Source organism: Triplophysa rosa, linkage group LG6, assembly GCF_024868665.1.
Source record: "Triplophysa rosa linkage group LG6, Trosa_1v2, whole genome shotgun sequence".
In the NCBI taxonomy this organism is placed as follows: Eukaryota; Metazoa; Chordata; class Actinopteri; order Cypriniformes; family Nemacheilidae; genus Triplophysa; species Triplophysa rosa.
The window spans coordinates 11,612,287-11,684,375 of NC_079895.1; the positions used below are offsets into that span (position 1 = coordinate 11,612,287).

At 40.2% G+C, this 72,089-nt stretch overlaps 1 protein-coding gene across 1 annotated transcript; it reads left to right on the plus strand.

Moving 5' to 3' along the window:
- The first annotated feature begins 3,261 nt into the window (after window positions 1-3,261).
- On the plus strand, window positions 3,262-43,294 carry klf7b (Kruppel like factor 7b). Its single transcript, XM_057336369.1, has 4 exons — window positions 3,262-3,730; window positions 30,380-30,986; window positions 37,604-37,727; window positions 42,278-43,294. Exons 1-4 carry the CDS (start codon window positions 3,629-3,631, stop codon window positions 42,327-42,329), a joined length of 885 nt encoding a protein of 294 aa, XP_057192352.1. The 5' UTR covers window positions 3,262-3,628; the 3' UTR covers window positions 42,330-43,294.
- The last annotated feature ends 28,795 nt before the right edge of the window (window positions 43,295-72,089 follow it).

A 72,089-nucleotide genomic window follows, 5' to 3' on the forward strand; every position in this document is an offset into this window, starting at 1 on the left:
TGATTAATGAACATTCTGTCTAGTGTCTCTTTTAGGTTTTCCACAATAAAAAGAAAGTAATTGAGGGTTTGAAATGGCATGAGGGGAAGTTTTTCGTGAACTATTGATAGTTCTAGTTCACCTAAAAGTAAACATAATGATTCACCATCCCGTTCGATATGACCTGTATATGATTTTAGTCCTTCTAACACAAAGATATATTTTTAGAAATGTCTCAGTGGTTTTGTGCCCATACAAGAGAAGTTAATAGGTCCAGGGTTGTTTGGTTACCAACATTCTTCGAAATATCTTCTTTTGTGTTCCCCAGAAGAAAGGAAGTCATACAGGTTTGGTTAAATTAACTGGTTGATTAAATGATGAAAGAATTTGATTTTTGGTTGAACTATCCCTTTAAGTGTCTCTGTGTACATCCTACATGCAGTTCTAAGCAAAATAAATAATTATATTCAATTCCCAGTTTATTTTTTATTTATTTAACTCAGTCACAAAAGGAAAAGTGTGAATTTGGAACAACAGGGCTTGTGAAGAGCTCATTTTCCATGGCCCAGTTTGTAAGGTGCTGGTTTCGTCCTGGTCAGGCTCTGTGGAAAGCAGCTGTTCCAGACTCAGTGGTACAGAGGGTTAGCCGCGGGAGGGAGTTATGAACCAGTCATCAGGGCTTACACAGCCCAGCTGTGCCACAGAGCCTGGCAGACTCACACCTGCCCTTAACCCACCATGCAGTAACACTAAAGCACACACCTGCCTCTTCTTTCCAGCACGGCTGGTCCCCCGGCAAACCTCTCCGGCCATTGAGCAAGAGACAGGACTTGGCCGTGTCCCACAACATCTGACCTTCTTGAGTCCACGTGAGTCTGCAGCAGAGGAAATCAGCTGAATTTCAACCACTTGCACTTTTGATATGCATTTGCATTAGACACAGTGTCTTGCCGAACATCTTCCATCTCTCCGTCCGCTCCACCCCCACTTCAGCTAATTCTCTCTGGCAGGGAGACCTGTAAAAATCAATAGGGAAAATGTCCTGAAACAGCCAATCTAGGAACCATCTGCCCCGATACTCCACTGAGACAAAGACCAATGTCTCCTGGGAGAAGGACGGAAGAGAGAGAAAACACAACGCACATACAAACTCAATTACTGCAACTAAAACACTCTTTCACATTGCACAGTCAGGCTTACACTTTTCTACTGTCACCTGTCACTAACTGGAACTGAAGTAGCGTGTACATTTACATTCAGTTTATTTGGTGTGTTTTTAGTGTCATTTAATACAGATTTTAGTTATACAAGATGGTTAGTGGCATTGTTGGTGCAAATCATTTCAAGCAAAGTTAAATTTCTATGTTAAAAACTTTACCCTTACACGAGGATGTAACATAATTATAAATAATACAATCGTTTTTTAAGTTAAAGGGATAGTTCACCCTAAAATACAAATTCTGTCATCATTTACTCACCTTCGAGTTTTTCCAAATCTGTATAAATGTAAAATTCTCTTAAATTTTCTAAAATTCTTGGATCCCATTGATATAGTAGGAAAAATGTATAATTTTTTTGTTCTGTTGAACACAAAATAAGATATTTTGAGTTCTGGGGCACTTGTAATCTTTCCTACTATGGTAGTCAACGGTGGCCAAGAACTATTTGGTTACAAGCATTCATCCAAATATCTTTCTCTGTTCGCCAGAACAAAGAAATGTATGCAGATTTGAAATAACTAGAGGGTAGAGAGTAATCCATGACAGAATTTAAATTTTTGGATGAACTATCGCTTTAAATGTTAACCTGTTTTGCCTTCATTTACTCTACGCACACAAAATAAATAAACAAATTATTGAATGTACCATTTGTTTTGTTTATGAAACGTAATTTAATTTGTTCATCGTGGTAGTTTCTCACACCAAAACCACAGATTATATTAATTGATTTGTCATGTCTCACACATTCATTTGAACAGAAACTGTCTGATTAATAAAAGTAATGATGAAGGATTTCAATAAAACAAACAGCAATTAAAATAAAACTACATCAGCAGCTTAAGGTCACGCATGCGGTATAATATACAGTGTGCAGACGTCTACTGAAATAAAATTAGGTGACTTCATTTAACTGAATGTCTGGTATATTAATCTGCTAGTTTAAAGTAAGAAATTCAGAAACTGTCTGTGGAAGATGTATCTATAGCTAACATAGTGATGTACCCATAAAAACAATAAACTGATATTGGATTTGTTTGCCTGTTAAGCTCATCTCACACACTTGTCATGTAGAATTACATCTTCATTCATGTGAGCCACTATCATTAATTAATTCAGTTTTTTGTTCTTATTTTGATAATTTGCTGGGTTTTACAGTTAATCTCATTTTCATAATCTATAAAAAATCATCTTTTTATTAAAACCAGTGTGCTCCAACTGACATACCAAAGCAATTACTGTCAGCTATTAATATGTACACAAACATTTTTTTTTTAGATTAGATTCTTTATTTGATTGTTTGGCACGAGTTTATGGATTTCACGAACAAACTGCTTTTAGAACAGTTCCTGGTTTGCCTACAGACGTGAAAAACATCAATTACCCTTTACACAAGAACAGCGCTGTAAATCAATACCATCAATTGCTGAAACAGTTACCATTATAGACGCTTTTTGCAACAGGCAACGCCATCAAAATAGCTGAAAGTGATTTGAAGTGCTAAAAGTCTTAAACGACTTCAAAGTAGCCCTGAATTTATTTTGTCCGTGAACGTTATAATCGCGGTGTTTGTGAAACATCTGGGATGTTCGCAGACTTTTCCAGTATTCCCCCGTCCCTCCATCTTTCGTCACAAAACGAGAGTAATATTCGGAAATAAACTGTTTGCAACTTTATCGACAGTTGTTGAGTAACTATTACTCTAATCTTTCCGACTGAAATGGCTTCTTACAGAGGCAGACTTGCTTCACGTTTCAACATCACAGGGACTTCTGTTTGTCGCGTTCTCTCCGGCTGTATGATAGAAGCCAGCTTGCTGCGCTGCTATATAGCGCTCTAAAAATAGCTCACCTTTCACTGCCATCTACGGCCCGATTGACAGATGCTTTCTACCAATCGCGCTATGATATTCAAATATGACTCCTACTTTTTGTCCATTTAAGCGCCGCCTTACTTGGACGCCAGTGAGATCATCAACCCTATTTACCTTACATGGTCACGCACGGTATTGATTGACAAAAAGCCACTCCCCCTCAGTTCCCTGGCTTCCTCTCGCTCGCGAGACAGCGAGCCCAGCAACTTGCCTTGGTGATCCACGGCATTCAAGAGAAGGCTACCTGGAATTTATAGCGCAAAAGAGACAGAGCAATTCGGCAATGCGGAAATAGGTGGACAATTCATGTCACCGAGTTTGCATCCCACTCCCAGGCTGAGGATCTGAGAGTTCGCGGGGATTGCAATTAAGTGACAAGATTTTTTTATTTTTTTCTCTTCTTTTTTTACATTGCGCGTTCGCGTTGCTAAAATCAGCAGCTTTTAAAATACACTTTGCTGAGGATTTCAAGCATTCTTGTGCGTTTGACAGTGGGCTGAGAATAAACGATAATACTTAAGGATCAAAGCAACTTGCTCTCTTGCTTGCGAGCATCAACATGGACGTGTTGGCGAATTACAGTATTTTTCAGGAACTTCAGCTGGTGCACGACACGGGCTACTTCTCCGCGATGCCGTCGCTGGAGGAGAACTGGCAGCAGGTGAGAGTTTGCGCGTTTGTTTAGTTTCACTGTACCACTTATTTATAAGGTGAGAGAATATGCGCGCACATGCACCTTATGGGAACGTTTACGTTACAACTTCACTTCACTGACACTGTGCGTGTGCGTGGATGAGCGATGCTTAAACACACAGTTTCCTTTCTTTGGATTATTGCGCTTCTTGGCTGCTATCACACTTGCAGTAATGGAAGTGCCAGTGCACTGTGAATATAACTACAGTTATTATTTAGCATAAAACTGAAAGTGATTCTTAATCTATTATACGCTTGTGTAAAGTCTTTTTTGCTGTATACTTTGGGTAAAACATGCCATTGACGGAGTCAGAGTCGCGTTTATTTCCATACAACGAGATCATTCATGAATCTTCTACTTGTAACTGACTCAATGGCGATTTGTTGAGGCGCACGTAATTTGGCAAAAGAGAAAACAAGCGTGCGTCTAACAATAGGTGACTTGTTATTAAATAATGCATTCGCATCTGTCAGATTACTTCGTGTTTTTCAGTCCGACGATATTAGGAGCAGTTCCCGATAGTCATGCATTAGGCTATGTATTACCTCCGCCGCGAGGGTGCGCGCGTGAGGACAGAGTGGATGTGAAGAGGACGCATCCAAACTACAAATCTTCTAGCAAATTTTGTTTGCCAATCGTAAAGGGGTTAAATTGATATCTGATCATATTAATGCTTTTCATTTTTGCTACATGTAGCTCATGTTTCAATCTTTTATGACAAGATTTAGAAATGTTGGAACAGATAAGTCACTGTGTCAGGGTTACATTTTAGGTGATGAGTTTTTTTATAGATCTTGCAAATCAAGAGATCGGATTCATTGTGTTTTTAGGCAATAATTGTTTTCTAGTAGCAGATTACAGTAATAACACCACCGGGGGCTTGAACATAAGGTAAATAAAACAGCTGCAATTTAATACTAAGATTTATGATTTAAGGGCCAAGGGGTATAAAAGGACTTCTGGAAATTGATGTGGCGATGCGTGTCTCTGCGCGCATGCACCGGCTGTCTCGAGCTCATTGCAATTCCATGTGCTCAACTGCAGGGAAATGCAGCGAGTGGTTATCGCTGATGTGTGAACTTGAAACAGATCTACCCCCACAAGCACTTCTAAACCAACACAGAGATTATCTGGTCACAAATGCAAATGCAGGCACACTGGCATGAGTAAAAAGGAAAATGCAGATCTGGCATTTGCTCATCTCGTTGCTTAGAACACAAATATTCGTCCTGCAGGAAAACAAACAGGTCTGGTTTATCTGCTAATTCTGGGATAAATTAACTTAAAGCTTTATGGTTGTATCAAACAATGGTGGTTTGTGTGTGGGTGTACTGGCGTTCGTTCCCTGCAGTGTGGTGAATTGTCTGTCCAAGCACACATGGGATTGAAATTTTGCCTGCTGTTTTACATTTATCTGGCTGTGTGCTTGCGACAGAGCGCAAAAGTGAGAGAGATAAGTTGTGCGTTTTTTTGTTAATTTTCATTATACTTTTGATATCTTACTGCTCTATGAAGTGAAACGAAGACAGATTAAGTTTGTTTTACCAGCCTTGTAACATTTATAAAGAAACAAGCTCATGTTGTGCGACGACACAACCTGCAGATGTTTTCATATGCCACTGGTGCAGACAACAGAGACAGTCTCAGCTAGCGGCAGAGGAGGGGGACAACCATCCTAAAAAAAGAAACAATAAAAGTCTGATTTGATGGCAAGAAAGCGAGCACGGAGAAAAAAAAAACATTGTTTAGTAGACAGGCGAATATAAGAGCTTTTCTTCTGAGTGACATCACGGTTCAAATTTGATGCTTTTACAGGTTGGTTTTAAAGCGAAGCCCTAGATCTGCCAGTGGAAGGTAAACAGCACCCTTTAAGCGAGAGACAAGATGGATAGCTGTGCTCGGCCCCTTGCGAGTGGAGCATGAATCAGACCTTAATGGATGCAATATGGGTGAATTGAGTTTCAGAGCTCAGCCTGAGACCAGGGATGGGGAGCATGGCCCACAGAAGGGAGGGTGAAGGAGCCAATGTGCTTGGGGATGGCAAGAGGTTGTCCGCCAAACCGTGATGAAGTCCTCTCTGGGCCTGACATGCACTGCATGCATTCCCCACAAGGGACGCGGGCCGCTGGCACCGTCTCTCTCGACTTGACAAAGATGCTATCTTTCACTGTCAAGAAGAGAGAGAAAAACACAGAGGAAAAGAGAGAACGGCCGGCTCGCTGTAATCACAGCTCGCCAGCCTATCTTAGGGCACAGAAGGGAGGAATTATTTCGGCAGTGACCCGCAAGCGGGGTTAATTCAAAGAGCGCCTGTTTGCGCAACAAGAGAGCCCCTGTTGGCTTTCACCCCCCTCCCTAAGCAGTGCCACGCCGTACGACTCTCGTCGCTCCTCGGTGGAGGCTGGAAAAGCAGGTGGATTGGCCTGGGGAATTAGACGGAGGCAGTAAACAACACCATTAGTGGCAGTCAAGGATGCCTGGCCAATTAGTAAGCATCACCTTAGAGACAGGTCGGGGGTGGGGGGCTGAGTCTGTTTGTCTGTATCTATCCATCTGTCCTCCATCAGCCACGCGGGCTTTATTGGTGTTTAGTCTTGTGACAGGCAAGCCTTTTTGTGGGCCACGGTGAAAATGGGTCACTCTCTATCTCTTTGCCTACCAAGCTTGGCAGACCTGTCCTCGCAGTGATGCTCTCTTCTCAAGTGTGTTGTTCTGAAACTTTACATTGCCAACAGTAATTCAAATCATCCACCTTGAATGACTTTGGGCTGTAAAAGCACGGTCTGATTGTTACGTGCCTATCCCGAGCCTAGTTCAGGACCACTATGTTTTGCAGTCGAAACCCATGTGACCTGGCTGCCCTGATAATACTGTAAAACAGCGATAGACAAGAGACTAATAGTCTGCTCTTTTTCAGTTCTATCAATAGCTTTTATGGCATATCATTAGGGATTGAGAAACAGAATGGGAAATGTGGCAAACGTATACTCTCGAATCTCGCTGGCAGCTGGAGGGCAGACAACTGACCCACAGAAACACGTCACAGTCAGTAGAACTGGAGCACGTCTGAGGAGGGTCACATAAGCCCCAGAGAGAAGCTGCAGGCAGCAATCTGAGGCGAAGGCAGCGCGGCTCTCAAATGTTGAGCTTGGTCTGTCCCAGAGAAGCCCAGTTTGACAAGATAATGAATCACGCTGCTTGCATATTCTATGCTGTGAGTTTTTGCATTTCACAGCCCAATAACTTTTAGAAACAAAGGCGTGGATGGTCGGGTTGGTGGGTGGGGGCTGTGGTAGATGAAGTGTACACGCATGATAACATTAAAAATGGATTTCCATTGAGTTGGTCCCGTCTGTTTCAAAGGTTGTTGAGTACCCAATCCTAACCGCAAGAGCCAACTAGCACCTAAGCCTATCTTCAAAACCAGGCATTTGGCTTGCTTAGGATTTCATCCTTTCTTTAATTGTGCTCCTTGAATGTCCACGCTGAGCTCGCTCCAGCTGAACACATTCAGGCTTATAGGCTGCAAACACCGAAATGTTCATTATGTAATACTCTGAGGAGCACAGCTGCTTTCTCACAGTATATCTTCTGACAGCAACCATCAAGCCCCTTCTTTCTGGTCTCACTGCATTTGGGGAAGTTCCAGAAATGGGATCCTTCATGAAAAGCAAACCTTAGTATCAATACAGATTTGGTGACACAAATGAATACCTGCCACATCCCCCTGCACTTTTTTATAATAGTGATGTCCACATTGCTGACCTTACACTGACTGAAACACCTTGGCATTCGATTTCAAACCTGTTATACCAGTCGTTCTTTGAAGTGACAACAGGTCTTTCAGCACATGTTGACGCTCAGGCATGCGTTGAAATATAAGTACTCCCACTTAAAGATAAATAAGCTGTCACAAGTTATCTTATCAAGATAAGCAGTGCATTCGTGAAAGCTTGTGTGCAGTGTCACCTTCCTTCCCATCCTTTAGCTTTGACCTCAGTGACCCCCTCTGAACCAGGCAACAGACTCCATTAGTCACTATGTCGGTGGTACATCCTGTTGATGACCCCCAATGGAAAGTGCTTGTCACTCTTTGTGATCCTATTAGTGACTTAAAGCTGATTTGAACTTTTTACAACTTAATTGACCAGGTCAGCTATTTGGTTTCCACTGGATTATCGATTGTCCCGTATCCACCTTATTTTTGAACGCGGAAGTAAACGATTGTCCAGGAGAAAGGGAAACCAGTAGGCTAATGAATAATGATGGATGCAGATCATAGGGTGCGCGACATCCAGATTCAGCTCTGGTGCGTGTATTATGGTCAAAGCAAATGTTTTGTTGACATTTTTTGCGTTTGTACCGGCTATTATGGCAACCTCTAACTGCACACATTACGCTTGTACCTTTGGGTTCCATAATAAATATTAACTTGCCAGTCAAAACAGCACACTTGTCTCACTCGCAATACACCATCATTAGCTATAGTGGCTCACCGGAAGTCTAAACACAAACCGCTCAATGATGGCGGCACCCACATTTACGCCAAAAATAAGGTGGATAATGGCAAAGATCAGCAACACCGGACAAGGCATAAAAATAAAGATTGTTTATTTTTAGCAGGGCCAGCTGAAAGCAAACACAAACATAAATGTATAAATACATACATGTATCTGTACAAAAATACATTTCCAGTTATGAAATGGAAATATACAGCTTAGATGCTATAAATTCATAAATACACTTGCTGGATAATATCTGCATATGGTGTTTTGTTTATTATGTTTAATCCATTTTAACTGCCTCCAGGACTATCACAAATCATTCTTGCAATTTTGACACAACCTCAATATCATCTGTAATAGTCAGTTACATAACGTTACCTTGGCAACGTGGTGAATTTAAAACAGCAATTGTTCAGTCTTTCAAAGTTTGCAAGACATAAGGAATATTAAATAACAAAGTACTGGCCCTATATGGTCAATCAACTACCCTGAAACTCTTTCATAATAACACTTGGTAACTTGCAGCTGATCCCTGCATGAGTCACCACTGTGTGGGTATCATTGTGACATCATAAACCAACCCATTGTTCTGGACACTGCCTGTACGCTGCCCCCTTAGTGATCTGAGAGGTCAAAAGCCAAGTCTGGATCTTTGAGTCTTTGTCAAGTCATGGTCTGATATTACAAAAGAAAGGTGTGTTGATCTTCCCACCTACCTGTTCAGATTCAGATTGTATGTGGGGTGTTCTGTGGTTGGGAGTAAGTAACTGCAGCAAAAGCGAGGTTGGTTTTCTCTACCGGAGACTGAGACGGAGTGGATCAGTCAGGCTTTAGACAGGTGACAGTAATGAGGCAGCACTGGGGTGCAGGAGGGTCTTTCATGTACAGACTTAACAGGGTCTTTCTTTGAAGCGGGAAACTTTCTGTCACATTCAACTGATATGTTTGCAAGAGGCTTCTACTATACAATTTGTACACGCTTCTTCAGATAAAAAACAACAATGTAACATTGACATAATTCTGTGCAAAGGCAAAACACAGTAACTATTCATTTTCAGAAATTTTCAGAAAAATATAATGTCGCTCTCATGACAAACAGATTTGACTCAACAATGCTCAGATTCAGAGAATCTGAAGTGTGAAAATTGCATCTGTGTTTACACAGCGGATTTGTTAGAATGCTTTGAAGCCATTTTTCTCTGTTTTCGTGTTGTCATAGTTACTGTGTTTTGCATTTGTGGGGTGATACAGAATTCCATCTCTGTTAAAAGAAAAAAGCTGTAAACAGAAGCTTACATGACATGATAAACAACTAGCTGTGAAAATTATACCGAAATCTGCAATGCTGTACTAAACTGATTTTTAGTTATCTAGTCTTCTGTAGTCTTTACATTAAAGTGAAACTGCTTTCGCAGGGTCATTAAGGTTTAAAACACAGTCCAAGAGCACCCTCATGCACACTATGTGCTGTGTTTACCAAATCTTTCACCATGAAATTTTACAATTGCTCTATAATTTATTCTCTGCGCTAGAGGTGGATCAAAGACGACATCAAACTGGCAGTTGGTAGGTTTTTGAATAGTCAAACACAGGTTTGATGAAATGAGAAACTGTGAGGATAATTGGCATCTCCAGGGAAAACAACCTACAAAGTGCTGAAAAACTTGCTTTAAAAAAGTATGCAACATTGTTAAAAAAAATCAGTGGACTCTAAATGTTTTTTTAATTAGTTGTACCTTTTTTTCCAATACAATGACTCGCTTGAAAATGTCACGAGAGAACCAGTGGCATTCTTTGCAAACACAATGCAGTATAAAACACAAAACTGTAGAACAAATGCTGTCAGGGACATAAGACTCTGATAAGCTGGAGGAGCAGAACATTAAGTCTTTGTGAATACTTCAGAGAAGAGCTTCCGTCAAGCTCCTCACTAGACAAATTATATTTCTCTTGACAGCCAAAACCAAGGCATCAATGGTGAGATCACTCCTGCAAATAAATTATATGGGCTTGTTAAGCACCATATATAGAAAGTCATATATTGTTTCCGGGTCCAGTCGCTCAAAAAGATGCTATAGGCAAACAACAAAAAATGTTAATATACGCTCATGGCGAGCTGTAAAACTATTGGAAAACCGCAATCTTAACCTTTCTCTTCATAGCGAAATCCCACATGGCCAGTCAGCGATTTATTTTTGATCGTTTATTCAAATATTGATGTCGGAGATTCCATGAGCTTGGTGACTGTAGTGTAAACAGTGCTCATAAACAGCTGTTTAAGCTCTAGCCCCGCTTGAAATGAATAGATGCTTGGACCCGAAAACTGTATTCCTCACGTCACCACTTAGCAAGCGAATAAATTAAGGATGGAAAGACAAACACTGATTTGCTGAGATGTTTGTAATATGTACACTGACAATGTTAACCTGCTAGTCCTTTTCCAGGAAATGCCAATGGATCGTGTTTATAGTTACTAAGAGTGTTTATTGTGTGTCTACCTGTGGGCACAAAATAGCGTGGTTACATATGCCGCCTTTAAGAAACTGCTGCTGATTCACATAGTGCTGCAAAACAACCTGCAACCTAGAAAACTGTTTGCATGAATCTTTTAAAATATTTACACATCATGTAATTTTTGGGGGGCTAAAGGGTTAAGGTTTTTCAACCCCATAACAGATGTCAAACGGAACAGCCTACTTTCCTGCTTGTACCATGAACAACATGCTCATGTCTGCGAGTGATTGCTAGTGGAGGTGGTCTTGTTATTTAGGGATCAAGGGCTTTTCTGGGGCCATGATTAAGGAGCTTGTGGATGGTGAGGACGGTGAGGGTCATTCGTCTGCTTCTCGAGGGTCTATCGGCCCATAGAGACGACAAGCAGCTAGCTGGACAGAGAGAGTAAAAGACAGAGAAAAATGAGTGTTTGGAATGCATCTTTATGCATGAGGCCTAGTGTCCCTCTTCAGTCCCGATGGAGAGGCAGTTTAGCCACTCAAGGATTTGATTAACAGGACGAGTGGAACCGGCCACTTTTTTTAAGTGCAAGTGCACACACGCATACAAACTCTGACTAACAGCTTGATGATATCTTTCACACCAGCCCGAAAAAAACAGCAGACTGCAAATCAATACTTCCTCATCGCCAATGGTACCTTAACACAGATTGAGAATGCAGCACTGTGTATTCTGCAAAAGAGTGAGTTACATAAACCAGCAGGACTGAAATATAAATAATGGTATTTTGTGTATTCTAAACCAGCTATAGGGAGCCCCGAAGGCTATCGATGTACAGATAAAGAAATAGAGAGAGGCAAGAGTTGGAGAGGAAGGCAGAGGAGAGGGGAAAGATGTCTTGCATGTTTATTCAAGTGCTCCTGATGTGAAGAGGGGTGTCGATGGTGCCACACATTACTTGCATCTCTTTGGCCTTCTGGAAATTCACTGCTCATTGTCTGAATGGAAGTGTCCGCACACAAGACTGCCGTCAGGAGGTCTAATGTTATGTAGACAGCCTGCGACATAAAAATTCAAGCAATGTCACTTTGTTTAAAACCACAGCATTCAAAGTACATGACCTAATGTTGCATTACATCACTACTCTTTCTCAAAATATCTGTGCATCACTATCAAATTGTCAAGATCGCTTTATATGAAAACACAGAAGCAACAATACTTACAAAATCAAACTTGAATAATCTGTTTTCTCTGGAGGAATCTGGAGTCTTTTGTGTAGTGGAGAGTGTGATTTAAGTTTAGGTTTCAGGGTGGCAGGTTACTCGGGTCTGGATCACCCTACACCTGTTGTCAAGCTGCCAAACAGGAGCGGTGAGCTCATTGTTTGTTTTGGTGGTGTTGACATACAATGAATAAGGACATGTTGGAAGACAGGTACTTTTCCAGCAGGTTTAATGTGCCTATAGGGCATGCTTTGTGACTTTGACAAACAACTCCGGGTACAATTGGTGAAATAATAAGCATTTGCTAAGGGACAACATCTTGTTTTACTTTTCGGTGTCAAAGGGGGACAAAATGAAGTGAAAGATTTGTACAAAATGGCTAAATTATCTTGCCCAGTTTGCCTTTTTGTTTGGTCCTGAACCTGGATTATTTTGGACAGTTGTAACATGTGCAACTGTGTGTGTGTGTGTTAGCAAATTTGCATATCATCTGTGTGCCTCTCTCTGGTGGCCACATGACCTGGCCTGACTCCAGACTGTTGTTGTGCCAGACCAGTGTTACTATGCCTTTCCACTAGCTCATTCTTTTCATCCCCTCTCTTTCATTCTCACACACTCTAAAGGCTCCTTCAAATGAATTGTATTGTTACATAATGCACACTTTTTTTTGTAAAAAAGCTACAATGCTGGGTTGCACAAAGGTCGAGAGTTTTTACTGTGTCGCTGCCGCTTTTCATTCGCATGACATATTTTGTGAAAAGTGAAAATCAAAAATAAATTCCTGTGTATCTACATTATATAATGCTGGAAAAAATCAAAAGACCACCCCAAATAAGCATTTCTACACGATTTTGTGGCAATTTCAGTCCAGTCACATGTCTGTTGAATTCCAACAAAAACACACCTCAGGAGTAACACAGTCACCCAACAGCAATGAAAGACTGAGAGAATGCCAAAATGCATGAAAGCTGTGATTCAAAATCATTTTTCTATTAAAAGCCATTCAAAATTATTTTTTATTAAATACATGTAAAATATTAGTATTGTGTTGTTTAAAAATAAAAATAAAATTCTAGGTAGTATTTAAGGTCTTAAAACATGGCATCTTTTTGTTGTTTGACCAGTTTTCACTTTCTGCAAAAAACTATTTTTATTTGGAATTTGGGGGAAATGTTAAAAATATAGTTTTACATGAACACATTTCTATAAATAGTTAATTCAGCAAAACTGATTTTTTTTAAGTGGTCTCATATTTTGTCCAGAGCTGTACATTAAGCTGTACGACAGAACACGGCATATCATGATTTTCGAAAATAATCAAAATCAACACATTATATGTTCTATGGAAACTTTTGGATGCTATCTGCAAAACCTTTGTGCATTTGAGGTTAATGCTGCATGTGGCGCTTATGCGGGCTTTCTGTACATCTCTCTGCCTTCCACCTCACCAACAGTCATGCCCAGTAATTACATGGGGAGAAAATAAAAAGGGCAGATGCCCCTCTGGCACCCGGACACAGGACCGGTGTGTCCAACCTGACGGTGTGGAAAAGCGTACAAGCCTGACTATTTGCTCCAGTGAGCAAAGAAGCTCGACGCAAACACACTAGAGAGCTGATTTTGAGCACAGTTCAGAAGGCAGGACCACCCCATCGGGCGCACGCTGCAGGCTAGAAAACACTGTCAGAGTAAGTTTGCGGTTTCGCTCCTCGAAAGCGAGTTTCTAAATGTGCCGTTAAAAGGTGTCTTCGAGGCTTACAGCGCTCACCATTTCCTCCACATTTGTTGCCAGTTCACTGGAGGAAACCAAGCCCTTGTTTACCGATGGGGTTCTCCACTATTCCCCCCGCAGGCCCCCCTTTGCTTCCCCTTGTCCCAAATGTTACTACGCCACATGGACAACTGCCAACATCCTCTACATTCATCAACAGAACAGCCTTACTGTTACAGTTACTCTGGTTACAGCCCCTGGTAATGGCTGCTAAGCTGGTGCAGGCGCCATATTGGTTTTTTAAGCTTTATTCTAAGCCTTTTATTTTAGGCAGGCCAGACCCTCTCTAAATTGTGCCAAGTGCCATACTGTACACTCAATATAGCTCTGGCTAAAGATCTGCAGGCACTGCTGTCTCTGCTTAAGGCCACTATGAACAGCTCTGCTGTGAGACCCACCTGTTCACTATTGCTGGCATGAAACACTTCAATCCAAACATAAACCATTGATGTCCCTCAGAGAGCCTGTAAATATATCCTAATAGTATAATGCAATTTAAAAAAATGTTAAGGATGTTCTTCAGACATATTTTGACAACCAGCTTGTTCTTTTGCTCTTTTATTAAAAAATCTAATTTCAAAGAGTAATACTGAGATCTTATGTTTATGAGAAGCATTTGGAGCTGCCCTACAAACATAATAACCTCCCCAGCACGTCTACACTAAACTCTAAATGGGCTTTCGTCCTGAAGGTTGTGCACTGCAAGTCCCACTGAGTGCATTTGGGAAGGAGACAGAACAAGCGTGCTGCTCTTAGTCTAGTTTGTTATGGCTCTGTTAAATGGGTCATGTGCTGAGGACTGGCGACCTTGGAGAATTTGTCCTGCTCATTGAGACATTCCCGCTTTGTTTTTTGCAGAGACACAAAGACACAATTTGCAGCATTTGGCCCAACCCTCAAATCTTGACATAATATAAAAATAGTCAGATGACTGAGATCATTCATTTTTGTGGTGTTTTTGGGGTGTTACTGATTTCTTTTTGCACCACTTTCTCAAGGCACCTGGCTGGTATGACAGCGTTTTCACCATCTGGTGCAAACGCTGTAAAACCAGGGTGCAAAAATGACAGGGTTTGTGAAATGCTTGCCATCAAGATAGCAAAGACTTTGGGAACGTAAGTCTGCCTTCTCTAAAAGGGAAGCTGAGCCAGTGTACAGCTATGTGGGTCGGGTGCTATTTTAATCTGTGATGTTGCCGGGAATACCTGGGGGAATAGCCAGGCACTATTGGAATGGGGGCTTGTCTATATGAAAGTGCCAGTTTGTGTGTATGTATAGTTGTATACATAAGTATACCAGGTTGCAGTTTGGATTGTTTAAAGAATTGTGCTGGTATGTGTGTGTGTGCCTATACTGCACCCCTACACATTAAGAGATGCCGACTGGGTACCTCACTTACCCTCTTAGGTTCAGTGGAGCAGGCGGTGTATGTGTTTGCTTTTAAGCATGGGCCGTTGCACTGAGCAAACCCAGCAGAGACTAGTCAACTCTCCGCACCCCCCAGACAAGGCTTCTCTGCACCAATGTATGCATCACGCTGACACTCCCGCTCTTTCAGCACCCTCCCCCTCAGGCGATCCTCAGACAGGCCAACAGCTCAATTCTACATTTTGAGTGCCTGTGACTCATCTCGTGTTTTACAATATTCAGGATGAGATCACCCACTTTGTCAAATGCAAAGTGCTAAATGCACCCGACTGCACTGTAGATTCCAGTAAAATGATGAGGTAATGCCTGCGATCCATCACAGAGTCGCTACCTTTTCCTAGCAATGATGCTGTCATTGTGTTTGTAACCTTGTGATAATCGGCGGAAACAAGAGGGAGGCCAGAGGAATTCTGGCAAGGTGTGATACCGGAGCTCCTGCGCTGGGCCCCCCGCCGCGCAAACAGGTGCGATGGCAGCAGGGGTACCCGCCATTCAGCCATCCCACCCCGTCTGTGAGCATGGTGACTTCAAAAAGCTGAACTCTTGGGTGAGCACATTAGAGGGAGATCTCAAAGTTAGACGCAGTCGAGTGCAACTCTGGATGCCCGCATTCTCTACGCACTCTTGGCAAAGGTCTCCCTGTCCACAGCTTCCGTCGTAGTCAGGAATTAATAGACTGCAAAGGCATTCATCAAGTCCCTGTTAGGTTTCCTTTTTATGTCACTGTAGCAGCCTTGTCAGATGCTGGTAATTGGGTTCAAAGTGCCATCGCAGTAAAAGGCTATGTGAGAGTGAGTCAAAGGGGGCGGGCCCTCGTCGTCTCAGGTGACCTCACTCTCGGCCCAGCTGCACCAGAGTGCAGGGAGGAGGGATATTGTGGAGGATGAGGTCATTTTTTCGCTGGGAGTATGTGGGCTGGATTTGCGTAGGTGTCTTTGTTTGCGTGCCTGCACGCATGAACGATAGACGCTGAAAGAGATAGTAGTTGGAGGTTTTAGAGTACGGCACTGATAAAACAGAAGAAAATCGGTGCAGAGATTACGGTTTAATATGTTCATAACCCACAAGCAGTGCTAAGATCATAAGACTTACTTGTCAAAAGCATTATAAACTTAAAAAGACAGTAAGTCCACCCAACCGTAGTTTCATCATCGCTAAAAATTGTCACCATCCCCAACTAGTGGACTGTGGTTTCATGCCTCACAAAAAGCTTTTATGCATCAGTTCATGATCAAATGCTCCCTCCCTCCACCCACCTCAGTCCATTTATGGCTCACTGGCAGAGTGGCAGGGCTTTGTGTCTGTTGTTAGAGAGATGAGCTGGGCCGATAGCCACGTGGAGAAAACAGCACAGCCTGCAAGGATGGAGACCTCACAAAACAGCGGCAGCTTGTGATTTCATATTCTGAGCACACGCAGACGCAGTATCAGATCAAAGGTTGTATCAGTAAAGCAGACATTTGATTAGAGGTGTCTATGAAAGATGTACGCTTTTAGCCAGTTTTTCAAAAGCTTTGTGAGGCTTTTGTTTAATTGTAAATTACCCTGTTAGCTTCAGTAATGAGTATTCCTTGTAGTTCTAAATATCTAGATAGAGGCAACAACTTCACTGCAAGCGTGAAACGTTGTAGCAGGCTCTCTGTGAGATTGCTTATGCGATTTTTATTGCCGTCTTCAAAGCCCTAACTCTCCACTCATGACAGACAACATTCTCATCACTCCTGCTTATATTCTCGCAAAGCATTTAGCAAATAGCAATACAGTGATTTTTGTAAATGGGCCTGGAGACAGGCTTTTAAAGGCAGAATTTGTGTTTACCCGTCTCTCACACGCAAACAGGGGAAACGGAGAGTAGAAAAGAGCAAAGGAGTTTGTTGTCCCATAAAATACCAGTTGTGCGGAGTCTGTGTAATTACCACACTGCAGGATAATTATAAAGAGGACAGATGCAGGGATGAAAAAGCCATTTACGTTGACTTAAGTGAGCGATGGCAATTAACTGGGATGCCTATCCTGGCACTGAGAAATTGGGTTGGAAATCCTTGCAGCAAGTTATCACACAAACCAGAAACGGCCAGCTTTGCTATCTCTTGGAGGTGAGCCTTGCGAACAGGCTCGAGCAAGTTGTTTAATTTTTTAAGCGGCTTTGCTAATCTACATTCTTCATTTTGTTTTGGAGCCTTTCGTGCGTGAAAAATCCCCGCAGCACAAAGACTGGTGGGGCAGCTGCCAGATTGGGAGGGGGGTACGAATTCCTGTTATCATAACTGCTTTTGTCCACTACTGATTCAGGGGATAAATTGGAGATTGGTCAGGTTACCGTATCCATGCCCCTCAGGCTAACATGCCTATGCTAGTCCACACTGACTCTGGCTGCAATCCTGCCGATAAGCACGCACAAAAAGATTGGCCCAGACAAATTTTCTGGCCAAAGCGTGGGGGCCTAGCGGGGTTACATAACTTCTCTCTGCTTCAAGTCACAGCATTTACAACAAAGTATGAACCTCTGCCTCCCATCTATGCAATTTCCTATTTCATTTCCTTTCAGCTGGCTGGCTGAGCCATCGTGCACGCTACTCGCATGGGACAGGATGCTGGGACACACATAGTGTTTCCCCTCCGAGAGGAATCCTTGCGAATGCTGTTACGTTGTCCCTGTATCTCACATCCTGTGGTTTATTACAAAGAGTCACTCCGAGTTATATATAGCATCAGGAAACACACTGGAGACCAAGCTTGGTAACACCGGTTTTGGGGTTTCATGCTTTGAGATCACAGCAAACGAAGCGCAACATTGAATGATTCGTTACTGTTTTTTTTAAAGACACTTCTATCTTATTAAGAACCCATTTATCTGACAGTCGCCAATACTGACTTTGTGACCGTTGAATAAGACTGGCCTCTACACATCTCCCCTGCTGTTTCTTGTCTAGATGTGCTGTTTCAGTGGTTTTATGTGACACACCAGAAGAGTAGAGAAGAGAAAGCAGGGAAGCCTGACTGATAGTCCCCACAGTGGGATAGGAGTAATGCTGGTTCGCTGACTGGGACAGAGTAGAGCAGACAACGTAGAGACTCACATGGCAAACCTGAGGGCCTTGGTGTCTGAAGCCAGCTGAAACATAGTACCAAAACAGTTTTGATGTTAATATGAGGTCAATGGCACATCATTTGAGTGAAATGTCATTTAATGGACAGAATGATTTATTAAACTTCTAATAATGTGAGCCAATCCACCGTTACATCTTGGTGAAATAAAGACCCCTGTTTAAGTCTCCTAGGGGTATAGACCTTTACCAGTGCTTGATAATGGGCTTCCAGCTGAAATTGACTCCCTTTGAGATCTTGGCCTATTAGTCATGTCTCTCGCCTGTTACAGTATGGTATGTAACGGGAGCTCTCTATACAATACCCAAAGGGCCATGCATCTTCTGAAACAAAACGCCCCCTTGCTCAGCCCCCACTTCACATGGTCCTCTTTGCTGGCCAGCTTCCTTTTGTTTCCTCCAGTTCTTCCTCCGTGTTCTCTTTTGTCTCCATGTGTTGTATCCCCCCACCCATGTGGCATTCTCTTAGCATTGAGTAATGAAGATTAGCTGGGCATCTAACACAATAGAGAACCCCATCCCCATCACTAGTATCCCTTACTTGGACTCCCCAATCTTATAACAAGCTGTTAACCCCATTTAAAAATGTCCCCTTTCAATCGGCTTGTGACGGGGAATAATCCCGCCCGAGCGGTTTAATGAAAATCGCTGTATCCTGATTAGATTACCCCAGTGCCGCCAGCCAGTGGCCATTAGCCGACCCTGTACACAGATAAACAGCAGCGTGGCTCCGCAAATCCAGTTAAAGGAAGACGAAGAACGGTTTTCTGGAGCTCAGCTTGCCTCTTACCAGCCTGCAGTCTTACTGCTTTTGTCAGTGGGATTATCCCCCGTTTGGCACATCTTCGGGGAGGACTATTCACTTCCTCTTTTATCCATTCTATTGCGCTTGTCTCATTACAGTATCATTTCACTGAGCGTGATTCTTTTTGGCATATCTGGAAGGGATGATTAAGATTTGTTTGTAAAAGAGTGTCATATTGAACAATCAGTTGTGGTGCTTTCGTTTATTTTCTCCTAGTATATGTTAACAATTCATTAACCTTTCACATAAAAAATATCAAAACATAAATGGTATTTACACATTTACCACATATTTACATATGCTGTAATCTGACAAACAATCTGGTTGAAGTTGTGCTTAACATGAACCTGTAAACAGTACAAATTTGTTCATTAAATGCTTAAATTCTGTCGTCCTTTACCCACCCTCCTGTCATTTCAAATCTGTAAAAATTTCTTTCTTCTGCAGAACACAAAAGAATATATTTTGAAGAATGTTGGTAATCAAACAACGGCGGTACCCATTTACTTCTACTGTACGGACACAAAACCAATGCAAGTCAATGGGTACCCGCCGTTGTTCGATTACCAATATTCTTCAAAATATCTCCTTTTATGTTCTGCAGAAGAAATAAAGTCATACGGATTTGAAATAAAAAGAGGGCGAGTAAATGATGACAGAATTTTCCTTTTTGGGTGAACTATTCCTTTAACCAGACGCATATCACAACATCACTACTTCTCCTAACCAATTTGTCCCCTGCTCCCCACTAAAAATGTATAAGGTGTTCCTGACAAGGTTTTTAAGATGGAAGTTAATTGTGACCATACATCTGAGTACACGATCAAGGTCACATTATGCCCTCTAAAATCATTTGCTGATGAAGTTATAGAGAGAGGCAGTAGTAGGTTTTTTGTTCCTTCACAGCTTCTGTCCCTTTCTAGACGTTTGTTAATGTAGTCCCACAATACTTTTAGAGCTAAAACTGTGTTTATGTACACAAAAATCATCTACTAGCAGCCCCAAACAAGCACATCCAAAAGCTGATTGGCACCCAAGCCGCCGCCTCCATCTTTAAATGGAGGTATTCATTAGCTGCAGCTGCACCATGTCAGACTTAAAGTCCTCTTGTGCGGCTGGATGCAGATGGAGAAGACGGTAGACACTGTCTTTCACTGTCAATCCTAAATTATTGAAGGTCTCCCCTAAACTTGAAGTCAGTCTCTCATTAGCTTTGATGAGATGTGACAGTGATGCTGTGCCAGGCCTGTGTATAAAGAGTCTGGTCTCAAAGGAGTTAGAGAATAAATTGTATTCAACTATTGAATTAAATATTGTTGCATTCGAATGCCAATAAATGCATTGATTCAGTTTGACGTTAGAACTGTTTAATTCCGCTAAATTCAACAATGCCCTCTCTGTAAAACCTTGCCCTCCAAAGACACGTCTACCAGCCGGATGTCAGCATATTTAAAGGCACAAAATGATTGATTGGTAGAGAGCATTTTTGATTTTAAAAGGGGTGGCTGCTTCCTTGTATTTGTTGTTTACACAGTCTAGGGCTGTCAAAGAGTCAATGTGTGATTTTTAACGCTCATTTCGGAGACATTTTTGTGGGTCGTAATCCCCCCAAAATAACTGCTAAGTATGAAATCACACCCACAAACAAAACATATATAATTTCTACAAACATAAACAAGAGAGAATATAATGTAAAGTGTTACCAGCATTTGATTTTACAATTTAATGGTGCTAGATAATAACATTTTTCTATGATGTATTCTACAATGTGGAAAAACATAAAACATGTTTTTTTCCGCTTTCTCTTCTTTAAAAGAAAAGAAATATGGTAAAGTGTTAAGTAAATACAATTATCAGAATTATCCAGGGATTTTCATCAATTATCAACTCAAGATACAATTTTAGAGAATAACTTGTAAAAAGAAAAAAAGTGACCTCTCTGACATGCATTTAACTAATGGCTACCCTACTGTCCGTGTCCTGTCCCCTAATTGAAATGCAGTATCATATGTAATTATTCACTTATTCAGTGCTGTATGAGTGACCCAGGGTTTTTACAAGGCAACACTTAGCTGTGAAATTATTATATGTTCCACTCTATATGTTAGCATTATTTAATACAAACCAATGCAGGCCGGCTGATATTTGGTGCCAAGGCTGTCATAATGCTTTTAATAAGATTTCATTGTTCTTGTTCTTTACCGGCAGTATCATCCATCTATCATCCCAAGTAATCCTGCCTCTAAGGGTACAGTGTACAGATAATGTTTGCTTGTTATCTCGCATGATTAGCACTGCTCTTTGTTCCACATTACACGCACGCTCGCTCTCACTGCATTGTAGGGAAATGGGCCACGTGTCCATAGAGAAATGGCTCGGTAACATTCCGAAATGTTTTGATGGAGTGGATGGCCAGGGGTGCATACCTGTTTTTCCTGAAGAGGCCTGTATTAGCTGACCTCACGAGTGTTCATGTCATAATAAAGCTGTCTCCGTTATATCACGAACCCGAACAAGGTCCTAATGTTCTGCCAAGAGCTGTCAACCTGCATAAACTCAAGCACAACTTTCACACCTATGGCTAATAAATTGCTTTTCTAGCCCGCACTCCCCCGCTGAGTGACGAATCTGCCAAATGCTTTCATTACCTTTTATTTGTCTCACCAAACAGAGTTCGATTACTTCCATCGACTGACTGTTATGACTGAAACCTCTCTATTTAGTGCAAAGAAATACAATATTTGGCCAGTTACTTGGGCATTTTTAAACCGAAATGCTTCCCCAGGATGCATTCACATTCCTCTAGCCCTCGATGATAGAACCAGGATGTGAAATGCCTCTTTCTGATACAGACGGCACACAATAACAGCCCAAGCTCGTGTCCTGCTGTCTTTTCAAAATGTAAAACCCAACAATGTGGCTGCCATGGAAACAGCTGCCAATCCTGTTGTGCTCATCTCTGGCCGAGTTCCTGTTCGTCTGTTTCCTCCCATTTCCCACAGGAGCTGCTCTGTGTTTACCAGCCAAGGAGAGACGGGCCTCCCTCACAACGCGCAGCTGGAAAAGCAAGAACCAAGACTAGGAAGGAAAATGGAGGGCAGGGAAAGGATGAGGATTTCAAAACAAATTTGCAAATCGCATTACACGGTCAACGTGTAATTAGCTTTGTGTGAGATTGTAAATATTGACACACGGTAATGAGTACATGGAGTCGACACTAATCTGAAACCCAGAGCCACGCTTAGCCGTTCTAAAAAAAGCTCTGTTCAACCATTATGTACGGTGGAGTAGGGTTGTCACGGTACCATAAACATATCTTACGATACTATACCAGCGGAAGTATCACGATACCAAGTAGTATCGCGGATCTGTGTCATATTCATAGTTATAATCTACAAAATACACCTAATTTCCTCAACAGATAGATCTAAATGAAACATTTTGTATTTACTATACTAAACTTTATTATACTGCACACTACGTTATTTTTAGTATTAACTATAGTAATTTGATAAGTTGTAGCAAATACTGAAGTATACGTTAATTTTTACTATAGTAAGACTCAAAAACACTAGGAATTTTACTAAAGTTTACTTTAGTAAATACTAAAGTTTACTAGAACATTTTTCACTAACACTAATTCAAACAGATTTCACCGTGCAAGCCTACGGTGGAGTCATACTTGCCATATTACATTTTCATGGTGCTTTTCGTGTCGTCTAGATCAGTGGTTCTCAAACTTTTTTGTTGTAAGGTCCCTTTGTGTTACGTGCATTGCTTTGCGGCCCCCCATATAAAGACGTATAATCTTAAACTTAGAATTTTAATTAAACCAAAAACATTCAGTTATACAATGCTGGAACCTCCATTCGTTTGGTTGGTGGTGTCATTTTTCTGATGTTTGATTGCATAAAATCTATGATAAATTTCTATATTTCATAAAATGCCACAAAATCTGTGGCCCTCCTGGATCCATCTTGGGGGCCCCCAGTTTGAGAACCACTGGTCTAGATGAGGGACATCAAAATCACTTTCTCAGTGGAGTCACGTAATATTCTTCCTGAACAGATGTGAACAAAGCTATGAAGAGGAAAAACATCAGATAACAAGAGTAACAAACAGAAGGAGAATGACTCGACACGTTTTCTTCATCAATATATAATAGTCCAAGAGCTGAAACATAATAGATGTCAACCAGACTTGATAAACAGAGAACTGAGTAGCACAGATACCATATGTTTTGTTCGGGGTCACAGAACTGTGATGAACTGAACTTACCATGATTACTCTTGGTTTCTTTGCTTTCAGACCCATAGTTCCAGAGCGCATTACTAAAAGCATGTTTGACTCCCTAAAATATTACTTTGACACGACTGCCCCTGTCAGATTTGTCTTAAATATCACCAGATAAAAAAGGGGAATTGGTATCGGGCCAATGATTCAATTACTCTAAGTACATATTACCCAAGGTCAAGTTTGGTACACAGATATTCAAGACATTATGGTTCAAACTGCAGCCAATGTGCTCATATTAGGCATGGCAGTCATTACATAACACACACCCACTCATTCAGAGGTTTGGCAGGCACACAGACCACTAAACAGAAAAAAACATTAGTATTCGTCTATATCGTAAGACCTGCCACGCTAAAGCTATTGTGCCCCAGAGGCTAATGCTTTGATTTTCCATCAAAGAATATACAGACTGAAGCTAAGCTTTACTCAGCATATCGACAGCATTCAGAGTAGAGCATGTTCACGGTGAGAAATTACTTCCAATTTGAGATGATGTGGCTTTGATATAAAAAGGGACTTGTTTGCAATCAAGTCGTGTCATACGCAGTGCAACGCCGAGATGGTGAACAACGTGAACAAGCCTGTGAAGGCTGCATTTGCAATATAAACCCATCAGAAATGAGGCTTCTGTGGAGAATACCTCAGTCACAATGCGAGTTACATTTGCAGATGTACACGAGGGATTTAAATATCATCTGGTTCCCAGGCAACCACAACAATAATGAAACCTATATGTAAATGCAGGACAAAAAAAACAATACTTGTATTCTCTCCAGAGGCATCTGGGGCAGAGGTACTTCCGCTAAAAAGCTACTAAGTAAATTTGGCCCTGAGAATGTTCAGGCAGCACGGTTGCCAGAGCCTCGGGCTTATTTGCAGGGGCCCATTCGTCACCGAGTGTCCAGTTTTGCCAACATACTAATAGGATACCATCCTCAGTGAGTTTTTCGTAATTTATATCACAACTCGGAGGATGCACATTTTAATTTCACCACACAACACTGCATTGTTTTCCTGTGGGGGTTTGTGTCTGTTTTGGCAGAGGCAGGATATTACAGAGATCTTTAAATGGATAATTTTTAACATGACAGACATTCAGCTCCGATCCATATAACCCATCTCGGCTTCCTCCTTAGCCATGCAGCAAAAGCGGCAGAGAAGAAATCGGTGGCAGGTGGTCATTAGTGTGTCATAGAAGAGTGAAAAATGGTTTAGCCGTGGCGGCTGAGCATCATACTTTTTACTAAAATTACACAATTTTCTGGATCGCTCTCTGCTGCTCAAACACAAAGATAAGCTGAAAGCGTATGATATTAAATGCGTAAAAATGCCCTGAAATGTTCAAAAGTGGATTCGTAGCCTGCTAAGAGTAAAACGTCTCCCCTCGTGTCCTTTGTCTTAAAGCGTAACAAATTGCTACTAGCATCATTTACATCTCACAGAGTGTAGCTACTGTATAAAACAAGGTTTCATTTTTCCCTCACAAACAACATTTACATTTATGCATTTGGCAGACGCTTTTATCCAAAACAAATGCAGCATGACGGGGACAGGGCCTCCGATTTGACAAACGACCAGGAACGAGTCGTTTCCATCCACCGCACCAGCGGCCGAGGGCCAAGGGAAATGGGATTAAATTATCCACCCAAATTAAAAGAGCATATCTGTCCTGGCTCCGCTAACAGCTGTTAGCATTTATCTTCCGCATGTGTCCATGCCATCCGTTCGTTCGGTAATGTTTTCAAACTGACTAGGCCGAGATGGGCGGAGGGGGCCGGTGAGTGGCGTCTGGGCGCTAATTGCCTCACCGCGTTAGAAACCATTTGTGTGTGGATGTGTCCGTGGAACCCCGGCGATTTGGCTAAAAGGGGGAGGTGGACACACGAGGGGATAGGGAGGGATGACACAGGTGCAGAACCAGGGAAAGAGGACGGCTATTACACAGCAGGAGAGTCTACAAAAAGTCACTCCATCACAGACCGCTGATTAAAATTTCATAAGGAGGGGGCCAAGGGTAAAAGTCTGCTGTAGGTTGTGGTACTACACCATGCTAGAAGTGGATCGAGGGTTCAGGGAGACCAGTGGAAGCAGTTGGATGTCCTTTATTTGCGTAGGGTTATCCCAATGTTTTCTCTCTTTAGTTGAACTTTTTGGTGCGCCGCAAACGTATATATATTTTCACAGGTGCCAGCCACATGGATCGTTTGTTGTCAAAATGTTGCAGTTAAGTGAGATTGAGGTTCTGGGAAGGTGCGGGCAATGTTTTCAGATGCGAGTATGTCTCCATAGACTCTTAACAAGTTGCTGACATCTCTTTTGTGAGACTCCGCTGGTAGTGGGCGTTTATTGACTGGGCTCGCTTTGATGGGGAGCATCGAAAATGAGATCAAAGAAAGGTGCGGTAGCCACTCAGCATTGTACCACTATGATGTTTACTTTTCACATAAGAGCCTTTTTGTTGGCTATTAACTGCTTTATTGGGACTCTTTTTCATGCTTTTGTTAGGAAGTCCGCTTGTAAGAGATTGTAGTTCATTGGTTTTATTGCCACTTATCAATTGAACAACCGCAACACGCACTACACCAGCCCTCGAAAACAGACACACACACTGAGGTCCACAGTAAATCACAAACAGTGTACAAGCTCATGCTGTAACTGTATTGTCTAAATGTCAGGAGTCCCAGGGCGGGGGTGCAGGGGGATGGGGCGATGACAGTAGATAAAGTGAAGAGATTCAGGCTGCAGCCGTGTGCGTGACAGCTGTTTTCTTCCACGCTCCTCCCCGGACCCCTGTCAGCCACCCCACCATCACTCACCCCCTACACTCCAGCACCTGGACAGCAGTGACAGCTCCCCTCCCTTAGCCCAGCCAGTGAGGTGCAAGAAGCAAACAGAGACCTCAGCTGAAAAGGCACGCAAGATCCGTGAAATCCTATCCGGGGCGGTGAGGGCCTCAGATGACTCTGATGTCCACCCTGCTGTGATGATGGTTTATGTGTCATTGGGACAGATAGAATATGCATCTGACTGCAAAATTACAGACGGCTCTGTCTCTTCGTCTCAGTGTATGGACAGAGACATCCTAGAGGGAGGCCCTTATGGCCTATAGAGTTTGAAACGTTTCCTAAGGTTGATGGCAGAAGAATTCTCAGAGGGTTCATGGGTAATTGTTGTGTCATTACTGAGGTAATCGTGCAGCAGACACGGCACGTCCCTGTCGTCCTCCCTCAAAAATACCCAAAATATATAGATAAATGAATGTCATAGTGTGTAAACAGGCCGAAAAGCCCTTCAAATAAATGAAGAAAGGACATAGCTCCCATCTTACAGGCAAATGGTTATGGTCTGCAGGATGTGTAAGAGATAATGGCCATGCTGGAGCCGCAGCAACCCGGGATATTGTTATGAAGACTGCAGGGGAGGGAATGATAGCACATTATGGACAGATTTTATCACCAGATCATTGACAACGCTTGTGCTCTATTAAGCAAAACATGGCCAGAGCTTAGAACAGTTTTATGGTTTATGGGAAAAGTCGAGTAACCTGTTAAATTTTGTGTGTAATGTACACTAAAAAAAAATATTTTAACTATACAGGGTTCTTGAGCTAGCTAGAAAGATTATTGGTTCATTCTGTAACTTTTGCCTCAAAATCATCGCGGTGTTAAACAAAATACAGGTTACATACAGGTTACATAGTTAGCTTAACACGGGTTGAAGTCAAATGACCTAAAATCCTGCTAAATTGTACCTGACACATAAATCATTATTATAAGCTTACCATTGCCAGTTTTGAACACTGATTTTTTTATGTACTTGTTTAGAAACTGTATATTTTTAACCAAAAAAGTTACGGGTTGCAGCTTTAAAGGGATAGTTCACCCAAAAAATGAATTAATTCTGTCATCATTTGTCATTTCAAACCTGTATGACTTTCCTTCTCCCGCAGAACACAAAAGAAGATATTTTAAAGAATTTGGGTAGCCCAACAATGGCGGTACCCATTCACTTCTACTGTATGGACACAAAACCAATGCAAGTGAATGGGTACCACCGTTGTTCAGGCACCAACATTCTTTTAAATATCTTCTTCTGTGTTCTGCAGAGGAAAGAAAGTCATAGAGGTTTGAAATGACAAAAGGGTGAGTAAACGATGACAGAATTTCCATTTCCGGGTGAACTATCCATTTAAAGGTTCTTCAGATGAATACATTGCTATATACCATCAGTTAACCTACAGTAGGTTCTTTAAAGCGCCAATATGTGAATCAACCATGGCATCACTAGAACTTACAAACAGACTGTAAACCCGTTTTGGTTTGAAAAGTAAAAAAACTCACACTTTTAACTCAAGTGTTGTTCTTAGTCACTATACAGCACACAGATACACACTAATACACACACACACACTTAGGCTTCCCATCAGCAAATTAACTGAATAAAGAGCCTCTCTTTGCTGGGTCGTTTGAGTGGCTAATTAGTCATCAGCGCATGCTGTGTAGATAGAGCAAGAGAGAGAAGTGCAGGAGAGAGATCGGTTTTGCATCAAGAGGTAGAACTTCAAACGACATGTGATGAAAGCCAAAATGCTTTAATTAAAATCTATTTGTATGAGCAAAAAATCATCATAATTTTAACCCCAAAAAATAGAGAGAGAGAAAACTGTTTTGTTAGATGCGGGTGGAGACATAAACACATTAGTTTAGATAATGTGTCGACTTTATTATCCAAGCAGGGAGCAGAAACGGGAAAAACTGACTCTGAGATTGCCGATAATTTCCCCTTTGTGTCTAACTTGGACTGCGGCCACATTTGCTAATAACAGTTTTGCGATTCACCCCCTCGCCTCTCTCTCTCTGCCCGTTCTTTGTCTGACATTGCCTCTTAGTGCTGCTTGTGAACCCCCTGGCACCGCATTTATAATAGATGGATCTCAGTGCACACAGAATAAGCAGGGTCAGGGGGAACCGTCTAGTGGCGGCCAGTCCGAAACACGGCAACACTGAATCAGGATTAATCAGATGTGGTTGCTCAGTTATGTGTAGCGATGGATATTCTAAGCAATTGTAACGATGTAGATAATCATAACCATTAACAATATTCTCCATTTCCAACCAAAGATCAGTGTAAAGATACTGTTCAGGATTGTCTTATGTGCACTTATGTCTCTCTATGGCATCTCCCCATCTCTCTTTTGCTTTAAGCAGCATGATATAAAGAATTCATCAATGTTTTGCTCTGTTCTCATCAATGCTGGATTGGATGTTCCTCAGAGCAATCATTAAGACCTACAGAACACACCAGAATAGAATAATTTCAGAGTTACAAGACCTCTGTCCATTGCCCAAATTCCTACTGGCTAACACATGAATGAAAAAGTCTCTATGGATAATTCATACTTTCCAGGTAGTGAGCAGAATCCTAAATCAACATACAGCTCACAGAGAGCATTACAGCTGGAGCAGTCAATAACCTCTGTTTTTTTTGTGTTGTTAAAGCTTTGCTGTATTAGACAAATACAGCAATTATGAGCCAAATTAGGTGTCACCAATGTGGTCAGGCAAAGAGAAACGATTTGGCTTCAGGTTAGTTAAATGGCCAGTTGACTGCTGCAGGAGCTGGAGTTTTCTTTGGGTTTAGTTTAAGACATTGACACCTTTTATTCTATGTTCATATGCAAGTAAATGTTCGGGAAAAAATCCTCAGTTTAATTTTTAGCTAGCTTTAAAGGGATAGTTTACCAAAAATGAAAATTCTGTCATTGTTTACTCCTCCTCATTTCAGACCTTTTTAACTCACTTTCTTCTTCAGAACACAAAAGAAGATATTTTGAAGAATGTTGGTAACCGAACCACAGCGGTACCATTGACTTGCATTGGTTTTGTGTCCATACAATAGAAGTGAATGTTGTTCGGTGACCAACATTCTTCAAAATATCGTCTTTTGTGTTCTGCCTAAGAAAAAGTCATACAGGTTTGAAACGACAAGAGGGCGAGTAAAAGATGATAGAATTTTTGGTATTGAATGGTGGTATTAAATCATGTTTTTGATTTACAAAAATGCCCATCAATACGAAAAGTGCAGCTTATCGGCGGACAATGACACCAGTTAATGTGTTAATGTTTATGTATTTTATTTAGGTCTGAGGTAAAGGACATGCCAGAATAAATGAAGCTTGTGGATTTACAGCTGGGAAGGGAAAAAGTTGGAAGGTTTACTCTCCTGCCATATGACTGCCAAAGTGCTTTTACTGCTACACACCACGGGGAACTCTTTAATATCCAAACTGGCCACTGTGACTGAATACTGTTAAACCAGTGAAAAAGAAACTGCTGAGTAGGCAGTCAGTGAGCCATGATCTCTCTCTTCCATCCACTCTCTATCTGCCAAAGTATTCATCAGAGGAAAACCAGAGCAAGGAGAAAAGTATCTTAAATAACACGGTCATTTTATTTCAAGCACTGTACAAATTACGCTACACTACATGGATAAATACTGTTCCCTCAACCGTGGCAAGCGTAATAAAAATTCCATGAATGTTCGGTTTCTCTCCCAGAAAATCTTGGCCCCCAGCTGCTCTCCAGATTTTTCAGCAAAATGCTCCATGTAGCAGGTGTAGCCGTTTACACCTTCCAAAGTACGAGCAACCGAATCAAAGTGTTGATGTGCCAACTGCGTTTTTTCAGGCAGTTAGTGTTACTTAATTCTCAGCCTCAGACCGCCCACAGTCCACTTGCTAACCATCTGATGCATATTGCCCACAAAACTAAACAAGACTTTCCCAATATAGGAAGCTCTAATCTTACTGGCTGACATCCATGAGTAGGTCACACAATTTTTTGAATCTACTGTGCATACAATCTCTATATTTTCTCTGTGATTTATGTTTAATCGTTCATGGGCAGTGCCATACCGTTATACCATTATACTCCACTGCAGTCTGTATTGTGGCATAATATACTGTACAGCCCAGATAACGTAAAACAAATCTGTCATCTCATATTAATTATTTTCTTTTCTCCTACAGACATGTTTGGAACTGGAGAGGTACTTACAGACGGAGCCCAAAAGGCTCTCCGAACTCTTCGACGAGGAACTCGACTGCCTCCTCACACCAGCCTTCATGAAAGGGGACAGTGACGAGGACCTGATGGACCCTCTGTTGCCCAGCTTATCCCATGAGTCCAGCCCGCCACCTCTGCTCGTGTCCCTTCCTAAGATCCTCCATGCCCCGACCAGCACCAAGAATACAGATGCACCGGTGAAAGAGGCCAGTGGTGGCGTGAATCCTGCTCAGCTCAACGCCGTCACATCCCTTACACCACCTTCCTCGCCTGAGTTGGGACGGCATCTCGTAAAGCCCACGCAGACTCTTACCGCCACAGCTGATGGCACGCTCACACTCAAATTGATGGGCAAGAAAGTTGGGCTCGGGGCAGCGAAGCTAGTGCCGACGCATTCGGTACCCTCGCCGCCAAGCCGCGGAGCACAGAGCGATGGAGAAGGAGGACTTGGTACAGGCGGAGGAGACATCCCAGAGAACAAAAAGAGGGTCCATCGCTGTCAGTTTAATGGCTGTAGGAAGGTTTACACAAAAAGCTCCCACCTAAAGGCACACCAGAGGACACACACAGGTGAGAAAATGCATGTCTTAACAGTTTAGGTATAAATATGAGTGATTTTAAAATGTCACATAATTGGAAAAAAAGCTGTAAATGGTTCATTTTTACATGCAATGTGAAAAAAGGAAGGATATTTTGCTTATATTTTTTGAACATGCATTACAAACAGCTACCCAAAGTAGATAGGATTAGGCTGAAGGATAAAATCACAACAATTTGTCCAAGTCTGGTAGTATTTAGCTTTTGTGGAGCGCTTATGGTACATCAAGCCGACACATGTAATAGCAGTGTTACATGTAATAAGATAACGTTCCAGAAATCTTCCTTGCCAAGGTTCTCATACTATGGAAGGGTCACAAGCGATCTTGTGAAGCTAACTCGATTTTTGCAGCACAGCCCCAAAGCACGACTTCTCTCTCCTGCACCTTAATCTCAAACTACAATGGGCCCAACCACACCATTCAAAACCTGCCAGACTGCCAGTACAGTCAGTAATTGCAAGATGATTGATAGACTGACTGGGCTGAATCTCATTTCCCAGTTTCAGGCTCGCACGCCTTGGTGCCGCTGTTGCTGCCCTCTCGCTGAACCTGAGAGTGTGCTGCACTCTGTGCCGGCCCCGAAAACCACTGTGACTGTGGCCTCAATACAGCGTATCTGGCCCCTGTGGCCAGCTGTTGACTCGGCAGCTTACTGCGAGTGCTAGTGATGCTAATCGCTTTCAGGCTGATTCTGGCGTGTAGACGGCGCTTCTGCTTTTGAAGAAAAGGAGAAAAATAAACGTTAGCAGGAAGATATAGGGACTGAAGAGACATTCTGGCATGCTGGCTCATCATTAAATATGTTTATTATGTGACAGATTCATTTAGTTAATTAGCTTAATCCTCTTTTTGGTTCATATGTCCACAGATTACTAATATAGAGGATTCTATAATGTATGCTAAAATCATTGTTTATTCGAAGTGTACATATAGATGGTTTCCAAGTTAACTTCCGGTCTGTGTTTGGTTATAATATAACAATTTATTTTATATTTAATGTATATTAATATGAATTTATATTCATATTTTATTTTATATTAATTGTATTAAATTACATTAAAACTACTCAACAGTTACAGATTCTTTGCGAAGGTTTACCGGAAATTTGTTTGGGCCACATAACGTTTGTTAATGTTGTTGCCGCTGAACACAGGTGTGCATACAACAATATACAGGTATGCATTGAAACACTGAATCAAGAATTATTACAGACTTTATAAATATGAGATATTTGACAAATATGATAAAATATTATCTGATACTTGAAATTTTTTATATGATCTTTTTGTACACCAAATAATTCCTTAAGTTGAATCATTTGAGTTAACCTGACAGGTGGCAGCCCACACTAGTATTGTTTCTTATTAAAGTGATGTTTCCCCCTAAAATGATCAATCTTTCATTATTTACTCATGCTCATGCCATTGCAGAACACAAAAGAAGATATTTTGATGAATGTTGGTAACCAAACATCATTGGCTTCCTTTGACTTCCGTTGCATGGACACAAAACCACTGACACATTTCTCTAACCACTGAAACATTTTGGAAGAAAGAGTCATATACAGGTTTTGAATGACATGAGGATTAATAAATTATTACAGAATTTCTATTTTTGTGTGACAATCCCTTTAACAAAAGTTATTGTGGGCTTAACAAAATATATTTTCTATGATCACATATCAATAAATATGTTTTTCTATTATGACAAAGGCATAACTGGTGAATTTGCATTAAGCAATGGTATGACATATACTGTATTCTGATGGGTGTCAGAAGTCACTCGCCCCGGCGTGGTCAAATCATTTTTCACCTTCACCCGCAGCAATTTTCACTCGCATTATTGTAATGGGATGGTCCTGCTTTGCTTTGTCAACAATGTTTGCAGAAGTAAATAGCACATCCCTGAATGAGATGTGGAGGGTGAAAGTGGGTTAGAATCTGAGAGCTCATTTTGAAATGCAACGTGAGCCACTAGAGAAGAAATGAATGGATGATAATTGGGTCCTAGCGCTGAAATCTAAACTTCAGCGACAATAATAGCTAACTCTGTCTTGAGGTGACTGAGGAAATGTAATTAACTGCAGCATACGCACCTAGGACACTGGTGCGAGAGCACCGGGTTGCTATTTCGGAGGGGGTACGTTGCTAGGAAACAATATCAAAAGCTGAAGAGAAACTGTAATAGGTTGATTATTTACAGCTCTAAGATGCCAATCGAGGCTCCTGTATGCCAAATGAATCCAACCTTTCCTCACAACCTCCTCTACCTCTCTTTGGGTACGTTTGAGGTTGCCAGGCAACTACATCATGCATATCTAAAGCAAGCAATAATTGGTTGGTATTGCGGAGTGTCCATAGGTTGCCGACTGGCTGGATAGCTCCTTCTCTCTCTGTATCCTTTTAACACTCTCTCTCTGCCGGTTGCTAGGCGACTCCATCATGCATCCATGACTCTCCAAGTTATAATTGGCCCGTGTTATGGTTGCCGTGGTTGCAGGTCCAAGCCTGCCTCACTGCTGTCAGACAGCAGTAGAGAGAAAGAAAGAAATGGGGGGAGCGGGGGGCTATGGCATTAGGAGGGAGCGTGCGAGGGGGTCTTCGGCCAATTATTGTGAGTGCGGTGCGAAACGTTCGCCATCTCACACCTGCGGCCCGCCATTCTCGAAATGACAGAGAAATAGTCTTCTTGTGAACTTGCAGCAGTCACAAGAGCAGACACGGCAATATTTTCTCCTACTGATTTTATAAATCGGGGGAGCACAAGGACAGGCAAACACAATAAAATAAACCTCAAGGCACTATGACCCGCTGTTTGTCTGCGCGCATCTCGCTTGGCAGAGAAGGATGAGAGATGTCAAAGAATGCTGCCCTGGCCCGCTGCTTGTTTGCTTTCCCAAAGGTGAGCTAGAACAAGAAGAAAAATACAAGTAAATTGTATTATACTTGAAAAATGTCTTTTGCCTTAAAGTCTTGAAAGGATAAATAGATGTAGGGATGGAAAGAGGAAACAGTTAGAGGTGTTAGTCGTGTCATCTGTCCGTCACCCATGTCGTATCTTCCTTTACTTTGCATTGCATCATTAGAGAACTTCAAGACCGACTGAGAAATGTAGCGGTGAAATCGAAATTATGTAACCCGTGTCATCTTTTTCCTCATCTTGCATCATGGAGCTGGAACCCTAGTTCAAAGGAATAAATAAATACATAAATACTGTCCATGAACAGACGAAAGTTTCATAAGAGTGGTATGTGCGTTCGAATGAACTGTGCACATTTTTGCAATATGAAAAATGGAAAGGTAATACCTTTCATTTTCCACACGGTATCGGATCATATTTTTCGAAACAAAAGGATGTAACAGTCGTATAGCCCGTAATCCTTTCAATTCTTTCCTTTGGACATTGGTAGCTTGGGGCACCGGCAGAGATGGCAAAAGTACACACATCCTTTACTTAAGTAGAAGTACAGATACTCATGTTTAAAAGTACTCAAGTAAAAGTTGAAGTACTGACTAAACTTGTTTACTCAACTAAAAGTATAAAGTATGGGCTCTAAAATGTACTTAAGTAAAAAGTAGCCAAAACTACTACCTGTTTTAGAGCCACGCTCGTACCTCACAACTGAACTACCATTATGTAGAACACAAGCATAAAAAAGACTGATGGAATAAATCTATTTGCCACTACCTAGGTAGTGGAAAAAACACAAATTTATAATACAATTATGATGTAAGATAAGAGTGTAAAGGACAAGCGTATTGATAACAATTGTGACAGAATTCCCTTTGTCTCAAGTTCTCAACCATAATTTTAGCTATTCTTTGTGTTGCCTTCCGCCTTGGTCCGTGGCAGCTTCTTAGACTACTAGCCTATGTCTGCGATGCGTAATAGCCAGGAAATGACTGTTTGGTACTGTGATTGTCAAAACATTTTATAACAGAATTTCACTGCTTTCAATTTTAGATTAACTGTCCCTTTAAATTGTAAGCACAGACCATTCATGGACATATCATTATACAAAGGTTGTAGACACTTGGGAGATCTTGTCAAAAAGAGAAAACTGAGAAATAAAGAGATAATTAATTAGGCAAGTCAATTTACTTGGTAACCATTACTGTTTTTCTCGATTGGTTAAACACATTTCTTGAAATAATGCCTCGCTTTAAAATATTGAATGTTTAGCCTCTTACATTGTACGTTACACTCGTTCAACATTAAAACTGATGTCAGTGTTGCTAGATTAGGTGGATGATTTCCAGCCCAAAGGCCACTAAAACCTACTCACTCCAACAAAAACCAGTCCAAAATTTTAACTTCAAAATAATGTGATAGTATTTTATTGCAATGTCAATCAAAGTTGATAAGGATCGTTTTTTATTTCCTTATAATTTTAATCATGACAAGATGAAAAAATATAATAAAAATCAGGAAAATAGATCAAACAGATCAAACAAGGCAAATGCATTAAGAAAATTAGAAAATAAGACTAATAGGATATGTCCAGAAACCACTTCAAATGGCAATCAGGAAATTAGCGCATTTTTGTGCAAAAGTGCCCACTATAATTAGTTCATCGAAAGCAACGCAATGAGCAGGTATTTTTCACTCGTTCATGAACTTAACGCACACACGATAGCAAAAAATATGCAATTCATACATACTAATGAACAACAGCAACAATAATGCGCTTACCTTAACGAGCTGCTTTAACTTCTGACAGAGCTACAGTACATCTTTCGTCAAGTATATGTTTGTAGAACATGCGAATAGCTAAATAGCTAAATTACATATTTAAAATCTGGTCCTTTCGCGCTAAAAAACCCTACCATTCACGAGTCACCACATGATGCAGAATATCAAGCTCGAGATCTGAGAACAGTTACTCTGTCTTCTTTGATTTGATTGGTCACCGCTTTGCTCTGTAAACAGTAACTCCCGCCTTCTTACATTTGATTGGCTAGTGGCCACCTCACACAGCGCTTCGGCTTTTAGGCAGACCTATCATTAGGTTGAAAAAGTCACGCAATGACAAGAAATAATATTGATTGTGCATCAAATACAGATTAAAACTAAAGTAACGAGCCTGGTTTGAAAATGTAAGAAGTAGAAAGTACAGGTATTTGCCTAAAAATGTAAGAACTGAAAGTAAAAAGTCGTCAGAAAAATAAATAGTGGAGTAAAGTACTGATACCAGAAAAATCTACTTAAGTACAGTAACAAAGTATTTGTACTTCGTTACTTCCCATCTCTGGGCACCGGGTACATTCCTCCTGGATAGTTTAGCTTAGAACAGCATGAATTTTCACATAATGTGGTGCACAAGCACAGCCAAGATGTTCTTCAGCCGATTGACCTTAATGAAGAAGCATAATGGAAACCAGTACCTAAACCCAAGATATGCTGGTAAAATACCTTTACTCTGCCATCAGCAACAATTTAGTTATTCCATTTTAACAGAGCTTTACTCTAGTTAGTAAGATTGGTAGACACAGTGTTCACTAGAGAAGCTGGCAGCACTTACGCTGTGAATATGCCATTGTTTCCCATTAAGCGTCATTAAGACCCCAATTATCATTACCACCTCCAGATCTGAATCCGCGCCACCGACACCCTCCCCATTCCCACCCAGGCCCTAGGCTGAAGCCCGTTCTGTTCCCCAGGAACAGCGCCACTGTGCCGGGGCTCTCTCCTCGGGTACTAAAGTCCCCCTCCTTCCTCACTCAAGGCCATATTTAAATCTGAGGCATAAAAGTACAGCATGTGGAACAATTGGTATCTCCTTTCCCATCTGTTTAACTTCATTTTAATTTTGGAGCTCACTGGGAGGGTGGAGAACATTAGAGGAAACAATTTCATTTGGGATGCTTGACTTTGGATTATGAATTAGCTCGGTTATAGTGACTGAGCACATTTAGACAGCCCCCCTCAATTTTAGAGAAGAAGAATGACCCTCGATTGAATCGTTGGCTGTGTCTGAAACCAAGGGCAGATGCTTTGCTCCCTCGCTGGCAGAGTTTTTGGATAGAGGTGCCTTTTTTAGATGGGTTTCCCGGAATTACAACAAATAGTTACTATAACAAAAACAAATGAATACATTTGAAGTGAGCTTTAGCGATAAAGTAAATGCTAAATTGAATTTTTATTTTAAATGAAATAAAATAGACGTTTTAAAAACTTTTTTACTTTCAACCACTAAATCTAAAATGTTTTCATTCTTTCAGCACATGCTGAATTGTGAGATATGCGTGTAGTGACGGACACATCAATGCCAATCCTCTCAGAAGGCAGAATTTTTACAATCATTGAATTGACATGCCTCAGTGCCTTCCTACCTCAGATTTTAAACATTGAGACAGCAGGAAGTTTGCACTACTGAGATGTGATTGGTTGGCTAGAAAAAACACAGAGAGATCTGATTGGTTGGCTGGATAACAGTGACGAATGATTGAGAGAAACATTAATGAATGCTGTTTAGAATGGAAATGCTGACAGTGGCACAGCGGCTGCCTCGCTCCAGAGGTGCACCATCTGTGTACAGGTGTGTGAATGGCGAAGCAGGGATTAAATGATGTGTATTTGTGCATGCAGGTGAGAAGCCTTACAAATGTTCCTGGGAGGGCTGTGAATGGCGTTTCGCGCGAAGCGACGAACTGACGAGGCACTACCGCAAACACACGGGCGCCAAACCATTCAAGTGCAACCACTGCGACAGGTAAGAGACGCAAAACTGCAAAGCCAGCCCACTTCAGATTTATGCTGATTTGAACCCTTTGGACTTCCCAAACAAACATGTCCATGCATTTTTAAATACACTAGGTCAAATTCCTCAAAACTACACAGACCACAAGCCTAAACTCTGCTGCTGAAACCTTCTCCCCATCCCTCTTGCAATCTTTCTCTCTCTCTTGTTTTTCCTTCTTCGAATTCTTTCTGATGGCACGCACATAGCACACTGCATCAGGCTTATTGGAAGTTAGCACAGGCCCAGTTCCCCGCTGAATAACTCATTCACAGTCTAGTCCTATGATACCCATTACTGAATTACTGCGAATATATCATTCTCACATTCTGTTCCACTTTTCACCATCCTTCATTGGTGTAGCGTACATTTCCACATCGAGTGCAAGGAGAAACAGGAGTTAAAGGCAAGGGTGTGCATTCCAAGGTAAGCGAGTTATATAACAGTAATATAAAAGAGCTGGGGAGACAAAATGGATGCACATAGAGCTCAAAGGAAAGACGCAGTTTTTCTTTGACTGCAAACGTCTAGTTGAGACTGAGAGTATTATTGGAAGTTATGCAGAATTACAGTAATCGCAACTTGCGATAACTGTCCATCCTAAATGGAAAGATTAGAATCGGCGCATTCAAAATCATAGTATTTCTTAAAGGGATAGTTCACCCAAAAATGAAAATCTGGTCATCATTTACTCACCCTCTTGTCATTTCAAACCTGTATGTCTTTCTTTCTTCTGCAGAACACAAAAGCATATATTTTAAAAAATGGTAAGCGAACAACGGCGGTACCCATTGACTTGCATTGGTTTTGTGTCTGTACGATAAAAGTCAATGTCAAAGTCAAAGTCAACATTGTTCTGTTACCAACATTCTTCAAACTGTCTTCTTTTGTGTCATACAGGTTTGAAATAACAAGAGGGTGATTAAATGATGAAAGAATTTTCATTTTTGGGTGAACTATCCCTTTAAGAGCCCACAATAAACACGAGGATACAAGTAGGAGTAGTACATAGTGCACAGCAGTATGCAAATTGGGTTGCAGCCTTCTCACAAAGTTATTTAAGACTTATATTTTAGGGCACAGGTGTTATGTGGATCGCATCATGGTGAACGTGTGACCGTGATAAATAGGTGAAAAGACACAGACTTTGATTTTGAGATTTGCATTTGCATGGGGAGAAAGAGTGATAGTCTGTCAGGTGACAGTATTAGGAAGCTGTCACTCCAGCCTGGCACGCGGGAAGCAATTACACAGCGGAGGCCGCGTGCCCACTGAGCCAGCTCCAGGTGGAAGCACAATTAGACACAGCTCCCCCGTCTTGCCGTCGGCATCAAACCGACCTCGCCGCAGCCTTTTGAAAGTTGTCCATTGAACATTTCTCTGCTGCTCTCGCACAATGAATCTCCCAGCAGACGAGTCGCGGCCGGGACGGCCTCTTTTCTGCAGACTGCCGCCGACACCCGAACAACGCCGTTTTCCCTCGAGCGTCGCTGAGCAAGGGAACTCTCTGGGGGAAGGCGCGGGGAAATCTGTCTCCCTACACTCATTACTCAGTGTTTGGCAGCTATTGAATGACAAAAGGAGGTGGAGCGGACTTGGATACAGAAATCTACATTGGCAGTTCAGTCTCCCTGATGCCAGGTTTAAACAAGGGCATGTTTTGAATTTGGAATCTAGCCTAAGCAATTTAACGGCGCTGCAGAATCCCGCACGTAGTCCCCATCGCCTTTATGAATTCAGCCCTCCTGGTACTGGCTCTTAGTTTGGGTTTAATACTAAGGCTTGTAGAACCTCCTGGGTAAGCAAATCCATTCTCAGTTCTGTATCGCATTATGAGTGCATGTTAGGACAGAGTACAATAGTATTACACAGTGGAGGTAGTATTACAAGTGCGATCGGTTGTTAGGGTATGAACGTGTCCTTGTGTAGCTTTATTGCTCTTTAATGGGGTAATAGCCAAGAGTAATGTGCAAGCATGGTGGAATGAGACTAGGGTGGATGTCCACTAGCACTTTTTTTAAATAGTGGTATACACAAGGTGCTTCAATATATACATAGTTGAGAGGCACAGTAAAATAGAATAGAATAGAATAGAATAGAATAGAATAAATAGTTCACCCAAAAATGAAAATTCTATCATCATTTGCTCACCCTCTTGTCATTTCACATCTGTATGACTTTCTTTTTTCTGCAGACACAAAAGAAGATATTTTGAAGAATGTTGATAACCAAACAATTTGCATTGGTTTTGTGTCCATGCAAAAGAAGTGAATGGCTACTGCTGTTGTTCTGTTACCAACATTCTTCAAAATATCTTCTTTTGCATTCTGCTGAAAAGAAAGACATACAGGTGTGAAATCACAATTTTTATTTTTGGGTGAACTATCCCCTTTAATGTTATTCTGTCATCATTTACTCACCCTCAGGTTGTTTCAAACCTATATCAATGTATTTGTTCTGTTAAACACAGAGAAAGATATTTGTAAGAATGTTAGCAATTTTCAGTTCTGTGACATCATCCACTACCATAGTAGGAAAATAAATATTGTATATTTTGTTGTGCTGTTGAACACAAAGTCAGATATTTTGAAGAATTTAGAAACACAAACAGTTCTGCGGCACCTTTGACTACCATTTCATTTTTCCTACTATGGCAGTCAATGATGTCACAGAATTGAAAATTGTTAACATTCTTCCAAATATCTTTCTCTGTGTTCATCAGAACAAAGTAATTGATACAGGTATGAAATGACATGAGGGTGAGCAAATGATGACAGGATTTCATTTTTGGGTGAACTATCACTTTAAGCAAATACATTTTGATCACTTCTCTGTCCTCAACCTCGGCGATCCATATCGATTCTGGATGTTTGGCTTAATCGCAGTTGTGCATGTGTTTTTGCATTACCATCACAAAGAGTTGTCTAACAGTAAATACAGTGAGCCAACACATCACAGTCATACTGTCTCTCAGTCACACACACCAGTGTATTGGCCATCATTAATCCTGCCTAATCAAGCCCAGCCCCTGTCGGGCGTTCAGAGGGGTTGAGAAGTGTGTGGGGGGGGGTTAGGAGATCTAAGGGTGTGCCAGCTGGTGTTGCAGCCACTTACAGTGAGTCACAGGACCATCTGTCCAGTCGCTCTGCCCTGTCTCCACACACACACACCTGAACAACACATTCACACCAACAAACGAAAATCAAACCGAGCACAACAACAGACATTTTTGCCAGGATTGCACACCTGAAATGAAAGCATCTGTGTGGTTTTACGCAAATCGTACAACAGGGTTTCCGTTACTGGATGGTGATTGGCCAGTACAGCACTCCAGCCATACGAAGCACACATAATAGTAACAATCATGACACAATATATTTAATATACTTATCTATAAAAACATTAAACTCCTTAAATTGAATTACAGTACATTCATTTCTTATTTTTAAGTAAAATATGACCCAGAAATAGATTTGTGCGATTTTTAGCACTCTGTTTAAATAGGCCTTAAGGCCAAGCATGAGAGATCGAAGGATTCTCCTTGAAGAGTCTTACCAACATAATTATAGTAATTTGTTCAAAGTTTCAATACCCTTAAAAAGACTAGAAACAAGAGGTTCAGCTTCTAGGGACGTCCAAAAACCATCCAGTTTATATGCAATATTGAGAATTTCCAGGAGGACTCATTTGAACTGTGTTTAGTATACCTGTAAGTGTACATCCCCCTCCCACCCCAGTTTCCATCTCGACCGTTTCCTCTCCAAAAGCAACTGAGGGGTTAACACTGTGGCTCTTGACTAATTAATAATGGATACAGCCAGAGGCAAATTGAAATTATAATTCTGTACTCCTACCCCACACTCTCACTTTCTGCTTTTGCCGAGTTTTTATTCATTCCAGTTTAGATTCATTTCCCAAACTATGAATGTAATATAGTAATCCTCGTAGGCCCATAAATGTTAAGCAGACATGGCATCACAACTCCATATTTTCTAAACGTTGTTATGTATTACTCCTACCAGCAGCGGCTACGCGTGAGCTTAATTGATTATGACACGAAAAAGCCCACAGCCCACTACGAGAAACCAACCGCTATGACTCAAGTGCTAGCAAACTAATGCAGCCACACAGTTTAAACAATACCATTTCACCTCCAGCTTTAAAACCGTTTCCTAATTCAAACAGGCTCCCCGTGATTTGTGGTCGCACTTGCAAAAATTATTTCTTTCGCAAGCGATGGCTAGGCACAGACCCTCTTGCAAAATACATTGGCAAGAGGTTCGAAGCGTTCTGTCGCAAGTTTTAGAGCAAAAAGCTGGCAATGCTTAAAAAATCTTTTTTTCCCCAAACGCCAAATGTTGTTTTCTCTGTTCCATCTGCAAAGCCTGCGCTGGCTGCCACGCTTCTTCCCAAGAAACTCAGACTCCATCTGATAATCTCAAAACGGTTGAATGTCATTGATAACTGCGTTTCCTATGCTGTATCCTGAATCCAAGATTAACTGTTGCTTTCTCTCCCTACAGATGTTTTTCCAGGTCTGACCACTTGGCTCTGCACATGAAGCGACATATCTAAGGCCGGGAGAGAAGGGAGAGAAAGAGAGAGAGAGTGAGAGAAGGAGATGACGACAAAGAGGGAGAAGAGGAGTGCACCACCTAAAAATTTACAATGGACATTGGGTGCACACGAAGGGGTCTGGCCGCAAAAATCACCGTGAGGAACATGCGAGGCAGCGTGGGCAAAAGTTGTTGGATTCTACACCCTCTCGAAACAGTCTTTTCATCAGCGATTAGCCATGCCTTACCAAGCCCTTGCTTGGAGGTCAGACACTGCCAAACGCCACTGTTTTTATTTTTCCCTCATTCTCTTTTGTACAGTTCACCACAAGCATGGGACAGGAAATGCCACATCATGTACAAAACCTATATGCACATTCATTCTTCGCAGATGAACCGTTCTACTAGATTCACGCTCATTGTACATTCTGGAATGACTTCCGTCTTTTACTTTGTAAACCACATCACAATAACCAACCTGCAGCTCTGTCGTATACAGCAAGCAACCAAACTCGTAAAACAACATTGCCAATACGTTCTGATGAGTGACCAATGGAACTAGCGGCCAAACGTAACGCCCGGCCCCCAGAAGCAGGCTCTGCGTAGAAAACTTAAAAGAGACGCGCAGCATCGGCAACGCTCAGGATGCGCTGATTTCTCATCCTCTTCGCTCAGGAGCGAACTCTTCTCTGCTCTTCACGCCTGTCACCTCACAGGCGACCGAAACGATGCGCAGCGACACTTTCTTGCCTTTGTTTTTTAAAGACAGTGTTAAAAAGATGGTTTGTTTTTTTTCTTCGGAGCTGAAATGTCTTAAACTTCTGAAAGTGAAAAAACTCGACACAAGCATAAATGTGCACATATGGGCGACGGGAGGGAATTGTAAGCCCTTCTCAGTATGCACAAGGTTCGACTCAGTGGCTGCTATCTGGCACTGAAAGCGAAAAAGTTTGACAAACATAAGACGGGAAAAGAACCCCCCCCCCAAAAGATCAGGGTTGGCTCGGTATTAAAGGACCACCGTCTTCTGTTTTTCATTTCGATTTGATCTAGGGAAAGTAAATCCGCCACAACCTGGCGTCAGCACGGACCTTGTGTGACGCTCTTGACACTGGAAAAGTTCTTTGGCTTTGTGTTGATACTGGCACCCTTGTGAGAACATAGTCCTCCAGCGCACCGAGGCTGGGAGAGGCCGACGGAGGAGACGTTACGGGGACAGCTGGCAGGACTTTTGACTCTCGGATTGGAGCATCTGCTGGGATCAGGATCCAAAAGAACTCGGTGGCATCAGCCCAGATAAAAACTTTGCCTGTTTCGTATCCATTGTCTGCACTGATTTTTTCAATGTTCTGTGTTTTTTTCATACAGTCAAAAAAATGTCAAAAAACAAAACAAAAAAAACATTAAAAACAAAAAATGACTAGGGGGAAAAAAGCAGAAAACAAAACAAAAAAAACGCTTAAAAAACAAAATCAAATCTCTCTTTCACACAAACACACACGCAGAATGGTTTCTTTGCTCTTGGCTTTTCCTGAGAAAAACAGAAAACCGGAGGAAAAAAAAAACGTAGAACAATAATTACCAAGTTAATGAACAGCGTTAAAACAAAACACTGCATGGCAGCCTCTTTCAGACAGATACACACACTTGCACACGCACATGCACAGCTTGCCTCTCAGCATTATTTGTTTTTCACCAAAATCTTCACAGCAGGGTTTTAGCAATTGTTGTTTTGTAGGATTGCATTCCATCCAGACATCAGACTCTGCGACGAGAGCTTGTTGATACATTCTAGTCAGTTATGCTAAACCGGGCCTAGGTCTAGCTCTGTGTTAACAATCAGCTTCTTAATCACGGGGACAAAATACATATATCATTGTTCCCAAGGTTGCGAAGCCTGCCGTGACATCCTGATCAGGGCGTTTCCTCCTCTACTGCATTGATTTAATGGCTGCTGGGTAGGAGGGGAGATTGACAGCCATTACGATTCAGCAGTTACATGTTGGGAGTCATGGCAGACTCTACTAAGCGATCCCGGAGTGTCCCTCCGGGACCCGGAGCTTCAGATCAATACTCTCAGCGCAGAAACACATAGAAGTAAAGGGTTGGTGCCTTTCTCTTAGTTTAGGTTTGCTGAAGGCAGCTCTTCTGTCACATATACAGTACAAACACACACACACACACACACACACACACACAGTCACTTTCGTTCGACCACAACTGCATTAATCTGAACCACGTGTCTGCCATTTTTAATGCCCATTTTTATTTTTGCCAAATCGTATCTTCTCCAGCGAAGCCATGCCAAAATTTCAATGAAATGGGAGATCGCTTCGTCTCCACTAATGTACAATCAGCTGTGGTTTGTGGCACTTTCCGCAAAGAGCGGAACACGTTTGTGACGATTGTATGTGTGGATTTCTGTAAAGCAAGCAGGACGTGTTGCAACACCGTCATAAACCTGCAGCAGAATTGTGGGACGTCAGACAGTGTACAGCATTCTGACAGTAATTAGAAAAACAACTTTGATTTCCGCCAAACATTTCCATTTTACTCACAGATAGCGGCGATGAAAAGCAACATTTATTTCACACTGATCTGGTCTCCCACGACTCGAATGAGTTTTTGCTCCCTGAGAAAATGAACATTCTGCCTGTTCTTTCGTTCACCATATGGGATATAACAGCAGGAAAGCAGGGACCAAAAAAATGGCGTCTTATCATTTCCTGACACTGATGAACAATGAAGCCACAGCAAACTTGCTCAAATCAACATTGAAAATGTACTTATAAATATCATCCATTTAAATACAAGCCATGTGAAATTCGAAATTACAAGATCCCTTTTCACTTTGCCAAGATGTTCCAGACGCTTCCAAATGAATATGGAACAGGCCAATCAAATTCATTAGCAGGCGGCACGTCGCACATATCGCTCCACATATCAAGTGCCATTTGAATCCCAGTTCTCTCACTTTAAGTACAACAGCAGCGGTCCACACGCAGTTAATCCAACGCATACTTACACTTTGCCCAAAGATTTATGCATTTGCAAATAAACTGCTGGGTGAAAGAGAGAAAGGAATATTTTAGATTCTCTTCAAAACTCACAGTATATATTCCCCTGCCCTACACCAGCTTCCTTTCTGTTCGTTTTTGAACATCTACGTGACCATTGGTTTGGTCTCAAGTATGTGTGCTTGTAAAATACAGTCATGTTGGTTTGAATGCCGAGTTGAGGATGAGTTTAAACCCTAACCGTAAAGTAAACAGCGAATTAGTCGCACTGGTTCTAGTTTATAGTCAGCGTAGGACGTCTTAAGAAATATTTACAAGGTCACGCATGCCTTTATAAGGAACATTGCAAAAACATTGGAAAAGATGATGCTTTTCATAAAGGGAGTTCACTCAACTCTTAACACAATTCTGAATTCAGACTTACGATCTACTTCAAGTCATCTACACAATATTAATAGTCTTTGGACTTGTGACAGTAAGAATGTTTGAAGACATTCTAAGGGAACAATTTATAGTGTACTAGCGATTTGGGCACTCTTCCAATGAAGCTCCCTCTCCAAGCCGTTTGCTTTTCAGCTTCAAAGAGGCTTTTGGCAGCTTTTTCAATTTTATACAAAAAATGCTTGAAAACATCACAAGGGGATTTTATGAAAAAGGTCAGATGACTAAGACGACTATCGTTTTGTAATCTCTTTTATCGGAATAGCATTTCACTGCATAACTACACTCACCGTCGTTGCCGCTAGCTTAGTCTGTTTAATGACACTGCTGTCGATTGTCTACATAACATTTTCTAGCGTTTCAAGATGCACTTATCACAAAAACATGGGAGCAATTTTGTTCCTCAGCATATTAAATATGTAAGCTGTGAGGTTTAAGCCACAGCATTAATGGAAATGTCTCTTTTGGTCGACGTTGCTTTTAAACGTACTCAATCATGTATCCAAGTACACTATTCCGCTTACTCTATCAAATACCCATACGGGTTTTACTCGCATTGTAAAAGAGAGGGGAGAACGCTAAAGGTGGGTTTGTTAAAACTCATATTTTTTGAGGTATACTGCATCTTGAAGTGCATCCGTATCCATGTTTGTCCAAACTTCCTACATCAGCAAGAAAAAGACTCACCGGGTCTTTTTGCGTTTCTCAACCTCCCCATCTATCCCACCCTGCACCTGCAGAATCACAGTCAGCTTCTCTGCTATACTCCGATCATTTCAATTCCATTCTGCAGTTTGTAGACGGCTCAAAGTATGCGCTACCAGCCGCCATCTATGAATGTCCGTAGACGTAACTAACCAGGGAGCCACCGGCCACCAACAGACCTCAGTAACTCAATGCTTTACAGGTGCTCTCTCTTTCTTACCCAAACATGGCTCTCAAAGACAGCCAGCAGATGGTTGAGCAGGTACAGATATGAAAAAAATGAAGAAAGAACACTACGTGCCATCGTGAGTCATATCTATGAAAGCAGAATGACATTTTGCCATATGTAGGCTGAAGCGTGTAGTTTCTCGCTAGAGCAGGGACCCTCACATCCACTGTCAACTCCTCCCCCCTCGCCACATCACTAACACTCCGCCCCCTCACTTCCTGTACTCTTCACACTCTTCCTCTCCGTTTTTCGATTCAGTTCTTTCCTTGTGTGTTTTTCTTTTTTGGTTCTTTTGCTGTACAAAGTGTTTAAAATGTTATTATTTGTATGATATAATGTTAGTATGGTAATGTTCTTTATTAAGGAAGAAGATGAAATTTATTTTTGTTACTGGTCTGTTTCATAATTCTTTTTTAAATTGGTATTGTAAGATATCTATGCAAGAACTGTTCAGTGGAGCATTTTTATTTAAGAATGTAATAAGTGTAATAAATGGTAGAATCTGAACGCCTCAGACTGACGTTTTCTGTGTCTGTGACCATATAGAAGAGATATTAATTTGATACCGAAAGTGAAAAATAAAGACGCTGAGGGAGAGAGACACAGCCTTGTCATAACCTTTGGTAAGGTGCTTTCAAAGAGTCAAGACTCATTATAACATTATTGGATTTTTTCCCGAAGTCATCACAGTGTCACAATGGCTCCAAGTACAGCGGTTTAAAATGACACTTTTTGTCCAGCAGTTCATCGGAATTGGAAAGACAAGAACCACCGTTCACAATAAAAGCATTGTGAAATCTTATTCACATCACACAATAGTGGTGTGTATTAAAACAAATCATGAGCAGGCTCAGACACAATTGGCAAGGTTTTTTGCATGGTAAAACATGTTAAACAAAGCAGACAGTACTACAATCTTACTATTAGCTAAACAATATCAAATTTGACAAAATATTTACTAAAGGAGCACACAAGGGGCAAGTAATGGTCAGAATTTACAGTATATAATGGGTGCTCCAAATCTGCATTCATTTGTTGAGTTGGACCTTTGACAGACTGTGGATTACAACACATGACCACAGTTCGGCACAATGTGAATTAGATCAACACCAAAGAAATAATAATCTAATTGTCATTTCTGCAAGTCAATACAGAGAGGTCCACTGAGAACTCTATTTATGCCAATTTGTAATTTTACGACGGCTTAATATGTGGCTCATCCAATCCCATTTTAGCAGTAACTATCTGTTTTATAATTCAAGTTTATTACAAATTAATGACCCGCATGAACGTCTACGACCCCCCTCCTAAAATTCTCTCACCGGGCCACTTTGTGCGTCGCATCCTTTAATTAGTCGTCACGGGCCTGCCAATGACTAAGCCACCATTTAGGAACTCGTACCCATGACTCAAGGATTAAAAGGGCTAATCGAATAACTAATGGTTAATTAGAGAGTAATTATGTGAAAGAAAAGGTACTTCTACTGCACATTCTCGCAGCCTTGTAAATGTCTTCCAGTGAGATTTCCTCATCAGCTCCGCTCTATTATAGCTGATGCTGGTAATTGAAATTCACATTGTCATCGCCTCAAACCAAGAGCAAATGTGAGATTTATGCGTCATCCCCCTCCTAATACAAGCCGTATGCTCCCGACGCACCGACAGACACTCAGAAGGCAGTATTTTTAATCTCAACGGCAGCAACCTGAAACACAGCACATCTGGTGTCAACACTGCAGAGTAAATCCAATTAATTGTATTGTTAATTTGAAGGAATGGATGTGTCAGTGACTGTTGAATAACCTCACCTAGGCTAATCTGGAAAAAAGGAATTCTGCAGGCTGCAAATATCCAGCTCTGTCTCCCGGGATCTGTGTCATTGGCTTAATGTGCACATCCAGCCCTCTCGATTCACCAGCCCACCACCCCTCCCCTTTTTGGCACGGGGTCGAATCGTCTGGGTGGCAGAGAAGACATTCATCCATGCCAAGTTTATTAATGTAATACGTCCCCGTGCCCTTGTGAGCCGAGACAATGGTACTAAAATTAGTGTGTTGATTAAATGGAAATTATGCCAGTGATGTGATTATTGCTTTAATAGGGCTAAACCCCTGTAACTGATGCTAGCTAACAAAAGGTCACTTAATTAAGAAAGTGATAGCAAAAGATAATAAGAATTTTACAAGACTCTTGGGCGGCTAGGGACAGGGGAACAGTGTTTTGTTGCACGCAACGTGCCGTCATACAAATGCATTCTGGGATTGCAATCTCTACCCTTGGAAAAAACGACTTTGTCAGTACCGTGAACAGATGGTAATACCATGGTATTTTAGTATACAACAGTAGTAAATGTTTACCATATTTACTGTGGTACTCTTGGTACTTCAAAAAATTGTGCATTGCCTTTTACGGTTTCATTACAATTACATAATATAAAAGGCAAAAAAACAAATGGAGGCAAAATATGAGTATGATGATAAATGCAAAAAAGTGTGTTTTGAATGTTGAACTACATTTCCAAAAATTATTTATTGCCATAGCAATGAAACATCAAACTTCATTGAAACCAGTGAAAATGTCACGGGACTCATAAAAAACTCCTTAAGGGCCCTTTAAAAAATTGTATTAGCCTATAATTTAACGTCCGCTTTGCTGGCTGAAGATGTATGATCATATTTTGTTAAACCTCTAATCTTAGGGTGGCAATAACTGTGCGTTTGTTTCAACATTTCTTCATTAACTTGCATATAAAATATCTGCTGTTATGGCACAATGAGCAGATTTTTTGCCCATAAAAGCGAGCTATTTATTCCTAAGCGTGGAGGAGGGGAAATGATATCAACTGCCCTAAAGGAGATGAGTGCGGAGTGGGACGTGGTATAAATTGAAGGGTTTCATGGTCGTGTCCCAGCACAGGAAATACTTGCCTTCCTGACAGGCTGGAAGCAGGAAATGATGGCAAACGTGGTAGTTTAACTAACATGTGCTTCAAAACAATACCGCCTCCATGTTGATGGTCGTGGCTTCAAACAACGTGAGCTTGTTTACCGGTAGGAAACAGGAGTGGTATAAAAATAGGTTTTATGTGTTGCGTCTGATGGCGGTTTGTTAAACCGTTGACAGTTTGACTGAATTTTTATATTCTGAATGAACTAAACATTTGACAAAAAGGGTGGCAGAGACAAAGGGAGAGAAGTTCGAAATGACTTCCTCCTAAGAACAGAAGGAAGGAAAACATGAAATCACAAGCAGCCATGCAAACACAACAGGATAAACACATCCTCATATGATTATTTCACACACACTCTCTCAAAATGTCTGCTGTGATCCTGACATGCTTGTCTACTCATAGGACTACTATAATCATATAAAAAATAAATACACTGGAAAATTCCTAACCTGACTTTGGACTGTGCAGGGATCGAAACATATTGCTTGCACCCTTAAAGTTTGAGCAAAACCTTCTAACATCCCAACAAATCTTTGGTTACGAGTTTGTAAAAATAGCATCCTGCTCATCTCCTAAGTCTGACAGTCTTCCTCAGGGGAATCTCAGCGGTATCTTCATAGTGCAGACATCTTGGTTTGCCATCCCGAAATGCTGTTGTTTACTTAAGACTCAAAGGTCAAGATTTAGCAGGGTCAAGGGTCAGCAAAAGGGGTCAAACACTCAAAACATTGAAGCAGACATTTACAGTTTATCCGGATAAACTGCTCGGGATAAGAGAAGTAATTACAATTAGTAATTACCTTTGCCTAAGAGCCTATTTACTGTAGATCGTCTCCTTATACCCATGTTTTTAACCCTGCCCCTTACCAATTCATTCAGTAACTCACTCACTGACTCATACGCATTTCCTGTCTTTTTCTTGCACATGCTTTTTCTCCATTTCCTCACGGAAAATCTTAAAAGCAGCTGAGTCCAGTCTACTGGCCCACGCTCAGGGTCACATAGGGTCAGTAGTCCATTCAGAATTTCCCTATAGTTTATACCAAACATCTGCAGATTCCATTGAGCATCAGTTGTTGTGACCTGTAAACTTACTGGATGGAGCAGGTGGGCAATTCTATGGAGATATCTTTACTATAAATAAAAAAATTAAAAAGTTTTTACGAAAAGTTTTCACCATACACATAATAAACACAATAACTGTACAACCACAAAATAAAAATTGACAATTATTAGTTAACACAATTTCTACACCCTATTGTCCTGCCTGCATAGGGGTAATTAGCGGGTGGACGGGTGGGTCATGTCCCCACCACTTTTTGCCAAAGTCAATTTTGTCCCCACCACTTATTGGAAGAAATACAAAATACGGAGTGTCTATTTACCGTGCAAGTAGCCCGCTTTGTAAGCAGAGGCTTTTTACACTAACTCCGCCCATCATTTTCAGATTAGAATAGACAAAATGTAAGAAAGGCACACGAAACTTAACTGCTCCGGTGGCGTAGAGCATAAAGCAAGTGTTACCTGCTTCATGTCGTCGTGGGTTCGGGACTGTTGTTTGCTGAACTTTTTCACATATCAGATTGTAAAGGTATTTATTTTTAATAAAATGATGAAAATACTTGAAAATGGCTGTTCAAGTCATACATGTACCAAACATTTTGTGGGTTATAATTGGTGTGTTTTATGTCCACGAACATACAAGTATTGAGAGGTTTTGTTTACCACAGACCTTATTTCGAGCGATTTACCAAAAACCCATTAAAAAAAACATAAGACTTTAGAGCGATGGAACCGAAAGTCCTGAAATGCTAACTCGCTTCCGGGTTTTGCATACAAAATACGTCATCTCCTCGGCTTCCAAGAACTGTTTGGTTACAAGCATTCCTACAAATATCTTAAACAGGAATTTATACAGATGCTCACTTGAGGGTGAGTAAATGATGACAGAATTCATATTTTTAAACTGCAGTAAAAATACATTTTCACAACTTAATTTTGTTTCCACTGAAAAAGAGAGAAGCATAAAATATGCTGGATAAAACTGTAGAGGGGAGAATGTTACCACAGAAACCAACTGTGGTTGGAAACACTAATACGTAAAGTGCTACATTGCAATAGATTTCTGTATTTACACATTTACACAAGCCAGAAAAGAAACACAGATAGACAAATAATTCTCAAATGTGTCAGCAAAATGACACTTAATGTCACCAGCGGTTGTTCAGCCTAAATAACGACACTAAAATATACATGTAATCACCACAAATTGACCTCATCGTGTTTCTTTTCCCTCTGCTCGATTTCAGATATGTATCTGGTACTTCAGTAAATCTGCTGGGATACACTATTATGGGCCATTTTTTGCTCTGCTGAGTAGTCACATCAACAAGCCTCAAATAGCTAATACCAGCACTTCAATTGCTATCTACTGACTGCTCCGACTCATTAATGTCATACAGAGTCTTTATCAGACAGTTGCTGGGGTGTATAGTTTAAATTATTCAGGGTAAACACATGCACATCTGAAGAGGAGTGAGGGAGCTTATCTCCGAGAGCAGCCTGTTGTTCTTCCACGTTTTCTTCTCAATGCATATCAATTCGGCCCGTGTCGGAAAGAATCACCATCAGCCTCAGTCTGTGAACAAACTGGATCGCCAACGTGCTTTCAGTCGAATCCACATTAATTGTAATTTTATTTCATCTTGTTTATCAGTGGAATACATTGAAGTGCTTTCTGCACATTTAAGCCCATTGCACATCGAGTCCGAAATTTGCGTCCGAAATTTCCGCACGTTAAAAAATAAATACGACCTCACGTTGTGTCAATCACATTTACACACTGCCTCCGATATTTTCGTCCGTCATAAAAAAATTTGGACCGGGTTCGATTTTCTGCGTTTTCGCATCCGTATCAAGCATTTTGAGTGGCCTTTTATAACAATTCAGAGACACCGTACAAACGAGAGCCAAATACGAAAAAACGCATACGAAAATTTCGGACTGTATGTGCAAAGACCTTTAGTTCTAAGTTTTGGATTATTGAGTTTAGCATGAACACGACCACCTAGTACCATTCACACAATAAAAAAAGCAAATGTTTTCTCACATTTGCTAAACTTTAGATGAACCGGTAGTGTAGATTACACTCCTTTAAGGTCCATTGATTTTCCCTCGAATCAGTATTTCAACCAGCCTTTGAACAAGAACTTAAAAGGAAAAAACGAAAATAGCAAAATTCTGTAAAAAAAAAACAGGAATTACAAGACCTGATTCCTCTTAAGGGGAAGACAGCACTGCACGTACAGTCTCCCGAGAACAATGTTCCTTTGTCACCAAGCTAACCTCAGAACTAATCCCCATGGCAGAAAAAGCGTATAAAGAAAAGAAGGCCCCACTGCCGTCTGTCTTGTCTTTCATCCTGTTTTTCCTCTCTCTTATCAGACCTGAGAGGGAGAGGAAAAGGAAACACACTTACACACACACAGGGGTCTGCTGACAGTCGCACGTGTTTCCTTTTCTCAAGGTCTGTATGTATTGTTGTGGCCACAGGTGTGGGGCAGAGGGCAAAAACTGCAATTTCTTTCCTTTGCGAGCTAGGTCAAACACACTTCACGACGCTGACCCTACCGCGCATCTGAGTCTCAGGGCAGAGTCTGTGCTGTGACGCGTTTTGGTATTTGTGCAACAGAACGTCAAATACAGCTCATCTACTGATTCAAGACTGTGTCATTTAAACAAAATGAAGTTCTTAAAAGGATAGTTTACCCCAAAATGAAAATTCTGTCAACATTTACTCACCCTCTTGTCATTTCAAACCTGTATGACTTTGTTCTGCAGAGCACAAAAGAAGATATTTTGAGGAATGTTGATAACTGAAACAACGGCGGTACCCATTGATGTCTATTGTATAGACACAAAACCAATGCAAGTCAACGGCCACCACCGTTGTTCGGTGACTAACATTATTCAAAATATCTTCTTTTGTGTTCTGCAGAAGAAAGAAAGCCATACAAGTTTGAAATGACAAGAGGGTGATTGAAGGATGACTGAATTTTCATTTTTGGACAAACTATGACTATACCTCTCATCTCTCTTCCTGCTTACCCAGATACTAAGCTAGTTAGCAAGCTTGTCTATATTAGGCTGACAACATACAAACCCAATTCCCTCTGAAACCAGCATAGTGACTAGCTTAGGCTGGTTTAAGCTGGAGAGAGTGAGATCTTGGGTGCAATCACGCCATTATCTAATTGTCAGGGCATGTAAGGCTATCTAATTTCATCTTCCACGTCGCAAAATGATGCAATGGGCAGGGAGGAGGTCGTGAAATATGGTATCAAATCAAACGCACATTTTTGGTCCACTTGGGTGAAACTAAAAGCCCCATATGCCACAACAAATTTCTAGATGTCTGGTTTTCCAAGAAGCTAAAAACCTATTTACGTAGATGTTTTTTTTTTCTTTCAGTCAACTAATCACATTTTAATTCCTTTTTTGTCTAGCATTTTCTGTTTCTGCAGAGACAATGATCCAATTAAGTGGAGGCTTAGAGCTTATCTCTATACCCGTAGCCTGCAGAAGTGAATGGGCTATAATTGTCTTTCTTAATTGCCACGCTGATTCACCTGCAGCTGGGATCAGTTATATGGCACTCTTACACCACCCTGACAGACCCTGGTATGGAAATGATGCCACTAATGAAGATACTGGGCGGAACTATTCCTCACGTTGACAGGAAGGAAATAGACTTCCAGGAAGAATTACAGGTTTCTATAGGGATTAGAAGGCTCCGGGGTTTCAGGGTTGTCTCAGTCTATCTTTCTCTACTCCGTATGTTCTCGAGGGCTTTGGGTGCATCTCAGATCCATTATTGAATACTCGAAGCCTGAACAATTCACAGATTACTGCTTGAGGGTGACCGACTCCCCAATCACAGATATGATGGTCTAAAAGTCGTCTACCAAGCCTAGTATTGATTTAAGTGGATTTGTGCATTGTATTAAAAATGAGACGAGATCAATATGAAAGAACACACCAGTTCAAGGGCTCTATTAATAGCAATTCAGATGATTATCAAGTTTCCATAAAATGCTGTTAGATCCTTTATAAGTTAGTCATGGATATGGTCATCTGGGCCAAATTATTCATACTAGTGTCTATGTGTAATTTGGCCACAAGAGTAAAATACATTTTGTCTATAAAGAAAAATAAAAGGCCCTCTTGGCATTTTGTAGCATATATAAAATGTCTGTATTATATACCAATATCAAAATCTCACTGTACGATAATACCTCTGTATAAAGTCCACGGTACAATATTTATTGCAATATTTAAAGTGACAAATGATGACTTGGAAACGTGCCATAAGCATCCTCTTTTCTTTATCCTCTAATCATAACTGTTGCTTAGAGGTATGAGGTATAGTAAGAGATGGGTCAAATGACCTAAAATCTCTTTTATAAAATAAAATAATTGCACCAGATGGACCTTGCCAAGTGTTATTTTGGCAAGGTTATTTTTTCTAACATTTTCTAACATCGTTTAATACACGTTTAATACCATAATGAGACAATTTTGCTATTGCGATAACACAATATCGATAATATTGTTACATCGCTACTGTATTGTGAAGGTACTTTCGAAGAAATTTGCTTTATGCTTTAAATTAGAACATTATTATTTATTGTTATTATTATTTAAATAAATGTATAATAATAACAATAATAATCTGTCTCATATCTGTCATACTGCCATGTTGGTTGGAACTGCACCCAAGCTTTTCACCTACTGTTGCACTTGTGTATATGGTTGAGTGACAATAAAGGGATTTGATTTTTTAATAATAATAATATTATTATTATTATTATAGTTACTCTTATTTAAATCCTTTTAAATAAGCATATACCTTTTATTCTTGAAAAAATGTGAAATACAATTACTGATATTTAAAAATTAATCATTTGAAAATAATAACAATCGGAGGAATACAAAGGAATATACAGCAACAATGCACTACATTAAGATGTATATTATATTCATATATTTATATAATATGCATACAAAGTCTGTTGACTGTACTCTTCAGCGTTTACATAATATTATGGCATTACAGTATTGACAATAATCCCAATTTTTTTTGTTTTTAAGCATGCAAAACTGCCACTTTTGTTAAAGTGTTAACCAGATAATACTGCTGGATTATTTTAAATGTTTTTAAAAAAATCCAAGGCTATTATCTGGTTAACACCTCAACATGGGTGGCAGTTTTGCATCCTTAAAAAAATCATTCGCCAAAATAAAGAGAAAAAATATTAAATAAACACAATAAAAGATCATTTTGATTAATAGATATCACGATAACATTGTTGTTTTAAATTCTTTTGAAAATATGATATTGTGACAGGCCTAATATACATAATAAACTACAACATAAAAACTTTTAAATGACACTTTAGGGTCTAATGCATGACACCAGACAGAACTGACAGCCACATTTGATTTCTCGTGTTTTCTCTCCTTTCACTTTGAAACAAAGAGACTTAACTACAGGGCACGTGTCTGTCTGAAGCCCAGGGTAAATCTGTGTCCTTTACTTCGCCCTTGAACTGATTGTTTATGCATGAGACACAACATGGAGCTAATTCTCCATGTTACACCACAGCAAACAGTGGGCCATCAGCATGCATAAGGAAACACTTCAGAGCGCGCTCTGCCAAAAAGATTGGATTGAGAGAGAGTTCTCAAAGGGCTTCTGCACTACAGCACCACGGGCCAGCCTCCAGAACCCATACCTAGCAATGGTGGCTTTTTTCCCGCCCTGTGGGAGGAGCAGTGGCCCAGGTGTGGATCAAAGAGACCCTTTAAGACTCATAAGCGCCAAGCCCACGGGATGATCGACCTGAGTCACGCCCGTGCCGGACTCGAATGAAGATCACATGAGTTGTCTTAATGACGACCTCTGGCCACAACCTCCAGACACGCGTGTTGACGAACTGCTATTACGCTCTCGGGCTGGTGCGGCCGATTAACATGTCTAATGCCTCAGTGACAGAGAAGCTGGGGGGAGATGGGGTGTTTGCTGGCAGAGGAGTGTGAAATCCGCTAATTAACGTGACCTGCCTTTGATCCAAAGAGAATACACAAATGACATCTGAATCAGGAGGGAGGCGCTGGGCGAACGAGGGGCTGCGCCCCACCTAGGCAAGCTGGGGCTTGGCGTGTGACTTCAAGCCTTCGTCATTGCGTGGAAAACAAAGATATCACGGGGATCAGCTTTAATGAGCATCATAACATCTTTTTGCCCGCAATCAAACCTGTGCATCCTACAAGATTTTCCTTTCCTTTATGCGCCAGCCTTTCAGATTACAGCTCGAGGGCGGCTGACTGCCAAATCACAGACGTGCCACTGTAAATGTCGTCTTTCAAGTCGAGTATTGATTCCAGCGGATTTGTGCTTTTTATCAAAATGAGACCAGATCGATGTGAAAGAACACACAAGCGCGAGGCTTCTTTTAATAGCTCTTTAAATTTCACAAAAACATCGTCTGTCAGATCTTTATGAGTTAGTCATGCAAACTGTTATCACCTAGACCTAATGTTTTGTACGAGGGTTTACGTATAATGTGAGCATTGAGGTAAAATAAATGAGATTACTAGCAAGCAATGGTTTTCTTCTTTAAGTTTTGCTTCAACAGTAAAACAACAATTGTGAACCATCCAACACCACAAACCTGGTGGACAACAACCAGCAAAAATGGACAAAAATCTCAATTTAAATAGAAATAGTAGATCTGATTCTATATTCTAAAGCAGCCTTAATCCACAACCTAATCCATAATTTTGCATAATCCATAGTTGTGATGTTATTTAAAGGAGAAACACCATCATAAATTAAAATGAACAAAATCAAAATTATTGATTAGTAAGATGATTAAGTAAAATATATGTACTTATGTTCAATTCTGGCATTATGGATGTGATATTTTCAGTCAAAACTTGATATATAAATTCTCAGAGAGGGTATTCATTGCCAATATATATTGAATTATCTGTTTAAATTTGACTAAACCCCTGATGATAGAGTCCAGACATCAGAAAACATCAGTCTATGCACAAGCTTCAAAAGAGAAAGATTTATGAGTTATGGATGTGGCAAAACAGGACACTGTTTTTGAAAGACAAAAATACTTTCTGTGAATTAAAATGTATAAACCAGAAGCAATAATACCTAACAAATGGAGGGAGAAGTGGCTCTTTATAGAACATAAAATAGTTACTTTATTTTAATTCTCATATGCCCATTTATGAGGCATATGGATCGATATGGCTGTGACAATTCATAAAAATGCTTTAAAAACTAAGAGAATACATGGGTATTTAAACCACCAAATATTGACACCTGAGCTATCAGTATGGTAAAAATCTTTGGTAAAAAAAATGATTTTTTTTTTTCAGGTTGACATATGCAATATGCATGGTATTGTCCTTCCATTCTTGCACTATTTTTTCGATAATTTTAATTTATAAATCAACTCACAGACCATTTACACTCCTTTCCAAACCACAATTTCAGAACTAGTGCTACTAAAAAATTAAAAAGGTTTTAATACCAAACATAAAATTCCCCATCTTGTCATGTGACTCATTTACTGAGAACATGTGTGAAGCAGACACCGTTTGAGCCAGGTCTGAAGAGTCCCCACAGATGGCCCTGGAGGCCCCTCCCTGCCTGACGATGTGTTGTTGTGCTGTGCACTCGAGCACACTTGATTGAGGGAGGAGGACACATCTCTTCCTCTCTCAGTGCCTCCTCCGTCCACCACATGGGGCTCACCAAAACATTCCACCTGCTACTCAGGCATCACACGCTCCGGACAGATTGCGGAGTGAGAGGTAGCAGGGCGGAATGGTGGGTTTTGTCGGACGCAATTATATTCCTGTTTTTTTTTTTTCTTTTTAAGAGACTGCTCACTGTAAGCCACGCCAGAGGATGACTGTTCTTTTTTGGCCCCATGTGGGCCTTGCAATGCATATGTATTAACACAGAGCCAATTTTCCAAGCTATGTCTCTGGAATACACATGGGGGCGTCTTGCAGACATGTCACAATAATGACTGTTTACCTGCCCTCTTCCTGTCTGTATTTTCCACTGCGGTGCAGCCTTAACCAACAACAGAGAAGCAAAAAAATGAGGAGAAATAGTTAGTGGGTTTAAAATGGCATGCTAATCATACTGTTTTTCAGTATGTATACTGTGCACTATATGCATTTTCTTTCTACACATCCTGAATAATCTGACAACACTTGCTGAAAGAATATCCAGAGAAGTGAGATCAATAATAGGTAGCATAGTGACAAAAACGCAGCAATCTTAAGTGAAGTGTTTATTAAGTACTACTGCTGTCTTACGTGTCTGACTGCACAATAATAAATAAAAAAATGCAGTATAGAATAACTTGCTAAAAAAACCTCTAAAACGAAACATCTAAAATATGTGATACGACAATGCTTTAGTTTTACACAAAAAAATAATTATACTAAAATAAAACAACATACATGTTTCGTGTCCTTTCATGAAAAAAACTTCTGAATGTGACCATTTATGTTTTACTGATGCAGTACATAAAACAAATCTGACAATGTTATTGCACACCATAGCAATATGCATACTGCGATATGCACATTTGCGATATTTAAATAATTTTGCTATATGTATAGCCCTGAAGCCCAGCCAACAACACAACACTATCAATCCACCTCAAACTATTTCTTGGAACACTTGGCCAAAAGTTATTCAAGTTATAAGTTATTCACATTGCACAGAAATCCAGTTTTCACATTTTATCTCCATGACTGACTGTCTGCACTGTCATTTTGCCAGTGATCAAATTAGATCAGTTTATTCAGTCACTGTAGTCATTATCTGATATATCTGCATAAATTGCCATACAAATGATTTAAGCGTCAAGAGACTTTCTCTCTCTTGCTGCTACTGAGAGAATATTTCACTGTTGAAAGAAAGGACAGAAAAATAAAAAATTCCTGAAAGTAAGCGATTCGAGGACACAGCTGCAGACACAAGCTGACATTATATACACACTAAATCCCAGATGACAAAATAAACTGAAATCTGATCGGCCCATTCAGACTGAAATGCATTTCCAAAAATCTAATTTTAATTGTATTTCAAAGTGCCTTTAACTGTGATCTAGGTCGGGTTTGCTAAATCAGATTTCATGTGGTGATTTTGTAAAGTCCTGGTTTGAGCGAGGTCATTTCACAGAAACAATGCATAATCACAATACTTGCTTAGGTATTTTCAAAATCTACAATGAAATAAATGATATATTAAAATATATTATATAATAAAATTATTGTATAATATAAAACATTATTTAAATGTAAAAATCCTTAATTGATCGAAACAATAAAACGACCATAATAAAACCAGTCGGTCCAGTCATGTTCAAAGCCGGTCATGGTCAAATACTTAACACACACATAACTTGTGACTGCACGTCAATTGAATTGTACTGTATATTAATATGCCAAGATGCAGTGTTGCTTGGCAACCATAAGCAATTAAACCCACTTGGTGTTGTGCGTAACAAACACCCCACCGAAACAACCCATATTGACATTTGATGTCATATTAAGGGTGTTGGCCTTTCTAAAGTTCAGACTAAAGCAATAATTCGACTTTTCAGTCGAACTACATCATTTACTAGTCTGGTTTTGTGAATTTAGTCCAATAGATCTGGCCTGCCCACTGAAAGCCAGCAAGGTAAAACAACAGTCCAGCAAAATCTCTTCCAGGTGACACACAGGGCATGATTCATGGAATCAGGAAGATCCTTTAAATCAGGTTTATTTCTTGAGTTGACTTATCTGGAACATTTTGAACTGCATATCAAACTCTATCAGCCCAATCCAGATCAAATGTGAACACCAACCCTTTTAAGTGATGTAGAGCCATGTCAGTAGCACTTCACGGCAAACACAGAGAAAATGTAGCAGTAGCAGTTTGGGACAAGCTTCATAAATTGAGTCTAGAGGAGTGCTGGTCAAAACAGAACACGGTAATTCCCTGCATCCCCATATCGCACACGTTTTGTCTATCTGCTTTTAAGTATCGGTAGGGGCTGTCAGATCTCTGGCAGGCTGTCGGGAGCAGATTAAGGACACTATCTTGGCATCGAGCCGGTTCTACAAGCACAGCTTTTGGAAATGGATTGCACATGGCAACACTATAGCCACAGAACACACTGCAGGTGATGGTGGTGGTGTCCAGGATGTGCCTATGTCCAATAGCGTGTGTCTATCTATTCATAGACTAGTCTATTCTTAGGGGATGTGCCGCAACATTAAGGATTATTAATTGATGACAAATTTTTAAATCTTGCATTGAGTATTTTATTATTGAAGAAACAATATTACTGTGATCTCTGCTTCGCTCAACACAGAAGTAAATTGAGGATGAATAATCAGACTGTTTTTAGGACTACATTTAAACGTGAAATGTGCAATTTCAGTGCTAATATAATGTACCAACCTAAAGTGCAAAAATAATGTTTTTAAACAGATTTTTGCAAATCCCTCCTCGGACATTTGCCTAATATGTATATGTATATATATATATGTCATGATTCTGCCTCATCATGTCATGTCTTTCTTGGTCTTGGTCTTGGTCTCCTTGCCGCTTCCCTGCAGCCGGCCACCAGTCCGGTGGTCCAGCTGAAGAAAACGAGGAAACGAGAGGGGCGGGGCCAAAGACGAGACCGGAGAGAGCGCATGCTATGTTAGAACCAACACTAACATGCCTATATTGACAAATATAGTGTACTTGTGTCCTATGGTGTGACATAGCAAAAATTAAGAAAAAACTAACAATGAAGATAAATCTTTCTTATGCTATTTAAATTTTATATTAAATATTGATAATAGAAAATAATATTTTATTCATAGAGATTCACCAATACTAAACATCTGCCGACACCGATTCTGAAGATTTAGTGAATATTTCTTAACTTTCTTAATGTTATTATTAACTCATATATTCATATTTAGACTATTAATATTGAACATCAAACTGGTGATGTTTCTTAATACTTTCTATCTACAGAGCACACATTCATTGCATTTTCCTGTCCTCTTTTGATTAACAGGATATATCGGCCCTGATCTCATGGCTGTTTTTAAAAAAATTGCTTTTATCGACCAATACCGATTATTGATCTCTAATTATTAACATAGTTGACAAATATATTATATATTGTGACATATAGTGTGACAACAAAAAATAAAATAAAAACTGTTAATAATATATATTTCATATTATTAATATTTATATTTAGCCTATAATATAAAATAGCATTAGAGAGATTTATCTTCATTGTTTGTTTTTCTAAATTTTTGCTGTCACTCCATAAGACGATATTTTTGGTTCATTTGTCAACTACCCGTATGGTTTTTTTAAATAAGTGATTCTGAAAATGACTACTAGATTTCTGGAGGAATGCTGCTTGCACAAGATAGCTTCCTCTGCATCATCCAGCATGCAAAGGATCTAACAACGTCACAGTAGCAATACATGAGATGATGTTGCATCTCATTTACATGTTTTATTGTAGTTCCTTTTAATTAGGATTGAGCAATCAGCTATTGTCTCATGAATGTGTATGACACATGGCCCGGAATATAAATATCACAAACACTCCAAATCCCAATGCAGCAATAAGACCGGACACACTGTGCTGTAATTCACCATATGTTTAACTATTCCGACATTAAAATGTGAAGGACCCTTTAATATAAAGCCTTGTGATTAACTGCCTTAGGAAGCGGATTTAAAACTGTTCTTTTAGCGCAAATGGATATGGTAGCCAATAAAGAAAGGCATCTGTTTTGTGTGAGCGTCTTTTCCTGATGAAATGTGGAATCTCACACCTGCTACCTGTCTCTTTTAGACCAGAGGGGATTTCCTAAAAATATTACATGCCACAGGATGCGAAACTAACATCGTGTGGCAACTTAAACGCAGTTGCTCTCCATTTTGTAGGTCACTTTGGCTCTGCATTGTTTCATTGTTGACTATAATGTATTCATTTCAGGATGCCCAAAGCACAGAAAGGTCTGAATATTTCCAATTATTGGGAAAGCATCAGGCAGAGCTGCTGTAATTAAAACCCGGTTGACACTGAAGATAGTCAGCGCTCTCATAGGTCACCAGCTCACATGCCACAGGCCTTATCCTGCACAGTAATTGCCACCCGATTTAATTATGTTTTTACATCTTGATACGGAACCATGTGACAAATACCTGTTAGAGACAATGCAAACGTTGTTTTCTTCTTTAAATTCTGCTATTTGTATATGTTGTTATAGTCATGTTGTTATTGCGATTCTGTGCATATTTCATTACATTTTTAATGAATTACACAGTAGGAACGCCGTTTATAAATACATCAAGTTTTAACAAGCACTGTCTGTGTGGTACGCTCAGAGGAATACCTGACCGTTCTGTCAGCCTAGGTGAGGAATACGACTGGAGTCAGAGAGATTTTCAGCATTCGCCACTGAAAAAAAAAGCAAAAAAATTTAATCAAATCCCTTCTGGTCTAATAGTTCATGACATGAATGACTGATTTGTTACAAGGTCGCAGTCACAGGGTGATGAGAAGAATTCATATACAGACAAATGCTCAATGGTCCGCAGTCACGTCTGTGAATATACTGGGGCACTTAAGTCTGAAAATGTACATGAACGCAAAAAAATTTTTTTCATGAGTCACTGCAGATTTTAATCACATTCTGCAGCACGATTCAATACATTATTCATATCAAGCTTATAAACCAGGTGACCTGCTATGCCCTTAATATGCTGATCTAGTGCCAGTTTTCTCTATGCGATGACCTTATCCAATACCAAAACAAATAAAATTTCCAGGCTGGCAACACAACTTTATGGACATTTACTCGTCATTAAGAAGCTCCCATATACACTTAGTCTCACTAATTAAAGTCTTGGCTCAAAGTGACAGTTTTAATAAAGCGCTAAACATTATCGGCCAATCACTGATGACTCATAACAAGAGGGCAATACATTCCCTTTAGCTGATACAAACTATTATAAATACAATAATTGTTTAACACATTAAAACACAGTCAAATAAAAGCTGTGTGTAGTGAAAAATCAAAACAAAACTTCACTGTGCCACTGTAGGTTATGAAAACAATAAAAAGCAACAAATAGACGGCAATGTATAATTTCTACTAATCACAAGGGACAAAATATCCTGGTTAGTTAGCCATTCATTTCTATGTAGAAGTGACTTCTCTGTATGTCTTTCATTCAATTAGTGCAATAAAATAAAATGATACATAGCTTTTATGCTGGAAGTTTCTTTTAATTTTTCAACAAATAAGCAACCCTAGAGACCTTTTGCCCATCTATGCTATCTATACCTTTTGCTCTATCTATGGCTAAGTGCAAAAACACAGTGTTTGGGGCTGAGGTGATTTTTGCTTACAGATGTGACTCAGATAGGTCGAATCACGCTACCAAGTCTCTCCTCAGAGGTTTAGATAAACAAATCCAATCATAAAAGAAGTAAAAACCTACACTCAATTTCAAACATCATTACTTTGAGATGCAATTGAAGGTAGTCACAATTTCTTTTAAAACAAAAATCTAAGAAGTAGGCCTATAAACTTTCCTTAAAGGGGTCATACGACACGGCTAAAACGAATATTAGCATTTGTTTTAGATGTAATGCAATGTGTATACACGATTTAAGGTTCAAAAACGCTGTATTTTCCACATACCGTGCATGTTTGTATCTCCTCTTTGCCCCGCCTATCTGAAACGTGCTGATTTTTTTCAAAGCTCATCGCTCTGAAAAGCGAGGTGTGCTATGATTGGCCAGTTGACCAGTGCATAGTGATTGGTCAAATACTGCATGCGTGTGACGGAAATGTAATGAAACGGAACAAAGAAATTTATACCAATTTAGAACAACTTGACGGTAAGTAAATGATGACAGAATTTTTATTTTGGGGTGAACTGTCCCTTTAACACTACAAACAGGACTCACTGTTGTGTTAACACACCATGTAAGACCTACGTTTCATCAACGAAGACCATCTCCATCTAAAAAAATAAATAAAAAAATATCAAAGCAAACCTTTTAATGTTCAAGAAAATGTTTATAATAAAATACAGCAGGTAACTCACCGCGTGTGGAGTTACCTGAGGAATATAGTTCTTGAAAGTCAAAGGGATATTTCAGAGTTAAATGATGCAGGCGTGTCGTCAGTTCCGGTGACGAACGCGGCATTCTTCGTTTAGTTCCAATAGGATACGTCTCCTCTGTGCGGGAGCTTTCGTCACCGCCATTTGCTGGAAAAACAAGCCTCTGGTTCACATGCAGCTCAGGGATGACAAGTTAGACATTAACATTAATAGCGCTTTCAATATGGATTTCTCTTAAACAAACGCATCGATTCGCTTCAAAAGATATTCGTTAAGACCACGGAGCCGTGTCGAGCAGTTCTTTGATCGATGGATGCACTTTTTGGAGCTCCAAAAAATTGCCCCCCATTCACTCCCATTCTACCACTTGGAAGAAAAATGATACGTGGTATTATAACTCCGACAGCATTATTCTTCAAGAAGAAAGTCATATTCAGTCAGGATGCCTTGAGGGTGAGTAAAACATGGGGAAATTTTGTTTTGCCTCTGAAATATCCCTTTAGTTTAAATCTTATTAAATTGCCTTCTTTTTTTATACCTTCCTACATAGCAAAATAACTTCGAGTATAAAAAATAGAAAGCGTGTTTAAATGTTATTATTAATAAATTCATTATTTCTGTGAATATAAAATAAATATGACTACTTCACAAACTTGTCAAAAAAAATGAAATACCATAATTTTTTAACTAAATGTAATGAAAAAAATGTAACGTATTGAAGCAGCTCATTAACTAAAGCAGTGCTCCCAATTATGTTTGGTGATGCATAAGGCACAAAGATTCTTACATCCATTTCAAACATTTGAGGGGGTTCCCTAAAAAAGATTAGCTTAAACCAGGACTAGGCCTTAGTTAAATTAGAATATTTGAGTAGTTTTTTTTTTATAACATACAAAAAAACATTAGTATGCATCTTGAGAAAAAACAATGCCACTAACATATTTTATGATATATGAGTTTGACTTGTTTTCGATCAAGACACCTCTAACATTTAAATGAGGTTAATCCCTGTCCGGGAAACCGCCCTTTAAAGTTTACTTTTAAAGTTAAGCTATGATCGCGCTATAAGAACATACTCATTTACTTTTTACAACTTAGTCCACTTAAGTCTATTGTGAGTACTGTACGACCTATATGTGAATATTAATATTATAAATTAATATCCACTTTACACCTCCCCTTAGATGTAAACTGGCTGTAACGGTTACGGTCATGATGCTCTGGTTGTGTAACACCCTAGCGCTTCTCCACGGGGGCCATGCATTATGCAGCGATTGCATTTCCATGCTGCTTCCTCCTGCACGGCAGTAAAAATAGAAACGCAGACCTCTGTGCTGCTGCTCCGTTGTTTACGACTGTTCCGTCCTCCTTCGCTCCTGAGCACCAGCGGTTATTACTCAAGCACGCACGCATCAACACCACCATACTGGAGATATGAAGACCAGAAGGGGTCAGGCTACACAAGGAGACAATGTCCTGAGATGTCAAAGATCCCAAAACACAAAGCTTTTTATGACTGCTTATTAATAAAAGCACCTCAGTTTTAAAATGTGCTTGACTAAAGGAAATAAATGCAAACATCTCTGTATAAAGTTATATCATTTATCAGCTGTGCTTAATACATGACATTTTGTTATACATATTTATTTGAATAAATAACATGTTTTGACTGGTAACTTAATGTAGATTTACAAATAACATATTCAATCTGACGTCTCTTTGGGAATTGTGAGTGACAACTTCGCTTTAGCACTACCAACTTTGTGTATATTTTAAACAACAGACAAGGCCAATGAGATTTCCTCCGGGTATACAATATCTCTGTCTGTTTACTGTTGTCACCATTGCAGTTCTAGTGCCTATTATAAGGAATAGCACAGTATGAAAAGCAAGTGCAACTTTACTGACAGCTAAACTGAGGCAGCCTTTGAGCCCACGCATCAATAAAAGTCTACCGATTTTAAGACAAGCAGACACACAAACCAGAGAAAAAAGAGAAAGAAACAAGACGGAGGTACATTACCCACTGGATGAAAGTGGCAGCATTCGAAACAAGAAATGAAAATTACCATACTTCATTGAAATCACATCAAGCATCCATCGCTTAATTTCTGTTTTATAATTATAAATCTGTTTGCATCTGAAAAATCCTATTTGTGATGCTCCTTGTGTATTCTCCTAATCTTGTTTCAGAACACGGACTTTTTTGCGTTGTTGCTTGTGTTGCTTAATTAGTTAAGAATATAAATCAATAACTAAAATACACTGCAATCCCAACTATTGGCCATTGAGTGGTAAATTATCATTACATATTTTTTTCTTATTCTGAGTATATGGAACAGAATATGTTATAAGATGCAAAGGAATAAATGATAATCAAAGATTTCATTTGTTAATAATAATCCATCAGGAGGACCATCGCTGACTTTGAAGCCCTGTACCTTGCATTACAAACACAGCTCCACTAGCTACAGTACCGGCATGACTCTTGAAATACATGAACTAAGCAGCTCTCTCTCCTTCCTCAGACAACGTTTGATGAATTTTCATTTGGTGATGTGCAGGGTTTGCAGTATTGAGAAGGCTTTAATGTATCCCAGTATATTCTTTTCATCCTCTCCCTCTCTCGTTTTTTTTAACCTTAAGCACCCTCACTGCACCATTCACCATCAATGGAACAGTTTCCCCTAACTCATGCACAGGAAGTCCTGTTTATCCTAATGGGTCCTCTTAAGCTGAGAGGAAGATACAACCACGCCAGACTCAAACAAGACGCTGCGAGAAAAGGAGCATTTTCTCGAGGGATGATGCGCCGCAGGAGCTCCAACACAAGAAAAATGTGGAGGAGGGGGTGAGGAGCACCAGGAAGAGAGAAAGGAGAGAGTCTCTCTATGGCCAACTCTGAATCTAGTTCCCTCTCAAGGTCAACCTCTGTGATGGGTACATACACAAAAACTATTACACAAAAACAGCATGCGTGCAATGTGCACCCCCATATTTGCATATCACAGAAAAGCTCTACAAAAGATTCTTCTGGATTTATGCTTTCAATAACAACCACTATTGTATCATACGAGCCAAGCAACTTGCACAATGTGGGTAATTTTAACGTGCTGGGGTTGTGATAACAGAGCAAATTCTTTTATTGATTTTGCCGTATATCATAACAGCTTTCCCCTATCATCACTCCATAGGTCTACTGTCAGCCCACGCACCATCGTAAAGATAATTTCACATATTGCACAGATTTGTCACTATTTCCCTCAAGACATCCACCAAGTACAAATTCATGGCTGTTCATTAACAAGACGGTCAATTCCCCAAACAATGTGCTTCGTGTCACAATAAAAAGCAGGTTTTATGGCTTGTAGCAGTAAAGCGCTATTAAACAGATAAAGCACACCAAACGGGCATCTGGAGGATTATAAAAAGGGCTGCCACACGAATAAACTCATGCACCCAAAACACATAGCCATTCAGAGAGAGGGGTTATTGAGTGCATGCTGTAAAAACTGCATAAATGCTGCCCCCGTGAGGGCGATCTCGCTGTAAATGTGCGCCTCCGCAACATCTTTTCGATTGTCGAATGGATTTGTGCGTCTTCTCCCGAAACAGGGTTAATGCTGCCCCCTAGTGTTAGCAGCGTAGAACTATGCCTCAAAATTTGAACGTTGTAGAGATTTAACAACATTCATCCCGCATGTCGGATTATTCTCTCTACTAACATCTGGGAAGATTTAGTAACAGCTTCTCCCCCCTGGCTATTAGGTTACTCAACAACACTGTCTGTCTACCTCCCTAACGTCACCACAAAGACATTTCTCATGTGTTTACACTTTGTTATGTTGATATTTAATGCTACTGGGTATATAATGGCTCACATGTCATTGTATTTTGTATTAGCATGTGGGAAATAAATACTGTAACGAGAATACTGTGATAAAGGAAGATCACTTCAAAATTCACTGCCTCTTTTTTTGTCCCTCTTTATGACGATTTAACACATGATGCTAATAATAGGGGTGATTTGCCTTTCATGTCTTGATCATTTATCTTAAATTAATTAATAATAATGAGCATTACCTAAATGAATGTTTTGCATTTGATGAATTACCATTATAGACACCGTGTTAAAGGTTTCTGTCTAAATATATCATTTGGATCTACATCGGATATCTATTTGCAAATCTATAATTGTAAATAGCGTCACTACTATTTTTATGTCTTTGCGAGCCACTTTTTTATTAAATAAACACAAAAAAGTTAAACACAAGAGACGCTTCTGTTTTTAAAGGTTTTTGTTACATTGTTGGTCCACGTTTCTCTTGCCACTGTTCTTGCCCTAATGTGTTCGTCATGACGTTATGAAAACTCAAGGGTCTTCACATTCAAACAATGCTAGGTTTTGTACTAGACGATTTGTAGAAAAGCATTTACAACAGAATAAACAACTGTGAGAGAAAATGAAGTTTACTTTTTCCATATTTCATATTAAGTAAATTATGCGAGTTTTTAGCCCCTTTGCACAAAAGACAGACTTGTTTTGCCATTTTGCTATTCAACTGAAAACCTCTGTTATACCGAGTCAGTGTTTCCGCTCACACACAACATCACAGCAGGCAACAAACAATGATCTAAGAGTCTGTAAACTGTGAAATTGTGAATATTATCGTTGATTTTCGCGTTAAAAAGACAAATAATAAACCCCTTAACGTTACATGGCTCAATACAAATAATAGAATAAGTTTACTTTTTCCACCATTAAATATTTTTATGGCTATGGAATACAAAAGTCTGATGTCATTTCATTTGGTTTTACAAAGTAACTGTTAACTGAGAGTGATATGGAGAACCCTCACCTTTGGCTAAAGTTCGTGCTTCAGGGTGAGCTTCTCAGTGGCACCTTTCTTGTCACTGACACACGTAAATCCACATTCTAGTGAATGAAATTTTAGTTTGGCCATTATTTCCCTGGGATCCAGTAAATCTTTGTTTTCGCGGTTCTCGCTTTGATTATAATGCTTGACAAGCAGGCAATTTAACCAAAAGTTACTTGCAGGTATGGCACGTAATCGACCAATAGACGTTTCATCAGACGCGCGCGCGCCTGACCCCCAGTTAACTTCCGGTTTGTGTTTGGCTAGTGTCTATAACAGGGGTCACCAACTATCGGACTCCGGTCCGAATGCGGACCGCGAGATGCGTCCGTCCGGACCTCAAGCCTTTTGACATAATAAATAAATGAACGCCTAACATTATTTTCTAATGCAATCAAATTTATAGCAGGCAGATCAAGGTCCGCTCAGTAGCAGTTTGGGTCCTACGGCGCCACGGACAGTTAACATATGCGCACTGTTGCTACATTCAGACGTCAATGAGTGAAGAGAGCCGAGACAGACTCGCTGCACAGCGCGCAGACAAATGTAACTGTCAGTGACTGAAAAACAATGTCCTTTTCAAAAGTTAGAAAAGTCGACGTTGAAAACCATGTTTTCCGAGATTAATGGGTCGAGAGATTTGCATTTATTCTTCATGCATCGACATGCACGAGACCGGTTTGTCTCATTTGCTCGGAGTCTGTTGCGGTCATCAAAAGTGGAAACCTTAAACGGCATTATGAAACTAGACGTAGACACTTTGAAGAAATTTACCCGCAGCAGTCCGAGTAAGGACACGGAAAATATATTAGCTAAAAGCCCAGTAGTAGCGATCTACACGGGTCCTCCCTCACTCACTTAACGCCCAACAACGAGCATAATATATGAATGTTCCCTAAGAATACAGTGGATCTTAGGAAAACATAAGTCCTTTACTGATGGGAAAATAGTAAAATAGTGCATGGAGGCTTCTGTGAAACACGCTTTTAGAAGGAAAATAAAGACATGAACTAAAAGAAAATATTAAACAAACCCCCCTTTCAGCTACAACAGCCACAAGAAGAGCTGAAATGTTATCAGAGGATGTTCAGTCACAACTTGATGCTGCCATTTGTTAATCTCAGTTCAGCAGAAAACGACACTTTAGTTTTCTTTTAAAGTTGTTCATGTTGAAATGAATGTATGTTCAGTGCAGGTTTAGAGATTGGGGCATTTTGCACATTTTCCTTCATTATATTGTTACAGACATTGTTATGCCGTCGTATAGATATGAAAAGACTTTTTTATTTCCTTGGTCTGCCAAAAACCATCAATTCATGTTTTTAGGTATTTAATTGTCCGGATCTCGGCTGGTAAGAGGGTTCGTTTACTGGACCTCAAGCAATTTTAGTTGAAGACTCCTGGTCTATAATATAACTATTTAGATTTTATTTCATTTATGTTAATATTAATTTGTATTATTAATTTACTGTATAATAATTTATTAAATAAACGATTTATTTAATTTAGTTGTATGTTCGTTTTATTGAATAAACAATTTGTTGAATGCGTCCTGTAGTTTGGTCGCATTTAAAGAAACCATATGCTACATTGACATCTAGCGGTTGAGCTTGGTTCGCAGTCTAAATTTAAATTCAAAATATTGAAGAGACAAGTTTAGCCAAGTAAGAACACAACACCGCTGAAGAAAGCATATTGAGAAACGGCCATTGTGTTTATAGAAAGCCTCAGGGGCCTCGTTTATAAAATGTGCATACTCACAGATTTCATCGTAAAGCGTGCAAAAATCACTGCAACATTCATATTTATAAAACGGTCTTTGATGTGAAAAAGGTGCTATAGCGCCACATCAGGGTCTGAGCAGAAGTACGCACTTTTGCTTGTCCGAGTGCTGCAGGTTTATGGAAATATAAGTCATTCTTGCCGCTTTTATAAGATTTGGACGTTGACAGGTGCTCTTTCTTATATCAATGACATTAATTAGACATAATTAAAAGGCGGAGATCTGAAACTGTTCAGCTGCATGTAATTGCGATTTATAGATTTCACACCTGATAGAGACGTACACGCGCTTTCTGTGCGTACCTTCGTTCTGTGAATCACACATACGCACTTTGAGAAATTATCGTAAAATCTAATTTGGGGCGGTTTCTATGCATCATTTTATAAATGAGGCCCCAGGTTCGGGTTGAGTGACACTCAAGTGACAGTGACAGAGTTTAGAATGGTTAAAATCAACCATCTTTTTTTGCACCACTACAATAGGTGTGAGAATGGACTACAACTCGCCCGCACTACCCCCTGCTC

Coding starts and splice junctions, on each gene's coding strand:
- klf7b (XM_057336369.1), top strand. CDS start 3,629: ATGGACGTGTTGGCGAATTACAGTATTTTTCAGGAACTTCAGCTGGTG. Junction 3,731..30,379: donor TGGAGGAGAACTGGCAGCAG/GTGAGAGTTTGC, acceptor TTTCTCCTACAG/ACATGTTTGGAACTGGAGAG. Junction 30,987..37,603: donor ACACCAGAGGACACACACAG/GTGAGAAAATGC, acceptor TTGTGCATGCAG/GTGAGAAGCCTTACAAATGT.